This window comes from Heterodontus francisci, chromosome 2 (genome assembly GCF_036365525.1).
Source record: "Heterodontus francisci isolate sHetFra1 chromosome 2, sHetFra1.hap1, whole genome shotgun sequence".
Taxonomy (NCBI): domain Eukaryota; kingdom Metazoa; phylum Chordata; class Chondrichthyes; order Heterodontiformes; family Heterodontidae; genus Heterodontus; species Heterodontus francisci.
Window position 1 is genome coordinate 52,760,324 of NC_090372.1, and position 72,089 is coordinate 52,832,412.

Consider the following 72,089-nt stretch of genomic DNA (forward strand, 5'->3'; position numbering starts at 1 on the left):
ACAAGTCTAGTGAACCTTTATTGCACTCCCACTATGGCAATAATATCCTTCCTTAGGTAAGGGGACCAAAACTGCACACAGGTGCGGTTTAACCAAGGTTCTATACAATTGCAGCAAGACTTCACTACTCCTGTACTCAAATTCTCTTGCTATAAAGGCCAACATACATTAGCCTTCCTAATGGCTTGCTGCACCTGCATGCTAGCTTTCAGTGACTTAGTGACGAGGACATCCAGGTCCCTTTGTACGTCTACACTTGTACGACTTAACATTTAAGAAATACTCTGCACATCTATTCCTCCTCCCAAAGTGGATAACCTCACATTTTTTCATACTATATTCCATCTGCCATGTTCTTGCCCACTCACTTTGCATCTTCTTCACAACACACATTCCCACCTAATTTTGTGTCATCCGCAAGCTTGGAAATATTACATTTCGTTCCCACATCCAAATCATTGATATATATTGTGAACAGCTGGGGCCCAAGTACTGATTCTTGCAGTACTCCACTAGTCACAGCCTGCCAATGCGAGAATGACCCGTCTATTCCGACTGTTTTCTGCCTGTTAACCAATCCTTAATCCATGCCAGTATATTACCTCCTATCCCATGTACTTTCATTTTTATAACCAACCTCCTGTGGGGGACCTTATCAAAAGCCTTCTGAAAATCCAAGTGTACTACATCCACTGACTCCCCTTTATCAATTCTGTTAGCAACATTCTCAGAAATCTCCATAGTTCGTCAAACATGATTTCCCATTTATAAATCCATGTTGAAAATGCCCAATCAGATCATTATTATCCAAGTGTCCATTCATCACCTCCTTTTGAATAGACTAGCATTTTCCCTACTACTGATGTAAGGCTAACAGGTCTGTAGTTCCCAGTTTCCTCTCTCCCTCCCTTAAATAGTGGGGGTGAATTTTGCTACCTTCCAATCTGCAGGAACAGTTCTGGAAGATGACCACCAATGCATCCACTATCTCCATAGCTACCTCTTTCAATACTCTGGGATGTAGAATATCAGGTCCGGGGTCTTACCAACCTTCAGCTTCATTAATTTTCCAATACAACCTTCTTACTAATACTAATTACTTTCAACTCCTCATTCTCCCTAGTCTCTTGGATCTTTAATTCTGGGAGATTTCTTCTATCTTCCTCAGTGAAGACATACACAAAGTAATCATTTAGCTTACTAAAATGAACATGACAAGTTTAAATAGTTACTTTGCATTGTAAATGCAGACAGAGGAATTTATAATGGGAATACAAAATAAGAACAGAATACATGACTATAAAACGGTAACTGCATGTTATGGTCCAATTATCACTCTTCCAACTCAACTTCACTGAAGCAGTATAGAGATGAAGGGGTTTAAGGAAGGGAGTTCTAGAGCATGGAAACAAAGGAACAAAGGAACTGAGACTCTTGTTTGGGGGTGGGAAGAATGTTACCAAAAATGGGAAGGAATGAGTCTATAAAAAGGGACATAAACAAGAGGATGAGGATGGTTTTAAATTGGAGGTAATGTGAGACTGGAAGCCAAAAATGGGTCAGCAAAGACAGAGGCAAGCAGGACTTGGTGTGAGATAAAATACAGATGGAAGAGTTTTGTAATAGCTGAAGTTTTTGGAGGACGGAAGATGAAAGACCATCCAGGTGAGCATTGAATTAGGCGAATAAAATCAAAATATTGCAGATGTTGGAAATCTGGAATAAAAAGAGTGCTGGAAATACTCAGCAGGTATGGCAGCATCTGTGGAGAGAAAAACAGAGTTCACATTTCAGGTCGATGACCTTTCATCAGAACTGGTAAAAGTTAGAAATGCAAGAGGTTTTGTTCAAGTTGGGGGTGGGGAAAGAAGAACAAAAGGGAAGGTTTGTGATTGGGCAGAGGGCAGGAGAGGTTAAATGACAAAAATATCATGCAATAAAAGGCAAAGGGAGTGATAATAGTTGTAAAAGACAAAGCTCATGGCCTGAGAGAGTGTTAATGGCAGAACAGCTCGGAGTCTCCAGTGTAATCATTTGGGAGGAAAAGAAACAATTGCTGTAGATTTTGTGGCTACAATCCAATAAGCAAGAATTGAACCAAGCCAAGGCAGTTCCATTGAGACACAATGGAAGAGTAGCATTGGAGAAGGTGGTATGGTCAACCATATCAAAGATGGTCAAGAGGAATAATAATGCATTAGGCAGTCATCTTGGGGTGGGGGGGGGGGGGGGGGTGGTGGTGGTAAATGTCATTTGTGACTTTAGTTAGGGTTCGTTTGGTGCTGTGGCAAGGGCAAAAATGGAAAGATTCAAACAGAAGAAACCTTAAAATATATAGTCAGGATTTTGTCACGGTAGGAGGCTTCCCAAGGGCCAGATTTTATTTCTGGTTAATACGTCCCAATATTAGTCAAATGAGGAAGAGAAAAGGACACTGGAACCAAGATACAGAGAAATCACAGAATTATCCACTGGCTATTGTTGTGTATTTTGTGGCTGATTGCAGACCACTGGAAGAAGCCTGGAAACAAGTTACCTGTCCAACTGACTAGGAGACATGCACGGGAGGAAAGTGGCTTAGTTAACTCAAACAAAACTAATCCATGTAGGTTATATATCTTTTTTTTTTTAAAAAGTCATTCTTACCACCAACCTCCAGAATTGTTGTTGCCAAATCAAGCCTGTAAAAATAAAAAAAAGTCACAAATTATTCATATATTCAAGGCAAGATTCATCAGTACTCAGCATCAAATACAGGACTTTTATGTCTGTATAGTGCTGCATGACTAAAGCTACACAGAGTTAGGCACCCTCCATTTGCTTCAGTCAGAGCAAACACCCTCATCCTCACTTGTGTCTTCAAAAGATGACAACTTAGTACCATCTGTGCCGAAAGATGTTTTAATATGTGGGCTTACACACCAATTGGGGCTAGCTGACACTCCACTTAAGATTTTACAGCTAGCTTATGAGACTTGTATCTCAGCTTGGATTAGACTTAAACCTTAGCTCCAAATCAGCAGTGCACCATACAACCCTCAACAAGATGGGTTTCAAGTCTGTTCCAAATGGGAGAATATTTACATTGAAAGGGATTTTGCTCACAAGTTTATCTGCAAAGCCTACTTTGGTGTACATGGAAAAATATACCAATGTCATAGTTAAAGAATTTGTCCTGACCTATCATTTCTAGAGGGATAGAATTGAAAAACAAGCAGTTATGTTAAACTTGTACGAAACCTTGGTTTAAACCACGTTTGGAATATTATGCACAGCTCTGGTCTCCATATTATAAAAAGGATGCTAGACAAATTGCAAAAAAAAAATTCACAAGGATGATACCAGAAATGAGATGACATACTTTAGGAAAATTTATGAAGTTAATTCACTCTGAATGAAGCTGTGAACTTTAGCACTTCCAATTTGGTTTAATTTCTCAACAATGTGATTTACATTCAAACCAAACCCAGCTGAGAGTAAACAACAGAAACAGGCCTTTTGACGCAACTGATCTATGACATTTATGGTCCACGAGTCTCCTCACAACCCTCTTCATCTAAACTTATCAGCATACACTCCCATTCCTTTCTCCCTCATGTGCTTATTAAGCTCCCCCTAAAATGCATCTGCATTAATTTACCTTAACTACTCATTGTGGTAGCGCTTTCGACATTCTTACTGCTCCCTGCGTAAAGAAGTTTATCTGAATTCCTTATTAGATTTATTAGTGACTCAAATTTATGACCTTTAGTTTTGGACTCCCTACAAATGCAGATATCTTTATGTCTACCCTATCTAGCCATTCATCATCTTAAAGACCTCCATCAGGTCACGCCTCAGCCTCTCCTTTTCCAGAAAAAAGAAACCTTCAGCCTTTAACTGAGAGCAGAACTGAAAGAATATACCTATCATCCTTGTGAATCCTTTTTGCAACTTTAGTGCCTTCATATCGTTTTTGTAATTGAGACCAGAACTGTGCACACTATTCCAAGTGTGGTCTAACCAAGGTTCTATACAAGTTTAACATAACTTCCCTGCTTTTCAATTCTATTACTCTAAAAATGAAACCAATATGTGATTGGCTTTTTTTTCCTTTTAAATAATGGCCTTATTGACTTGCATCTTTATTTTTAATGATTTGTGTATTGGGACCTCAGATCCTTCTGCCCCTCTACCCCATTTAGACTTGTATTATCCAAGCACTATGTGGTTTCCTGATTCTCCTTACCAAAATGCACCAACTCACACAAATCTATATTGAAATTCACTTGCCAATTACACACCCATTCTGCAAGTTTAATGTTGGACAACTTTTCTCCCTCTGTCCATCAATATCATCAATGTACAATACTCCAGGTTCTTTCAATGATTATTTCTTTCACTTTGTTCACCAACCCTTAACCAAAAAACACTATGCTGAAGGAAATTATTCCACCACCACCCCCCACCCCTCTCTGTTTGCACTCCCTCCAAAAGAAATCTCAGTAACTTGTATTATTTCAGACAAATCCCTGCTGAGTATCCTCTAGCCACAAGCAGGTGTCTGCAAATGCCACATTACAATTTTTCCATCAGCATGCAGCCCCCACAGCACAGAAGCAGGGGGAGGCGGTGGCGTAGTGGTATTGTCACTGGACTAGTAACCCAGAGACCCAGGGTATTTCTCTGGTTACATGGGTTCGAATCCCACCACAGCAGAAGGTGGAATTTGAATTTAATGAATAAATCTGGAATTAAAAGCTAGTCTAATGATGGCCATGAAACCATTGTCGATTGTTGTAAAAACCCTTCTGGTTCACTAATGTCCTTTAGGGAAGGAAATCTGCTGTCCTTACCTGGTCTGGCCTACATGTGACTCCAGACCCACAGCAATGTGGTTAACTCTTACATGCCCTCTGAAATGCCCGAGCAAGCCACTCAGTTGCACCTAACCACTATGAAGTCAATAAAAAGGAATGAAACCGGACAGACCACCCAGCATCGACCTAGGCACCGGAAACGACAAACGGCAAACCCAGCCCTGTCGACCCTACAAAGTCCTTCTTACTAACATCTGGGGGCTTGTGCCAAAGTTGGGAGAGCTGTCCCACAGTATAGTCAAGCAACAGCCTGACAGTCATACTCACGGAATCATACCTTACAAACAATATCCCAGATACTGCCATCACCATCTCCGGGTATGTCCTGTCCCACTGGCAGGACAGACCCAGCAGAGGTGGCGGGTCAGTGGTATACGATAGGGAGGGAGTTGCCCTGGGAGTCCTCAACATCGACTCCGGACCAACATGAAGTCTCATGGCATCAGGTCAAACATGGGCAAGGTAACCTCCTACGGATTAACACCTACCGCCCTCCCTCAGCTGATGAATCAGTACTCCTCCATGTTGAACACCACGTGGAGGAAGCACTGAGAGTGGCAAGGGCACAACATGTACTCTGTGTGGGGGACTTCAATATCCATCACAAAGAATGGCTCGGTAGCACCACTAGTACTCGGCCAGCTCGGTTAGTAAAGGACATAACTGCTAGACTGGGTCTGCGGCAGGTGGTGGGGGAACCAACACGAGGGAAAAACATACTTGAGCTCGTCTGAACCAATCTGCCTGCAGCAGATGCTTCTGTCCATGACTGTATTGGTAGGAGTGACCACCGCACAGTCCTTGTGGAGACGAAGTCCCGCCTTCACATTGAGGATACCGTCCATCGTGTTGTGTGGCACTATCACCGTGCTAAATGGGATAGATTTCGAACAGATCTAGCAATACAAAACTGGGCATCCATGAGGCGCTGTGGGCCATCAGCAGCAGCAGAATTGTACTCAACCACAATCTGTAGCCTCATGGCCCAGCATATCCCCCACTCTACCATTACCATCAAGCCAGGAGACCAACCCTGGTTCAATGAAGAATGCAGGAGGGCATGCCAGGAGCAGCACCAGGCATACCTCAAAAATGAGGTGTTAACCTGGTGAAGCTACAACACAGGACCTATTACATGCCAAACCGCGTAAGCAGCATGCGATAGACAGAGCTAAGCGATCCCATAACCAATGGATCAGATTGAAGCTCTACAATCCTGCCACATCCAGCCGTGAATGCTGGCGGACAATTAAACAACTAACTGGAGGAGGTGGCTCCACAAACATCCCAATCCTCAATGACGGGGGAGCCCAGCACATCAGTGCGAAAGATAAGGCTGAAGCATTTGCAACAATCTTCAGCCAGAAGTGCCGAGTTGATGATCCATCTCGGCCTCCTCATGAAGTCCCCAGCATCACAGATGCCAGACTTCAGCCAATTCGATTCACTCCGCGTGATATCAAGAAACAACCGAAGGCACTGGATACTGCAAAAACTATGGGCCCTGACAATATCCCGGCAATAGCATTGAAGACCTGTGCTCCAGAAATTGCCACGCCCCGAGCCAAGCTGTTCCAGTACAGCTACAACACTGGCATCTACCCTGCAATGTGGAAAATTGCCCAGGTATGTCCTGTACACAAAAAGCAGGACAAGTTCAACCCGGCCAATTACCGCCCCATCAGCCTACTCTCAATCATCAGTAAAGTGATGGAAGGTGTCATCAACAGTGCCATCAAGCAGCATTTGCTTAGCAATAACCTGCTCAGTGACGCTCAGTTTGGGTTCCGCCAGGGCCACTTAGCTCCTGACCTCATTACAGCCTTGGTTCAAACATGGACAAAAGAGCTGAACTCAGGAAGTGAGGTGAGAGTGACTGCTCTTGACATCAAGGCAGCATTTGATCAAGGAGCCCTAGCAAAACTGAGGTCAATGGGAATCAGGGGGAAAACCCTCCACTGGCTGGAGTCATACCTAGCGCAAAGGAAGATGGTTGTGGTTGTTGGAGGTCAATCATCTGAGCTCCAGGACATCACTGCAGGAGTTCCTCAGGGTAGTGACCTGGGCCCAACCATCTTCAGCTGCTTCATCAATGACTTTCCTTCAATCATAAGGTCAGAAGTGGGGATGTTCGCTGATGATTGCACAATGTTCAGCACCATTCGTGACTCCTCAGATACTGAAGCAGTCCATGTAGAAATGCAGTAAGACCTGGACAATATCCAGGCTTGGGCTGATAAGTGGCAAGTAACATTCGCGCCACAAAAGTGCCAGTCAATGACCATCTCCAACAAGAGAGAATCTAACCATCTCCCCTTGACATTCAACAGCATTACCATCGCTGAATCCCCCATCAACAACTTAGGGGCTATCATTGACCAGAAACTGAACTGGAGTAGCCATATAAATACTATGGCTACAAGAGCAGGTCAGAGGCTAGGAATCCTGAGGCAAGGAACTCACCTCCTGACTCCCCAAAGCCTGTCCACTATCTACAAGGCACAAGTCAGGAGTGTGATGGAATACTCTCCACTTGCCTGGATGGGTGCAGCTCCAACAACACTCAAGAAGCTCGACACCACCCAGCACAAAGCAGCTCGCTTGATTGGCACCCCATCTACAAACATTCACTCCCACCACCGACGAGTGGCAGCAGTGTGTACTATCTACAAGATGCACTGCAGCAATGCACCAAGGCTCCTTAGACAGCACCTTCCAAACCCGCGACCTCTACCAACTGGAAGGACAAAGGCAGCAAATACATGGGAACACCACCACCTGCAAGTTCCCCTCCAAGTCACACATCATCCTGACTTGGAACTATATCGCCGTTCCTTCACTGTCGCTGGGTCAAAATCCTGGAACTCCCTTCCTAACAGCACATGGGTATACCTACCCCAAATGGATTGTAGTGGTTCAAGAAGGCAGCTCACCACCACCTTCTCAAGGGCAATTCGGGATGGGCAATAAATGCTGGCCTGGCCAGCATCACCCACATCCCATGAATGAATAAAAAATAAAAAGCATTGCAAGTGCAATAAAAGTCTCTCTCACAAGAAAGAGATGCAATTCAACACCTTGGTGTATCAATAGAATAGTTAGAAACACACAAGTTATAACTCCTTGAGGATGCCCTTATGTATACTGGTCCATTTTTTTCTATATCTGCATATAGACTTGTCTAATATCTGATCAGTAGAGAAATCACTTTGGATGTTCTATAACTTCAAGTGACTTTGGTTCCAGAGACCAAAGTTTTTGCATAAACACAACGTATCAACATACACTTGTGTTGCTCCAAAATGCTACACAACCAATGACTTTTACAATGTGGACAAATGCTTCTCTCAACTTACAGCAAGGCCTCAAACAGCAAGTGAATGAATAACCAATTAATATGTTTCTTGGCGGTGATGGTTGAGGAAGAAATATTGTCTAGAACACTGAACATCCTGATTATCAATTAGAGCCCTGAAATTATTTTTACAGCCACATGAAGAGGCCAACTTAATGTCTCATTTCGGAGATCACCTCTAACAACCTCCCTTAGTACTACACTTGTTGCCCGTGTCCTAGAATGGGGTTTGAATCCACAATCTAACTGTAAAGCAAGTGTCCTACCAACTGAGCCAGTCTAATATTTTGTAAGCAACGTCCAGAACTTATAAAACTAATTTAAAAAAAAAACTTACATTAGACTATACGCTTCCTCAGACAAGTGAAATTTTATTTTCCCTTCACGGGAGATTAAGTCAAGCATCGAGTTGAAGGTTCTTACAGCCTAAATATGGCATAAGAGAAACAAAGTTATTTTCTTTACAGTGTAGTGGAAGATAATTACCTGAAATATAGTATTCTCACCTCTAATCGTATAGAAATTTTAAGACGAAAGTCAGTCACTCCATGGCCTAATTGGAACACAAATGTGTCCATAAGTTGAATCCTCCCTATCACAATAAAAGCACATGACTCAAGTTATCTGAAGAGGTCACAGTTTAAAATGTCAATTCTAATTTCCAATTATCTGCAGAAAGGTCCAATTAAGCAGTGGTTCAGAGAGGACATTTGAACATATTCAAATGCACAGTTCAGGTTAAAGTGCCATCATAACAGTCACACACGAATTAATTTTAGCACCCTCCCCAACCAACCTGCAGAACAGTGCATGGGAAGGTTGCAATTGAAGAGTCCACTTACCGGCCAAAGGCCGCACTATTCCCATCTGACAACATTTTATCTTCATTAACTCCGAAGACTGCTGAGGCATTTGCTCCTGCCTGCCAGTTCTGAAGTCATTCCCGTCATCATAATCAGGTGGGAGGCATATTTATAAAATGGAATTGAGACCAAACCATTCAAATCAGCCAAACCTTGCTTCCTTCATGACTTCCGGATGTATCATCTGCTTCGGAACCCCAAAACACCAATCCCGTCCAGAGATAAAATCAACCCCATGATCTCACAAATGAACACTTATGGTGAGCTCTATGTTTTACTTAAGGGGAAAGAATTCTAAGAGGATATTCTTCCCTAAAAATATACAGAGTCATTTATATCATGGGTCTCTTCAAAGAAAATTACACAGTAAGATTAACTAGGTTAGGAAAAATTGTTATTGAAGCATTACACAAATGTAGAAAGTATACATGAAATTAGTTGTTCATCTGTCACTCAGTATCAACAGATATCACAGTTTCACAGTGATGCAGTGAAGTTCATTCCTCTTAAATAGGTCATCTTCTGTACTTAAAGAAATTGGTAGAACATAAGAACATAAAAAGATAAAAAATAGGAGACGAACATATAGCCCCTTGAGCCTGTTCCGCTGTTCAATATGATCATGGCTGATCTTCTGCCTCAACTCTACTCTCCCGCCCCAGAACCCTGGATTCCAAAAATCCATCCCAGCCTTAAATATACTCAACAATGAGGCACCCACACCCCTCTGCGTAAAGAAATTTCTCCTCAACTCAGTCCTAAATGATCAGTCCCTTATCCTGAGACTGTGCCCCCATGTTCTAGGTTCTCCAGCTAGGATAAACCACCTCTCATGGTCTACCGTGTGTTATGAGTGCTTCTATTTTTTGTTATATTTTGAAGATTTTTATTTAAAAACTGAGAAGTCGTCCATAATTTTTTTTTTTAAACAAGGGTCACTGAGAGGTGCAGATTATAAACAGCTATTGGAAGGCATCGGTCTTCAAATAATTACCCAATAGGGGTTGTTTTTGACTTGGGGAAGGATGTTTACAGAGAGGTGACAGGTCAAGATTTATAGGGAAGGAGGCTTGATTCTTGTGGCATTTGTTTTGGCTTCGCTTTAGACAGGGAGTTGGGATATGGACAATGGTTTGAAAAGACGGTTGGAGAAAACTTGCCAACGAAGCAACACCCAGCTCAGTCTGTTCCAGCTCTTTGAAAAAGCATGCTAGTTCTCCACCTCTTGAGAAGCAAGTGTAAGAAATGGCCTGGATCCCTTTTACTGCATTTTCCCTGGAAAGCCTGACTAAACTGATCTTCAACGTCGCCTGACAAGAACTGTTCTAGGAAGATCCCAGTGACAGTTGTCTATATGTATTTGGGATGCCAAACCAAAAAGGACTTGATATATCTTTTTTTTGTTCAAGAGTTAGCAAGCATTTTAGCCAATGTATTTTTTGGAGGGTTTTTTGTACTAGAGCACCAAAGAGTAAATCTCTATTTTTTCAGTTAACCAGGGTGTGTTTGTGTGGGCCAGGTGGGGGGTGTGGCTAAGGTAAAAAGGAAACTTTTATATTTCGATCCATGTGCCTATGCTTTGCTTCATTACTGGTTAAGACTTGTTTTATAATAAACTGATAATTCTGTTGCTTATTAAAATAAACCTAGCTGGTGTGTTTTATTCTAGGATAAAAATATAGAGTCTATGATTGACAATTGGTCAGTGAGAAAAAATTTACATATACGTTGTGACCTGTGGAGAAGTGGAACCAGAATAAACAGTGCACTCCTCCCGCCTCAGCCGTAACATGCAATTGGGAGCTCATCTGGGATGCCCAACGTCGTCAACGTGCAATTCTAAGTGGGATAAAGGCCTGCTCAGGTCGGGAAAAAGAACCCGACCGATCCACGGCAGACCCGTGCCTGACCCAGCCAGAGTCCCTCCAATTTCACCCTGGGCCTGACCCAACCATCCCTTGACTTACCTTCCAACTGGGAAGTTCCACGAAGCTGCAGTGCATGCGTGATGACATCATAGTGATGTCACTCGCTCACTGCGCAGACTCAGTTCTGTCCCGGACTCCCCGTTCAGTTTAGTTTTTTTTAAATTTTGAACACTTACCAGCAGAGCACTTACCATGTGTATCCGGCCCGACCCAACTCAGTCCTTACCCAAGCCCAAAAGCCAGACCCGGAACAGGGTCCCAACCCGAACCCTACATGTCGTCAGGTCCCATTGGGTTCGGGTTGGGTAGCAGGCTTTAAAGTGGGGTAATAATAATTGAAGAAAAAAAAGACAGGTTTCTTGGGCAGTTTACCAGAATATCTCCATCAGTTGCTACAGCCTTTCTGGGGAAGGAGGATGTGATTTGAGAAATTTAACTAAGGTTAAACTAAAGTATTTGGCAGAACTATTGGTGTTCGGCCTAAAACCAGGAGCTAAGAAAGCAGATATAACTGAAGTAATAGTATACCATTTGAAATTGGAAGGTGGCAGAAAACGAGACCATAGTGCAGTTGTGTTAACTAAAATTCAGTTACAGATGAAGTAGCTTGAACAGGAAAAGGAAACTGAAAAATTTAAGCATAACAAAGAAATTGAAATGAGAAAACTTGAGCAAGGAAAAGAATTGACAATGAAAAAACTTGAACTGGAATTTCAGAGAAGGAAGGGAATTTGAATTTAAAAAGATGGAACTAAGATGAAGGGGTGGTCTTGACTCCAGTGAAAGTTCTTGTGGGGAAACACCTGACTCCAGCCCAGGACCCTGTGGAGAGCTGTTTAAATTTGTGCAAGCCCTTCCTAAGTTTGAGGAAAGGAATGCAGAGGCATTTTTCATTTATTTTGAAAAGATAGCCAAACAGTTGAAACAGTCAAGGGAAAGCTGGACGCTGCTTACGCAAAGCAGGTGACGGGCAGAGCTCATGATGTTTATGCCATGCTTTCTTCTGCAGATTATGAGATGGCAAAAAAGACTATTCCCGTTGCATATGAGTTAGAAGCTTACCGGCAGAAATTTCAGACCCTCCAGAGATTGGCTGGGCAAACTTGTATAGAATTGGAGAGAGTAAAGCAAATTAATTTTGATCATTGGATATGGGCACTAAAGGTAGAGGCCACATATGAGAACCTTAGAGAATTAATTCTCCTGTAAGAATTTAAACGTTCACTCCCTCCATTAGTAAGAACCCATGTAGAGAAGCAGAAGGTTTCAATGGCCAGACATGCAGTGGAAATTGCTGACTAATACGAGCTTGCTTATAAAGCCCAAACCCTTCGTTTATCACCTCCACAAAGAGAACGATAGAATGTGGGAGGGTGAAAGGAAGCCAAGTAGCCGGGGATAAGAAGGAATCACTGGGAATGCCCCAGGATCTCCTCCTCATGCCAGAAAAGAAGATGCTGAGGTTAGTAGCGAGGTCCGCAAGCCTAAGCATGGGGCACTTTTGTGCAGAATGCTGGAAGTTGCGGGGTAAACCAATGGTACCTATTGGGGTACACAAAGTCAATGTAGAGAAAGGTGTTGGCGTTCAAGTTAAATACCCAGTAGTTGAAGGTAATGGGGTGAACAGGTATTGGGTGTTGATTAGTTAATTGTACTCAAATATAAAGAGCCAGCCCTGGCTGGGTGTTAGGAGTGGAGAAGCAAACTCTGTGGAAAGCAATAAACAGTCTCCACCAAAGCATCCTAGTCTCAGTATCTTCTTCAGAAAGAGGATTGGAGGTTTCTCTAACATTTTTAGCAGAGAATGGTTGTCTGAAAGTGAAGGTTGGAGAATAAGATTTGTTTTCAGACAGGGGATTAGAATTGGAGTTTGGTTTTTTTGAGAAGGCTGTAATTGGAGTTTTTGTTTTGAAGAAAGATGGCTGAAACCAGGTGTAAGGTGTCGGGATATGATTTTCCACTGCTGTTTTGTGAAGCCGAACCTTACGTTCAATGGAAGAATGAAGTTGATCTACGGACGCGGGCTATGTCTTTACAAAAAGGAAGCAAGGAATAGCCTTTGTACTTTCACTTCCCGTCAGAAGCAAGGTCAGGGGCTAAGTGTTCTCAGAGCTAGAAGCTCATCATTTAGACAATGAGGAAGGTTTGGACAATTTCAATTTATGGATAAAATTTATATGCAAGATGGCTTGTTGAGTGTCTATGAGGTGTGGTCGGACTTTGATAAATTTAGAAAAATGGATTGCTCTTCCATAGAAGAATATATTATCAAGTTTAACCAAATATATGCAAGATTGCAGTGATTCCACTTGGTAATTCCTAGATCAATACTTGCCTTCAAATTGTTGGATTGCGCCAGGATATCAAACATGGATAGGCTCTTGGTATTAACCAGAGGTAGATTCAAAGAAAGAGATATGCTTTTTGATCAGATGTTTGATGCCTTGAAAAAATGTTTGGGAAAACATTTCTTTCTGGCCACTTTCATGGTGCAAGTGGGATCTTCAGTTGTGACACCGAAGGTGGAGGATACAATGCTAGCAGCATTGAGGCCATTCAAATATGGGGCCCAAACATCAGTACAAAAAGGAGAATCTCACACAAAAAAAAGAGGATAGAGACCCTCTTGGTAGCTATAAACAGATGGCAGGAATTAGGCAATTAGGGCAGAAAGAATAACCAAGGAGTGGTCAGCAGGTGTTTCCGATGTGACTCCAAGTATCATTATGCGTTGCATTGTCCAAAAAGGAACAACAGGGTTTATGAGATGACTTATGATGTGGAAGGTTTGGAAGGTGAGGATGATGCTACTGATCAATCAGAAGGAATTGTACTGGTCACGAAATGCTTCAGTCCAGTAATGTGTCCTAGTCACAGATTCATTCAATTGCGCAGTACAAGACAGTGGGTGCGTGTCCACGCTATGTGGAGTGGATTGGTTAAGGTGTTACATGGATTCTTTAAGTAAGGAATACCGAAGGAAGGTCAAAGAATGACAGTTCTACCTGTTTCAGGTTTGGGGATGGCAAAACCTTGAAAAGAAAATCGCTAAAAAGAGCGGCAATTCCATGTAAAATAGCAGTGGTAAACCATTTTATTAGTATGGATGTAGTATCCAGTGAAATACCTTTGCTATTAAGTAAACAGTCTATGAAAAAGGCTCAGATGAAATTGGATATGGAACATGACAAGGTGATTGTCTTTGGGATATCTGTAGCTTTGCAGTTTAGAGTCAGGACATTATTGTATTCCTTTAGTGAGACCTAACGTCTCTACACAGGATGTTAGAGGTATTATTGGCATCTGGGGGTAGGGATTTAAAAGAGAAAAGGCAAATTATTTCTAAACTACATAGACAGTTTGCACATCCATCTTGTCATAGGTTGAAGATTTTTTTAAAAGATGCAGGGGTAATAGATGACTACACTGAACTTGGAGGATATCAGTAAAAAAAATGTGACATCTGTAACAAAAAAAAAAAGGACACCATCGCGACCTGTAGTGAGTCGCCTATTAGCAAGGGACTTGAAGGTATGGGATAAAGACAAACATTTTTCTTATACACTTTATAGACACGGCGACCAGATTCAGTCCATCAATGGTAATTTATAGTAAAGACATTAAAGTAATAGTGAACAAGATAATGGAAAGATGGATAGGAATGGGCCTGGGAGCATTGGCTAGATTTCTAACTTGCAATGGAGGAGAATTTGCCAATGATGAGTTCAGGAATATATGTGAAAATATGAATATTGTAGCAATGTGCACAGCAGCAGAAAGTCCTTTTCAGTAATGGGATTTGTGAGAGACATCACGCCATGATTGACGAAGTGCTCTCAAAAAATTTTACTCAACCAGTCAAATTGTAAATTTGCGTGGGCAGTACATGCGAAAAACATGCTTCAAATGGTTGGGGGCTATAGCCCCTATTAATTAGTTTATGGCAGGAATCATAAAATACCTTTGGTAATGTGGGATCAGCCCCCAGCTTTAGAGGGGACAACAATTAGTTCAATTTTTGCAGAACATTTGAATGCCATGCATGTGGGGGAAGAGCATTTATTAAGGCGGAAGTTTCAGAAAATAAAAAAAATCAGGAGAGCTTTGAGATAACGGATCAGGCCATCAGAAAAGAATTTTAATACCGGGAACATGGTGCATTACAGAAAGAATGGAGAGGCCCAGGAAAAGTTATAGGCACCAATAGCAAAACGGTAATTTTGCAACATGGGAACCAAACCATTACAGTACATTCCTCGCAGCTTATTGGTACTGATTATACACTAACAGAATCTGAACAAATGATGGACACTGATGATGCACCATGTACTTTGCATGCACATATGTCAGACCTTTACAAACAACAGACTGTGGCAGATAATGGGCTGACTGACAGTGGACCAAATGATAGTGAAGATCCAGATAAGGCCATTTATCCCAAAGGTCAACTGCCGAAAGTTGGGACTAGAGTGACATATGTGTCAGAAGGGACTAGTGAATGGAGGACAGGAAAAAAACACAGGATAATACAAACATTGGGACAGAATATCAAACCTACAAGATTGGCAGAAGGAAGTGAAAATGTGGAAGTCCAGAAAATGTAGTGCAAATTCAGACAGGAGGCCTGAATATGATCATAGTCCAAGGAAAAAGGTCACAACCTTGTGAAAGAAAGTCTGGTCATAAGAGGGATAGATCAAGTAGTAGTACTCCAGAAAAGGATAGGAAATCCAGTAGGGGACGTGGTTTCACAAGAGCAAGGACCAGAGAGCAGGCGAGGAGCGCCACAAGTAGTAGGAGCCCTTATGATAGAGAAGCTCCAGTGGTGACTAACAAGTTAGATGGTAAATTGGTAAAGGATGGGAAACAAAAAGAGCTTGATGGTTGGAGAGAGTTTGGCGTATACACAGAAGTGCCAGATAGAGGACAACCAGCATTGTCCCATAGTTGGATCTGTACAGAGAAAGTACTTCCCGATGGTACATATAAAGACAGACTTGTAGCTCGGGGATTTGAGGAACAACTAGGTGACCAAAAAGTGAGAGCAGACTCCCCAAACAGCAGGAAAAGCAAGTTTAAGGACTTTCCTAGCCCTGTTAGCAACACACTCATGGGAATGCAAGTCCATTGACATCAAAGCAACATTTTTGAAAGGGGAGAAATTTCAAAGGGAAGTATTTTTAAAGCTACCAAAAGAAGCTGGAGATATAGAAGGGAAATTATGGAAGCTAAAGAAGTGTGTTTATGATGCATCCAGGGTGTGGTATTTATCAGATGGGTCCATCCTACTAAAAGCTGGTTGTATTCAGCTAAAAGCAGATCTGGCAATGTTTTATTGGTACTATGAAGAAAATCTAGCAGACATTTTCTTGATGTTTGTGGATGATTTTCTGTGAGGAGGATCAGCGGCATTTGAGAAATTTGCGGTAAAGTTCTTCAGGAATTTAAAATTGGAAGTCGGACTTCTGGAACTTTTAATTATATAGGGTTGAATATTAGGTAGACTAAGTTGGGGGTAACCCTAAATCAACAGTCTTAAATGGAGAATGTTACTAGGATCCCAATAAATCGGGCCAGATCCTCAGAGGGAAGACTCTGCAAACAAGGAAGTAGCAGACCAGTTAAGGAGCAACTGGTTGTGCATACAAACTAGGCCAGATGCTTGCCATGATGCATTAGAATGGAGCACCATGCTGAAACATGCTACTGTTGGGAAAGTGCTGAAAGTAAATAAGACATTGAAGAAATTGAGTTTAGACAAATGTATACAAGTTTCCAGCATTGGGTGACTCAGAAGAAATGAGTCATTTTTAGTGATGCCTCACATGCTAATCTTCCAAATGGTTATTCGAGCACAGCAGGGTTCATTTCTTCCCACCAAGAATATAATGATAAATGTTGTCCTTTAGCCTGGGCATCGAAGAAAATACAGACGATAGTTAAAAGCACCTTAGCTGCTGTGACACTTGCACCGATAGATATGGGTATGTATTTATCATGTATTTTAAAGGAACTCATAAGGGGCAATAGGAGAAAACATTTCCTATAGAATGCTACATAACCAACCATTCTCTCTAAGATAATGTCCATTTGACAAAAAGTTTCACAGAAAAGAGGTTGAGTACTGATCTCACGAGTATAAAAATGTTGGTAAGAAAAGAAATTTCCAAAATAAAATGGGTTGACACAAGTCATCAGTTGTCGGATTGTTTTATGAACAGAGGTGCTTGTTCAAAGAAATTGTTGGATGTCCTCAAAGAGGGCCGTCTTGCGTCATGTTGAGCTAGGAAAACAAGGAATTTTTTTGTTAATATTGCTTTGTAATTCCTTTAAACAAGTTTTATTTTTGTTTTTAAAGAAGTGGGAGTATACAGTATGTTAACGGCTGGTCCTCATGACGGTTAATAGTATAATGTATCATTTTGTCTTCATTTCTATATTATATGTATGTGTTTAATTTAAACAGGGGAAATCTGTTAGTGTCTAAGTTCTGTTAATGGATGTTAAATACCTAGTAGTTGAAGGTAATAGGGCGAACATGGGCCAAGTGACCTCTTTCTGTGCCTTAAACTTTCTATGATTCTAGCCAGCCAGCCAGCCCTGGCTGGGTGTCAGTAGTGGAGAAGTAAACATTGTGGCAAGCAATAAACAAACAGTGTCCACCAAAGCATCCTAGTCTCATTGTCTTCTTCACAACAGGCTTGGAGGTTTCTCGAACAAAAAGGACCCTGACTGAGAGTATGGCAAATCAGGCTGTAGCTCTGACTGCAGCTGTAAGGCTAAATATAAAAACCACTGAGTGCGGGGGTCGTGAATAAGATACCTGAGAGTTATAGCGAATTCTTGTCGAAAGGAAAAGTAACTCCTTATCCCTCAAGTGAGGCAGGTAAACCTATAGTTATACTTAGGGATACAGGAGCCACCCAAACTATTTTGCTGGGGAAAGGCACATTTCCAGAGAGTGCACTGAATGCCAAGATTTTGGTGAATATTATTGGTGGGGAGTATATACCCATACCTTTGTATTGGGTGCACCTAGAGTGTGACTTAATGTCTGGAACGGTAACTGTAGGAGTTGTCCATAGTTTGCCAGTAGACAGAGCTGACCTACTCCTGGGGAATGATTTGGCCAGAGCGAAAGTAGTAGCTTCTCTAGTAGTCATGGAAAAACCAAGTTAAAGAGACAGTGCAGTTGCAGGAAAGGGTTCCAGGAATTTTTCTTTCACGTGTAGTGACCCGAGCAATGTTTAAACAAGTTCCATTGCCGGAGGTAAAATTGGCATCACCATCAGATAGTTGAATATCTGAAACTTTCTTTGGGGATTTGGATAATCCAAAGGCAATGTTTAAGACTTCTCTGATCAAGGCTCAGCAAGCCAATCCAGAGTTAATAAAGTGGCACAATCAGATCTAACAGAAGCTGATGCAAAGGGAGTTCCAGAAGGCTACTATATTAAAAATGGGCTTCTGATGAGGCAGTGAAGACCTCCTCACAGACCTGCAGACAAGGAATGGACGGTAGTTCATCAGATAGTGGTACCGCCAAGGACGTGGTGTAGTTTCGTAAAACATGCCAGATTGTGGGAAAACTGCAACCTGCCATAAAACCAGCACTTCTAATTCCCAAACTAGTTTGTGGGGCGTTGGTAGACTGTGTAGGACTTTTACCGAAAACAATAGCAGGATATCAATATATACTCACTATCATGGATTTGGCTACTTGGTTCCCAGAGGCCATTCCCTGGAGAACAATTTCTGCTAAGGTAGTGGTAGAGAAGTTAACCCAGTTCTTCGCGAGATATGGATTACCAATTGAGATTCAGTCCGATCAAGGTTCCAATTTTGTGTCCAAAACTTTTCAGGAACTTATGGGTAATATAGTTAAAATCTTCAGCATACCACCCACAGACATAAGGAGCTTTAGAAAAGGTACCATCAGACCCTCAAAATGATGATCAGAGCATCATGTCATAAATATCCCCAGGATTGGGATAAAGGGCTAGAATTTCTTTTGTTTGCCACGAGGGATTCACTTAATGAATCTATCGGTTTGAGTCCTTTTGAATTAGTTTATGGACATGAGATGAGAGGTCCTCTAAAAACTAATTAAAAGGTTTTTTTTTTTTTTTTTTAAGAACAGAGGGATGAATCTTCTATGCTAGATTATCTATCCATGTTCCAGGAACGGCTCACAAGAGCTTGCAAAGTGGCTCAGGAACACTTTAAAGCTTCCCAACCAAGAAGAAATGGGCAGACAAGTATGCCAAGACCCGAACATTTCAACCAGGGGATGAGGTGTTAGTATTAACGCCTTTACTGGCTGAACTGCTGAAAGTGGTTCAGTGGTCAATATAAAGCGGTCAAGAATTGGTGAAGTAAATTTGACACCCAACATGGCCGGAAAAAGAATCAGCTGCGTCATATCAATATGTTGAAACAATATTATCGCCGGGAGGTGGATAAGCAAGCACAGGTATGTCAGGTAGTAGGGACAGTGAAGAATGAAAGGCATAGTGAGGATGAGGCAGAAGGAGGCCTAGACAATTCTTAAATTGAACCTCCGACTATCCGGTTAGCTAATTCTGAATTGTTCGGGAGATTGGACACTATGCTTTCATATTTAACAAGACTACTCACAGCATTTAAGAGTCTGTAGGGATAAGCTAGCATGTACAACATTAGCCACCCATGATGTGGATGTAGGGGAAATCGTTCCTAAAAAACAGCATCCTTACTGCTCAAGTTCAAAGAAACAGGCCCAGGTAAAAGCAGAAATCCAATACATGCTAGAAAACCACCTAATTGAGCCCAGAGCAGCTGGAGTTCCCCAGTGGTATTAATGCCTAAACCTGATTGTTCAACTCGACTCTGCATAGACTACTGAAACGTTAATGCAGTAACAAAGGTAGACTCCTACCCAATTCCTCACTTGAAAAACTGTATTGACAGAGTGGGCAGTGCCACATTTCTTACAAAAATAGATTTGTTGAAGAGATACTGGCAAGTTCCTTTAACACCCTGAGCTAAAGAAATGTCGACCTTTGTCACATCAGATGGTCTTTTCCAATGCTGAGTGATGCATTTGGGCTAAAAAATGCCCCAGCAATCAGAGACTAATGAACCAAGTGGTAGCCAGTGTTCCGAACTGTGTGGTTTACCTTGATGTGCTGGTATACAGTGACACTTGGAAGGATTATTTGAAACAACTGGAAGCTCGGTTTAGAAAATTACAATCAGCTGATTTGGAACAAACTTTGCCAAAAATTGAAAAACCAAAATACTAGACTATGCCGAGGGGGGGTTGACTGTTACAGCCCTATCACAAAGATTACCCACATTGCAGGCAAAAATAATCTAATTGCAGATATTTTGTCTAGAATCTAACTTTGCTGAATGCAAAGATGGCACATCTGAATGCAATGATGATACAAAGCAAAATTGTATTAACTACAGGTAGGGAGTGAGTGAAAATGTTTAATTTTTTCATATGTTTCCCACACTTTGCAATGAAATGCATTTAAAAATAGCGTTTCATTCCTCCAAGGGTGAAGGTGTTATGAGCGCTTCCATTTTTTTTGTTAAATTTTGAAGATTTGTGTTTAAAAACTGAAAAGGAGTCCATGGATTTTTTTTTTTTTAAAAACAAGGGTCACAGAGGTCTGGATTATAGACAGTTACTGGAAGGCACCCAGCAGGGGATGTTTTTGACTGGGGGAAGGATGTTTACGGAGAGAGGTTGACTAGACAAGAGTTAAAGGGGTCAGGAGGCTTGATTCTTGTGACATTGGTTTTAGTTTTGCTTTGGATAGTGAGTTGGAATATGGACAATGCTTTGAAAAGACAGTTGGAGAAAACTTGTCAATGGAACAACGCCCAGTTCAACCTATTCCAGCCCTTTGAAAAAGCCAGCCAGTTTACCATCTCTTGAAGCAAGTCTAAGAAACTGCCTGAAACCCTGTTATTGCATTTCCCCTGGAAAGCCTGCCCAAACTGATCTTCAATGTTGCCTGACAAGAACTTTTCTAGGAAGATCCCAGTGACAGCCGTCTATACGTATTTGGGACATCAAGCCAAAAAGGACTTCTGACATCTTTTCATTTTTATTTCTTCAAGAGTTAGCAAGTATTTTGGCCAACACATTTTTTTTTGGACTAGAACGCTAAAGAGTAAATCTATTTTTTCTGTTAACATGTGAGAGAGAGAGAGAGAGAGAGGGGGAGGGGCAAAGGTAGAGGAAACTTTTATATTTCAATCTGTGTGTTTATGCATTGCTTCATTACTGGTTAAGACTTGTTTTATAATAAACTGATAATTTTGTTTTTTTATTGGAAGAAACCTGGCTGGTGTGGTTTATTCTAAGATAAAAATAGAGTCTATTATTGACCCTATTACGACCTGTGGGGAAGTGGAATTAGAATAAACAGTGCACTCCTCCCACCTCGGTCGTTAGACCTGTCAAGCCACTTCAGAATCTTGCTCGTTTCAGTAGGTTTAAAAATGAAAAAGGAAATTAGTTACCTTTATATCGCTTCTTTCTTGGCCTTGAGAAATCCTAAAGCAATTCATAAACAATGGAACTACCTTTTTGAAGTGGAGTCACTATTATGCAGGCTTGCACAGCAGGCAATTTGAGCATAGTAGGGTCTCACAAACAGCAAGGAGATAAAATGAGCAATTAATCATGTTGGCATTTTTGCCAGAACTCAGAAAATCCCATGCTCATCCTATGGATCCTTTTACGTCCACCCGAGGGGCAGTTTTTAACATTTCATCTGAAAGACAGTGAAGTATTCCCTTAATGCTGCACTGCAGTGCCAGGCTGGATTACGTACTCACTTACTTGAAAAACCTTGAAATCACAAATTTCTGATTCAGAGACGAGACTGCTAGCACTGGGCCAAGACTGAGAAAATATATTTCAAGCATGCTTAACAATATTCAAATCCAACATAAAATTACAAAATATCTAGTACATTTTTCAACATGAAAATGTATTTTTCACCCACTATATAAGGTTACATTCCATATCTTAGAATACTAAGATGTCATGAAGTTGCTCCTATCTTGAGCACTGTAAACTAACAAGTAAAATGAACAAAAATGAAGGGAAAATGCTGGAAACACTCAGCAGTTCTGGCAGTATCCATGGTGAGAAACAGAGTTCACATTTCAGGTTGACGACCTCTCATTTGTTCTGATAAAAGATCATCGACTTGAAACATTGACTCTGTTATACTCTCCACAGAAGCTGCAAGATCGGAGTAGATTAGATTAGAGATACAGCACTGAAACAGGCCCTTCGGCCCACCGAGTCTGTGCCGACCATCAACCACCCATTTATACTAATCCTACACTAATCCCATATTCCTACCAAACATCCCCACCTGTCCCTATACTTCCCTACCACCTACCTATACTAGTGACAATTTATAATGGTCAATTTACCTACCAACCTGCAAGTCTTTTGGCTTGTGGGAGGAAACCGGAGCACCCGGAGAAAACCCACGCAGACACAGGGAGAACTTGCAAACTCCACACAGGCAGTACCCAGAATCGAACCCGGGTCCCTGGAGCTGTGAGGCTGCAGTGCTAACCACTGCGCCACTGTGCCGCCCTACTTCCAGCATTTTCTGTTATTCCAGATTTCCAGCTCCTGCAGTATTCTACTTATGCAAATGAGCAATTTGGATGCTCTGATTTGATGAAGAATCTTACCTTCATTACTGCATTTGCATATAGCCTAAAAAACAAAAAAAATGCAATAATTGCACAAATTTCAACATGCAATGTGAAAATGCAGTTTTATACCAACAAAATGCACACTTACCAATACAGTATCAAAAATGTCTTCAACAAGAGTCGTAAGTGCTTCACTAGATTTCAGTTCTGCAGTTTTCAAAAAATCAGTAGCTCGTTCAAACCATAGGAGCATGTAAAACAGATTAATAGGTTGCATTAATTTAGGAATTGGAATTTCTAAGTTTCTGGTAGTTATATAAAAGTTAAACTTCCTATAAACATTCTCAAAACATTAATACATTGCAGAGCATATTCAGATGAATAAATTATCAGCGTTAAGTGCAATTCATGGGATAAGGTAGTCAAGAAGGCATACGGCACGCTTGCCTTCATTGGTCGAGTATAAAAATTGGCAAGTCATGCTGCAGCTGCACAGAACCTTAGTTAGGCCACACTCGGAATATTGTGTGCAATTCTGGTTGCCACACTACCAAAAGGACGTGGAGGCTTTGGAGAGGGTACAGAAGAAGTTTACCAGGATGTTGCCTGGTCTGGAGGACATTAGCTATGAGAGATTGGATAAACTCTTGATTGTTTTCACTGGAACGACGGAGGTAGAGGGGCGACATGATAGAGGTTTACAAAGTTATGAGTGGCATGGACAGAGTGGATAGTCAGAAGCTTTTTCCCAGGGTGTAAGAGTCAGTTACTAGGGGACATAGGTTTAAGGTGCGAGGGGAAAAGTTTAGAGGGGCTGTGCGAGGCAAGTTCTTTACATAGAGGGTGGTGAGTGCCTGGAACTTGCTGCCAGGGGAGGTGGTAGAAGCAGGTACGATAGCGACGCTTAAGAGGCATCTTGAAAAATACATGAATAGAATGGGAATAGAGGGATACAGTCCCCGGAAGTGCAGAAGGTTTTAGTTTAGACAGGCATCAACATCGGCGCAGGCTTGGAGGGCCGAATGGCCTGTTCCTGTGCTGTTCTTTGTTCGAAATAGGTCCCATAGTTTAGAGATCAGGGCCATATAATGCTGAGTACTCAATCATTCCAAATCAAGTCCTTAACAATCCATTTTAGATAGAGTGTATAAAAGAATTGAGAAGTGAATTACTTTCAGTATTTATAAGAATCTATACTGCTTTGAGACCATATCCCAGAAGTATTTTGAATTTAAGCTTGAAACTCTGATAAAGTTACTAACTATACAAAAATTAGCTGATTAGACATAACCTGACTCAACTTCTGGCTCCCTGTTGGTTGGGAAGCTTTCCAATGTAGCACTGTCCATTCATTCAGTATCTGATGCAAAACTATGGGAGAATTGCACGACACACACATGCACTTTAAAAAGAGAGTCAGGGTAAAGATTGCCAGCACAGGGGAGGGAATATTGTCTCAGCAGGAATTCCTGGGTAACTTTGCACCACTAGGAATATCCAATATTTTGTCACACTAATGATTGTTATTGCCTCACAGAAAGGGGGTACAGAGATGGGCTATCTTTTCAAAGATGACATTGTATCATGGGTAAACTGAACTGGGAGCCACTGCATTCCACACACCACCTTGAACAATAAGCTAACTAACGGGAGTGGTTTGCATTGTTCAAGAAAGAAATTTAAGACACAGGGCTGAATTATCCGCCAATGCAAGCCGCATGCCATAGAGTCATACAGCACTGAAACAAGCCCTTCGGCCCACCGAGTCTGTGCCGACCATCAACCACCCATTTATACCGATCCTACATTAATCCCATATTCCCTACCACATCCCCACTTTACCTCAATTCTCCTACACCTACCTACAGTAGGGGCAACTTACAATGGCCAATTTTCCTATCAACCTGCAAGTCTTTGGCTGTGGGTGGAAACCGGCGCACCCAGCGGAAACCCACGCAGTCACAGGGAAAATCCAGCCCATTAGATACAAGACAGAAGTAAAGGATAAAGTCAAGGATAAAACATCATTGGGACAATGCCTTAAAACACAAGGGCCTTAAAAGTCACATCCATAAGATTGCCTCAAAACTCCAACGTAGGGTACAAGTAATGTTCTCTGGTATAATTTCAATGTTTGGGAACAGAGAAGAGTTCAAGAAAATTGAAGTAATAAATAAGTTGCTGGCAACCTAGTTTGAAAACACTATTAAATAACATTTTTTTTTCCAGAGAAAAGTACTTCCACAGGAGAGAAAAGATTTTCATCTAAATAAAGCAGGAACAACGGAGCTTAAAAAGAAACATGGATGAAGCTGTTGAGAATCATTTGAACACTAGATGGCACGGAGGGTATAGGGGAGGAAAGAGAAAAAGCTTGTTTCAAAGTGAGACTGATCATAACTGGAAGATAAAATTAAACAGGCAGGAAGAAATACAGAAACTGAGGAGACACGAGTACCAGAGACAGTGAACACAACAACCAAGAAGCCAGGCAAAACTACAATAAACTGTATATATGTACTTCTACTGCTCATTAGAATTCAAAGTACCAGAATGGAATGCTGTATGGAGCAATAGGAAAAATTATACATGTTATGACCAGTTGAGAAAGGGGTCTAGGGTTCCTTCTCAGCCTTCACCTGGTCTTACCAGAACAGGGTTTAATTTTAAACACACCATGTTTTTGAGCTCCCCCTTGGTGGATCCTTGTACACTGCTTTCCAATTATAAGGCAAAAAAAACAGCACAAACAGGTTTTCTTCGGTTTAAAGAAGAAAGATTGAAATTTATTAAACTTAAACTCTAATTCGGTTAATGCCTACAGATACACGACGCACCCACACTAGCATGCATACGCGATACATACATGCAGATAGAGACAGAAGACAGCAGAAGAAAAATAAAGTGGAAACGTTTGAGGCAATCTCTGAAAAGGGTTTTTTTTTTTGAGATACAGCACGGAAACAGGCCCTTCGGCCCACCAAGTCTGTGCCGACCAACAACCACCCATTTAGACTAACCCAACAGTAATCCCATATTCCCTACCACCTACCTACACTAGGGACAATTTACAACGGCCAATTTACCTATCACCTGCAAGTCTTTGGCGGTGGGAGGAAACCGGAGCACCCGGCGAAAACCCACGCGGTCACAGGGAGAACTTGCCAACTCTGCACAGGCAGTACCCAGAATCGAACCCGGGTCCCTGGAGCTGTGAGACTGCAGAGCTAACCACTGCGCCACCCTACAGTTACAGTTCTTCGAGCTCACTGTAGGGTCCTTGTTTATAGGTAGCTCTTGCTTTTCGTTGGGGCCCAGAATTCTTCTTAAATCTTGTTCGCTGTAGGAGACCTTTCTCTCTTGGGGTCCATGTGCCTTCAGTGGATTTGGAGCTCCATGAGAAAGAGATGGAGAGCCAGCCAGGAGTGGTCTTTTTCAGTCTAGGAGCATACTGCAGTCTCTCTGTTCAAAACTCTTTGTACAATTCAGAAAAACCAGGTTGCCAAGCAGGCTAGTCATGTGACCAGCTGGTCTGACCACGTCTGTTTGTGCATTCGGCCATCCCAGCAGTCATCCTGAAATTTGAGCTCCCTCACCTTCAATGTCAGGTGCTCAAAGTCCATTAAATTGGATAAGGGAAGTAACCCCTTTGTCTCCACAAGCACTGTCTGTTAATATGCAAATGTATTTCCAGCCAATGAAAATGAATTTGGCCTAACCATCAGCCTCAAGAAAACGAACATCATGGGGCAGGATGTCAGAAATGCTCCATCCATCAATATTGGCGACCACGCTCTGGAAGTGGTTCAAGAGTTCACCTACCTAGGCTCAACTATCACCAGTAACCTGTCTCTAGATGCAGAAATCAACAAGCGCATGGGTAAGGCTTCCACTGCTATGTTCAGACTGGCCAAGAGAGTGTGGGAAAATGGCGCACTGACACGGAACACAAAAGTCCGAGTGTATCAGGCCTGTGTCCTCAGCACCTTGCTCTACGGCAGCGAGGCCTGGACAACGTATGCCAGCCAAGAGCGACGTCTCAATTCATTCCATCTTCGCTGCCTTCGGAGAATACTTGGCATCAGGTGGCAGGACTATATCTCCAACACAGAAGTCCTTGAAGCGGCCAACATCCCCAGCTTATACACACTACTGAGTCAGCGGCGCTTGAGATGGCTTGGCCATGTGAGCCGCATGGAAGATGGCAGGATCCCCAAAGACACATTGTACAGCGAGCTCGCCACTGGTATCAGACCCACCGGCCGTCCATGTCTCCGTTATAAAGACGTCTGCAAACGCGACATGAAATCGTGTGACATTGATCACAAGTCGTGGGAGTCAGTTGCCAGCATTCGCCAGAGCTGGCGGGCAGCCATAAAGACAGGGCTAAATTGTGGCGAGTCGAAGAGACTTAGTAGTTGGCAGGAAAAAAGACAGAGGCGCAAGGGGAGAGCCAACTGTGCAACAGCCCCAACAAACAAATTTCTCTGCAGCACCTGTGGAAGAGCCTGTTACTCCAGAATTGGCCTTTATAGCCACTCCAGGCGCTGCTTCACAAACCACTGACCACCTCCAGGCGCGTATCCATTGTCTCTCGAGATAAGGAGGCCCAAAAGAAGAAAGAAGAAAGAATTTCCAGCCAAGGTCATGGTTATTTTTTTTAAAAAAAACAAATCCTTCTTCACTTCAGCAACACTTTTCAAATCAATGTTCATGACAAAATTAATCTGCCTCATTCTGGCAGTTGGGGGGTCTGCATGATATGTAGCAGAAATATCGCTCATATCAGAGTCTGGTACATAGCAGTGCTGAGCACGGAGAAGAGAGAGCATACAGGAAAGGTGGTGTGTAATCTTATGCATCATTGATATTGGGAGTTGATTCAAAGCTTAAAGAATTGATCATATGTCCAAATGGAAATTTAATAAATTAACTACGTGGTGGAGTTGTGGTATTGTCACTGGACTAGTAACCCAGAGACCCACAGGCGATTACAGAAGCATGTGGCATGGGTAATATAGTAATCATGGGTGACTTCCATTTGCATTTAGACTAGGTAAAAGTAATGAGCACTAATGCTGTGGATTAGGAGTTTCTGGAGTGTGTTAGGGATGGTTTTCTAGAGCAGTATGTTGAGGAACCCATGAGAGAACAGGCTATTTTAGATCTAATTTTATGTAATGAGAAAGGGCTAATTAATAATCTTGTTGTAAAGGAAGCTTTAGGATGAGTGACCATAATATGATAGAATTTCACATTGTGTTTGAAAGTGAGGTCGTTCAATCTGAAGCCAGGGAGTTAAATTTGAACAAAGGAAATTATGGCGGTATGGGGGCAAATTGGCAGAGGTGGATTGGGAAAATACATTAAAAGGTATGACAGGGCATAGGCAATGGATAGTCTTTAAAGAAATATTACATAGTTTACAGCAACTATACATTCCTTCAAGGCACAAAAACACCAAAAGTAAAGGAAGTTAACTGTGGATAATCAAGGAAGTTAAGGATTGTACAAGGTTACAAGAATAGGCCTATAAAGTTGCCAGAAATAGTAGCAAACCTGAGGATTGGGAGCATTTTAGAATACAGCAAAAAAGAGGACGAATAAACTGATAAAGAAAGGGAGAATGGAATATGAATGTAAGCTAGCAAAAAATAGAACAGACTGTAAAAGCTTCAATAGGTATGCAAAAATGAAACGTTTGGCAAAAACAAAAATGGGTCCATTACAGGCAGTGTCAGGAGAATTTATAATGGGGAATAGAGAAATGGCAGAGAAGCTAATGATTACTTTGTTTCTGTCTGCACTGAGGAAGATACAAGAAATCTCCCAAAATTAGAGATCCAAACGATTAGGGGGAAGTGACAAATTAAAGGAAATTAGAGTTAGCAAAAAGGTTGTATTGGAGAAATTAATGGGGCTGAAGGTTGATAAGTCCTAGGACCTGATATTTTACATCCCAGGGTGTTGAATGAGGTAGCTATGGATATAGTGGATCATCTTCCAAAATTCTATAGATTCTGGAGTGGTTCCTGCAGATTGGAAGGTCGCAAATGTCACCCCACTATTTAAGAAGGGAGGGAAGAGAGAAAACAGGGAATTACAGATCTGTTAGCCTTACATCAGTCGTTGGGAAAATGCTGGACTCTATTCTAAAGGATGTGATAAATGAACACTTGGATAATAATGATCTGATTGAGCATTGTCAACATGGATTTATGAATGGGAAACCTGTTGGAGTTGTTTTGAGGATATTACTAACAGAATTGATAAAGGGGACTCAGTGCATTTGGTAAACTTGGATTTTCAGAAGGCTTTTGATAAAGTCCCGCACAAGAGGCTGGTTAGTAAAATTAAAGCACATGGGATAGGAAGTAATATACTGGCATGGATTAAGGATTGGCCAACAGGCAGAAAGTAGGAATAAACGGGTCATTCTCACATTGGCAGGCTGTGAGTGGGGTACCGCAGGGATAAGTGCTTGGACCCCAGCTGTTTACAATATATATCAATGATTTGGATGTGGGGACCAAACGTAGTATTTCCAAGTTTGCGGATGACACAAAACTAGGTGGGAGTGTGTTGTGAGGAAGATGCAAAGCAGCTTCAAGGGGATTTGGACAGACATAGTGAGTGGGCAAGAACGTGGCAGATGGAATACAGTGTGAGGTTATCCACTTTGGTAGGAGGAATAGATGTGCAAACTATTTCTTAAATGGTAAGAGGATAGAAAGTGTAGATGTAGAAAGGGACCAGGGTGTCCTAGTCAATAAGTCACTGAAAGCTAACATGCAAGCGCAGCAAGCAATTAGGAAGGCTAATGGTATGTGAGCCTTTATAGCAATAGGATTGGAGTACAGGAGTAGTGAAGTCTTCCTTCAATTGTATAGGACCTTTGTTAGAACACACTTGGAGTAGTGTGTGCAGTTTTGGTCCCCTTACCTTAGGAAGGATATTATTGCCATAGAGGGAGTGCAACGAAGGTTCACCAGACTTGTTCCCAAGATGGCGGGGCTGTCCTACGAAGAGAGATTGGGGAAACTGGGCCTGTATTCTCTAGAGTTTCGAAGAATGAAAGGTGATCTCATCGAAACCTACAAAATACTTAAAGGGATAGACTGTGTAGATGCAGGCAAGATATTTCCCCTGGTTGATGAGTCTAGAACTAGGGGACACAATTTCAAAATAAGGGGACAGCAAAATAGGACAGAGATGAGGAGAAATTTCTTTATTCAGAGGGTTGTGAATCTTTGGAATTCTCTACCCCCAGAGGGCTGTGGAAGCTCAGTCATTGAGTATGTTTAAAGCAGAGATTGACAGATTTCTAAATGCAAATGACATAAGGGGATGAGGATAGTGTGGGAAAAAAGGCATTGAAGCGGATGATCAGCCACGATTGTATTGAACAGAGGGGCAGGCTCAATGGCCTACTCCTGCTCCTATGTTCCTATGATCTGAGGACATGGGTTCAAATCCCACCACAACAGATGGTGGAAGTGGAATTCAATTAATAAAAATCTGGAATTAAAAGCTAGTCTAATGATGGCCGTGCAACCATTGTCGATTATCTTAAAAACCCATCGGGTTCACTAATGTCCTTCAGGGAAGGAAATCTGCCGTCCTTACCTGGTCTGCCTTACATGCGACTCCAGACTCAACAATGCAGTTGACTCTTACATGCTCGCCGAAATGACGTAGCAAGCCACTCAGTTGTATCAAACTGCTACGGGACCACATCGACCTAGGCACCAGAAACAATTGCTGCAAACCCAGCCCTGTTGACCCGGCAAAGTCCTCCTTACTAACATCTGGGGACTTATGCCAAAGTTGGGAGAGCTGTCCACAGACTAGTCAAGCAACAGCCTGACATAGACATACTCATCAAAGCATACCTTACAGAAAATGCCCTAAACACTGCCATCACCATCCTAGGGTATGTCCTGCAGAGGTGGCGGCACAGTGGTAGGACGAGAGGGAGTTGCCCTGGGAGTCCTCAACATTGACTCCAGACCCCATGAAGTCTCATAGCATCAGGACAAATATGGGCAAAGAAATCTCCTGCTGATTACCATCTACCGCTCACCCTCAGCTGATGAATCAGTACTCCTCCATGTTGAACATCACTTGGAGAAAGCACCGAGCGGGACAAGGGTGCAGAATGTACTCTGGGTGGGGGACTTCAATGTCCATCACCAAGAGTGGCTCGGTAGCACCACTACTGACTGAGCTGGCTGAGTCCAATAGGACACAGTTGCTAGACTTAGTCTGCAGCAGGTGGTGAGGGAACCAACGAGAGGGAAAAATATACTTGAACTTGTCCTCATCAATCTGCCTGCCGCAGATGCATCTGTCCATGACAATATTGGTAGGAGTGACCACTGCACAGTCCTTGTGGAGACAAAATCCCGTCTTCACATTGAGGATACCCTCCATCGTGTTGTGTGGCACTACCATCATGCTAAATGGGATAGATTTTGAACAGATCTAGCAATGCAAAACTGGGCATCCATGAGGCGCTATGCGCCATCTGCAGCAGCAGAATTGTACTCAATCATAATCTGTAACCTCACAGTCCAGCATATCCCCCACTCTACAATTACCTTCAAACTGGGGGACCAACCCTGGTTCAAAGAGGAGTGCAGGAGGGTATGCCTCAAATTGAAGTACCAAACTGGTGAAGCTACAAGCCAGGACTACTTGTGTGCTAAGCGATCCCATAACCAACAGATCAGATCGAAACTCTGCAGTCCTGCCACATCCAGTCGTGAATGGCGGTGGACAATTAAACAACTTACAGGAGGAGGTGGCTCCACAAATATTCCCATCCTCAATAACCTGTGAGCCCAGAACATCAGAGCAAAAGATATGGCTGAAGCATTTGCAATAATCTTCAGCCAGAAGTGTCAAGTTGACGATCCATCTCAGCCTCCTCCTGAAGTACCCAGCATCACAGATGCCAGTCTTCAGCCAATTAGATTCACTCCGCCTGATATCAAGAAACAACTGAAGGCACTGGATACTGCAAGGGCTATGGGCCCGGACAACTGCTCACTGACAGGGCCACTCAGCTTCATACCTCATTATAACCTTGGTTCAAACATGGACAAAAGAGCTGAACTCGAGGTGAGGTGGGAGTGACTGCCCTTGACATCAAGGCAGCATTTGACTGAATATGGCATCAAGGAGCCCTAGCAAAACTGAGGTCAATGGGAATCAGGGGGAAAACTCTCCACTAGTTAGAGTCTCACCTAGCACAAAGGAAGATGGTTGTGGCTGTCGGAGGTGAATCATCTCAGCTCCAGGACATCACTGAAGGAGTTCCTCAGGGTAGTGACCTAGGCCCAACCATCTTCAGCTGCTGCAATGACCTTCCTTCAATCATAAGGTCAGAAGTGAGAATGTTTGCTGATGATTGCACAATGTTCAGCACCATTCTCGAACTGCTTCAGTATCTGATGAGTCATGCAGAAATGCAGCAAGACGTGGACAATATCCAGGCTTGAGCTGATAAGTGACAAGTAACATTTGTGCCACAGAAGTGCCAGGCAATGACCATCTCCAACAAGAGAGAATCTAACCAACTCCCCTTGACATTCAATGGCATTACGATCGCTGAATCCCCCACTAACATCCTGGGGGTAACATTGACCAGAAACTGTACTGGAGTAGCCATATAAATATTGTAGATACAAGAGGAGGTCAGGGGCTAGGAATCCTGCAGTGAGTAACTCCCCAAATCCTGTCTACAAGGCGCAAGTCAGGAGTGCGATGGGATACTCTCCACTTGACTGAATGGGTGCAGCTCAAACAACACTGAAGAAGCTCGACACCATCCAGGACAAAGCAGCCCGCTTGATTGGCACCCCACCCACCACAAACGCACAGTGGCAGCAGTGTGTACCATTTACACTGCAGCGACACACCCAGGCTCCTTAGACAGCACCTTCCAAACCCCTGACCTCTACCAACTAGAAGGACAAGGGCAACAGATGCATGGGAACACCGCTGCCTGAAAGTTCCCCTCCAAGCCACACACCATCCTGACTTGGAAACATACATATCGCTGTTCCTTCACTGTCCCTGGGTCAAAAATCCTGGAACTCCCTTCCTAACACTGTAGGTGCACCTACCCCACATGGACTGCAGCAGTTCAAGAAGGCAGTTCACCACAACCTCACAACCAAGGGCAATCAGCGATGGGCAATAAATGCTGGCCAAGCCAGGGACACCCAGATCCCAGGAATGAATAAAAACGTTAGTGTTTCATTGTGAAAAAGGCAACACTAGGAGATGTTACAAACCACTAGGTTAAAATAATTGGGAACACAGTTTGCTCTACGAGATAAAAGGGACATATAAACCAGGAGAAATTGCCTTAATGGGCAGGTTCCATCAACCAAATATAAGTTAGGAACACCCAAACGCTTGGAATGCAAGTTCATTAAATAATGTAAGCCTGTTTCAAGACCCAGAGAAACTACAAAAGAGAGAGAGTGCACATCTTGACTTCATAAGTAAACCAGATAGCACACAGGAAATGGAACCCATGCAACCCAAGGGATAGCAACCACCGAATTAAGTTTGAGATGATTTGCCAGACATTAGATTAGATTAGATTAGAGATACAGCACTGAAACAGGCCCTTCGGCCCACCGAGTCTGTGCCGAACATCAACCACCCATTTTATACTAATCCTACACTAATCCCATATTCCCAAACATCCCCACTTGTCCCTATATTTCCCTACCACCTACCTATACTAGTGACAATTTATAATGGCCAATTTACCTATCAACCTGCAAGTCTTTTGGCTTGTGGGAGGAAACCGGAGCACCCGGAGAAAACCCACGCAGACACAGGGAGAACTTGCAAACTCCACACAGGCAGTACCCGGAATCGAACCCGGGTCCCTGGAGCTGTGAGGCTGCGGTGCTAACCACTGCGCCACTGTGCCGCCCTTATGTTGAGGAACAGCAGCTAAAAAGATTAAAGTCATAGAAGGCATGCAGTAAGAGGTGGGGTGGGGCCTATTAAGGACAGAGAGGGTGATACAGACTTAGAGGTGCAGGGCAAGGCTAGAATACTTAATGAGTTCTTTGTATCAGTGTTTATTAAGGAAGAGGATGCTGATAAAATATAAGAAGTGGAGAAGGTAGAGGTAATGGATGGGATGAAAATTGATAGGAAGGATGTACGGGAAAGGCTGGCTATGCTTCGAATGGATAAGTCACCTGGTCCGGATGACTTGCATCCCACTTTGCTGAAGGGAGTGGAGATAGAGGAAAGGCTTGCCATAATCTTCCAATCTTCCCTAGATATGGGAGTGTGGCAAATCTAACACCTTTATTCAAGAAAGGGTGGAAGGACGGTCCTAGTAACTACAGGCCAGTCAGTTTAACGTCAGTGGTGGGTAAGGTTTTGGAAATAATCATCAGGGGGAAAAAAATAATCAACAGCACTTGGGGAGGTTTGAGTTAATTAAGGAGAGCCACCCAAATCCACTATACCAGATAGATTGGGTCTCAGTTTAATAGCTTAACCAGAAAGGCAGTATCCTTTCAGTACTGTACAAATCCTGAAGGGAGCTTGAACCCACAACCTTCTAACTCAGAGTCAAGAGCACTGGCAACTGAACTAGTTTCTAGATATTTCAGCCTGAACTTGGTAGTCCTTTACAAAAACAAAAAGGGAAAACAGATTTTGATAGAGCAGGGAAATCACTTCTGATATTGCTTATGATGTGCATTTCAATTGTGTGTGGGATACTCATCCTATTATTGGTTAGTTGCTGTGACAACATCAGCTGGCAATGCCATAGCTTAGCACAGTCCTCAATGTGTAATGCATGCATCAAGGAGGACTAGCTGTTGCAACTATTTTTGTTGCCACTTTAATCAGAAAATCCAGGGAAATTGTGTCAGCCACATTTCATACACATTTAATTTGGGAAGGCAGAGTTTTTTTTATAAATACTTATCTTCTGAATAAGCCCATGTTCAATTAGAGAACACAGGCCATCGTCTGAATCATCTTTGCAGAACCTCTGCAATGCTTTCAACAGTAATGAGATATTTGTGAACTGATTTTTGTCCATTTCCTTAAAAAAAAACAGAACATTAATACCAAACAAGCAATCTGGGTCAATTTGAGTTCATTCATACTTAATGGCAGTGTAAGAAAGGTGCAGTACCTTATGAGCTAGTTTATCAAGTTTGTTTAGGAATGGCTTGTTGCATTTCTGAGGTGGATATTTGTCTTCAATAAACAAAAATTCTTCCAAGGCTTTAAATCCATTGACATTAAAGGCACCTTCAATGAGAGACCAAAGCTACAATATAAAAAAAAACTCTTGCTTAGTGATACTACCTTCACATGAAATGGCTACATAACTCCTCAACCACATTCAAAATCTCCAAGGGCTCTTAAAAACTCAATGTTGTAACATTTAGAACATGCAAAAATGGAACAATCACTCCCACAAAAAAACTGAATGATTAACGCTTAAATTAATTAAAATCATAAAGCAATAACAGTAAAGAAAGGATGTCCCAAACAATTCACAGCCACTGAAATTATTTTGAAATATAGGTTTGGATATTGCAGTCCCAATAGTGGCAAACGCTGAGACATTCACTGATACTAAGGGCCTCAATGGCACCACAACTTCTGGCTTGCACACGAGCCGAAAACCAGAAGTTGCGGTGCGACTCAAAGGGTTTTAGAGGAGGACCTGTAATGCGACAATTTGGGCTGGTTGCCCACAAGTTATGATTATTTTCACGCTTCTTTTAAAAAAACATGCTGATATTAGTAGGCACAAAGCCTGCTCGACAGATTCTGCAATATAAATGAACAATCCCCTTAACCTAAAACACCTCTTCAAAAATAAATTTAGGTGTGCAAAATTATTCAGTGTACTTCTGATTGTAAAGGTGCATAAAATCAGTGCTGCGCTAGCCATCTACTTGTTAACTTAAGATCAACCATTTGCTGATTTGTACCGGAAATTAAATCAGAACATGAAAGGGAGGAGAGTGCATCTCAACTTTTAGTAATAAGCTATTAAGAGACATGAAAGATTTTACTATTAATTAAGCCTGATCAAGGGATCTCAGCAGGACTGGGGAGAAAGAGACAGTGAGAGATACTAAGGCACCACAGGGAGGCTGTAAAATGGCAAACCAAACTGACCGCTATTATGTTTGTACCTTCACACACCTAGTTACCACTGGATAGAGAAGAGCCTAAGAAAAGGCCATTGTTTTCTCCCTTGGATACATGATAAAGCAGCAGAATTGAAAGCCTGTGGTATGGCTGGAGGGGGGGGGGGGGGCGGGGGCGGAGGGGGGAAGTAAATTACTTGTGCCTCACGACTATAAATGGGAGAGAAATAAATTTGTCCTAAAGTGCCAATCCTATCAGGCCAGTCAGTGGCGACGATAGATTATATCACAGAATTATCCAACATAATTAAAATCATTGTGAAGCAGTACTTTAATATTTTGTATAACAGCATGGACAAAGCCTCTTTCACCACACGCCCTTGAGCTGAAGACTGACCTCAAGGAGTGTGTCTTCAGCTTGTGACATCACTAGGGGCATGGCTTCGCTGGTAATACACCTCGCTACTCCGCCTTGTACATTGTTTCATTGGTAAACCATGCTGCAGCAAGAAGTGAAAGTTCTCGCTGCAGCCAACAAATCAGGAAAGTTTGTACTTCTCTGCGCAGTCAGTGGTAAATGCCACCACTTCACCATTGACCTCAAAATCCAGGCCAGTCGCTGTAGGGAAGCATGGCAGCCAATTTGTATCTAATAAAGGTCCTACAAATAGCAATGAAATAAATTACAAGATGTTTTTGATTGAGGGATAAAAGTTGACTAGGAAATGAGGGGAATTCCCTGCTCTTCTTCACATTGTGCCATGAGATCTTTTACGGGCACCTGAGAGGACAAATTGGCCCATGATTTAATGTCTCATCTGAAAATGTTACCTTCAACAGTACTGCATAGGATTGCCATCATAGATGATGCGCCCAGGTCTCTGTAGTTCGTTTGAACCTACCACCTTCTAACCTAGAGATGAGAGTGCTACCACGATACCTTAAGAGCATATGCAACTATTTCTGGAATGATCCAAGTATTGTGCTATAAACCCATCTCTTGCAGTACTGAAAATCCTTGCTATAGCTACTCAATTTTGGATTAAGACTAGGCAATTTAAAAGAAACAAAAGTACTAATTTTAGTGGTAGGCCTAAAACAATCAAAAATTCTGAGACTATAACAAACATAATTAACCTACCATGAACAGCCGAAAGATACACATTGTTTAATTAAGGACTTGGAGTGGTTATAAAGAGAGCCTGCTGGGATATGGCAGAAGGGAGGAGGGGGGGAGGAGGGGAGGAGGGGAGGAGGGGGGGGGGGGGGGGAAGCAGGAGGCAGTGATGTGTAATGCTGCATTCTGTCGATAAACCGACTATCAAGAAAAGGATCTGTATCTAGTTTCATTCTTCATTTGGCTTGGATCCAATTAACATAGGCATGACCCTATTCAAGGAATGTGAAGCAAAAAAATGTGAATATCTAGTCAATTATTGAATACTAGTGAGATGAACGAAGTGTGAGGAAAGGCAATAAAAATTAATAACACAATTTTAAAGTAGGTGCAGGAACAGAAAGACCTGGGGCTCATAAATCTTTGAAGATGGCAGGACAAGATGGGCTAAAAATTGATAGAGTTATTAAAAAGGCTGGCTGTGCGTAAAGTGGATAAGTCACCAGGACTGGAGGAAATACATCTGATGAGATAGAGGAAAGTAAGGGAGGAAATTGTGGAGGCACTAGCCATAATTTTCCAATCCTCCCTAGATTGGAAGAGTGGTGCCAAAATGCTGGAGAATGGCAAATGTTAACTATAGGGCAGTTTAACCTCGGTAATGAGAAAGCTTGTAGAAATGATAATCCAGAACAAAATTAGCAGTCACTTGGACAAGTGTGGATTAATTAAGGAAAACCAAATCGCATTTAATTAACTGGATTGTGTTACATCATCAAAAAACCTCAAAGGGCTGATGAGGGCAAAGCAGTTGATGTGGTGTGCATGGACTTCCAAAAGGCATTTGATAAAGTTTCACATAATAGACTTGCCAGCAAAGTTGAAGCCCATGGATTAAAATGGATAGTTGTGGTATGGATATAAAGTTGGCTGAGTGACAGAAAACAGTAGTGGAGAACGATTGTTTTCCGGACCGGAGATAGCTATGCATTGGGGTTTACCAGGGGTCTGTACTAGGATCACTGCTTTTCTTGATGTATATTAATGATTTAGATTTGAGTGTACAGGGCACAATTTCAAAATTTGCAGATGACACAAAACTCTGAGGTATTGTTAACTGTGAAGAGGATAGTGATGGACTTCAAGAGGACATAAACAGGCTGGTGGAATGGGCGTCACATGGAAGATTTATGCAGAGATCTGAGTAAATATGTGCACAAATCAGAGAGAGAGAGAAAGAGAGAGAAGCTGTCCCCATTGGCAAAAAGGTTGAGAACTAGAGGACACAAATACAAGGTGATTGGAAAAAGAAGCAACGGAGTCATGAGAAAAGCTTTTTTAAAAAAACACAGCAAGTCTCAGGATCTGGAAAGCAGTGTAGTGGAATATGATCCAATCGTGGATTTCAAAAGAAAACTGGACCACCACCTAAAGGTAAAAACTTGAAGGGCTAGAGAGAAAGGGCAGGGGAGTGGGATGAGCAGAGTTGCTCTTGCAGACAGCCAGCATGGACAAGATGGGCTGAATGGCATCTTTTGTACTGGAACCATTACATGATTCGATAAGTTGATAAGGCTGTTAAAAAAGCATACAGGATCCTTGGCTTTATCAACTGAGGCATGGAGTACAAAAAGAAGAAAGTTATGCTAAACCATTATAAAACACTGGTAGGCCTCAAGTGTCCAATTCTGTCCACCACACTTTAGGAAAGAGATCAAGGCCTTGCAGAGGGTGCAGAGAGATTTACGATCATGGTACCAGGGATGGCAGACTTCAGTTCTGTGGCAAAATTAGAGAATGTGGGATAAAAACAGAAAAAGCTGGAAATACTCAACAGGTCTGGCAGAAGCTGTGGAAAGAGGAACAGTTAACATTGCAGCTTGATGACTTTGCGCCACATCTGGAAAAAGTGAGAGATGTAACAGGCTTTAAGTACAGAGGCAGGGAAAAGTGGGTGAAAGAGACAAAAGGGAAGGTCTGCAATAGCACGGAAGGCAGGAGACATTCAGCGACAAAAGGGATGATGGTGCAAGGCAAAAGGGAGTGGTAATGGGACAAGTAAAGAAATAAGAGATGTATCTAAGGGAAGTTTGAATTGCAGAATCATGAACAGCTGCGGTCCACAAACAAAAAAAAAAGAGGAAAGAAAAAGGAAACAAAATGGGGGGGCAAAGGTTAGGATTTGAAATTGTTGAACTTGAAGTCCAGAAGGCTGAAAAGTGCCTAATTGAAAAATGTGGTCTTGTTCCTCGAGCTTATGTTGGGCTTATTTGGAACACTGCATGAGGCAAAGGATAGAAAGGCCAGAGGGGGAGCAAGGTGGAGAATTAAGGTCAGGGTCACACTTGCAGGACTGAACAGAGGTGTTCCGTAAAGCCTTCTCCCAATCTATGTTTGATCCCCCCAATGTACAGGAGACTGCATCATGAGCAGAGAGTACAATACACTAAATTGAAAGTACAAGTAAATCACTGGAAGGAGTATTGGGGCTTTGGACGGTGAGAAGGGTGGACGCAAAAGGGCAGGTGTTGCATTTCAAATACAAAAATCAGATTGGCAAAGGTTGTCTGGAAGATGAGTGTGTAGAATGCTTTCATAACGTAGAATCGTAGAAAGTTTACAGCACAGAAAGAGGCCACTTGACCCATCGTGTCTATACCGGCCAATAAACGATCCATCCATTCTAATCCCACCTTCCAGCATTTGGTCCGTAGCCCAGCAGATTACAGCACTTGAAGTGCATATCCAGACTCCTTTTGAATGAGTTAAGGGTTTCTGCCTCAATTACCCTTTCAGGCAGGGAGTTCCAGACCCCCACCACCCTATGGGTGAAAAAAATTTCCTCATCACCCCTCTAATTTTTCTACCAATCACTTTAAATCTATGCCCCCTAGTCACTGACCTCTCTAAGGTAAATAGGCCCTTCACTTCCATTCTATCCACACCCCCCAACATTTCAATCAGATCTCCCCTCAGCCTTCTCTGTTCCAAGGAGAACAATCCCAGCCTATCCAATCTTTCCTCATAGCTGCATTTTTCCAGTCCCAACATCCTCGTAAATCTCTTTCGTAACCTCTCTAGTGCATTACATCCTTTCTGCAATGAGGTGACCAGAACTGTACACAGTACTCAAGTTGTGGCCTAACTAATGAGTTATACAGTTCCAGCATAACCTCCCTGCTCTTGTATTCTATACCTCAGCTAATAAAGGAATGGATTCCATATGGCTTCTTAACCACCTTATTGATCCGTCCTGCTATCTTCAGGGATCTGTAGACATTCACTCCAAGGTCTCTCACTTCCTCTGCACATCTTACTATTTTCCCCATTAATTGTGTATTCCTTTGCCTTGTTTGACCTCCCCAAATGCATCATGTCTCACTTCTCCGGGTTGAATTCCATTTGTCATTTTTCTGCCCACCTGACCAGACCATCTTCCTGCAGCCTACAGTTATCTGCCTCACTATCTACCACATGGCCGATCTGTGTTTTGTCTGCAAACCTCTTGATCATACCCCCTACATATACGTCCAAATCATTATTATATACCACAAAAAGCAGGCTGACCCGATACTGAGCCCTGTGGAACGCCACTGGAAACAGCCCTCCATTCGCAAAAACACCAATCAATTACCAATAATTTGCCCACTACTGAGGTTAGACTGACTGACCTGTAATTATTTAGGCTATCCCTCACTCCCTTTTTAAACAGAGGTGCAACATTAGCAGTACTCCAGTCAGTTTCTTGAAACAGTACATTGTGGAACCAACTAGGGGATAAAGTTAATTTAGATCTAGTTTTTTGCTATGAGGCAGGTTTAATTAGTAATCTCATAGTAAAAGATCCTCTGGGAAATGTGATTACCATACAATTGAATTCCATATTAAGTTTGAAAGCAACATACTCCAGTCCCAAACAAGAATCCTAAACTTATGCAAAACCAATTTTATATGCGTGGGGGAAGCGCTGGTTAAGGTTGATTGGGTAAATAAGACTTAAAAGGTATGGTGGTAAATAAACAGTGGGAAACATTTAAAGAAATGATTCAAAATGTTAAACAAAAATACATTCCATTAAAAAATAAAAACTCTAAGATCTGTTTGTGGTTTACTAGGAAAGTTCAGGATAGTGGGAGATTAAAAGAGGCAAATACAAATATTGTAAAAAATAGTCATTAGCCTCAGGATTGTGTGAGTTTTAGAAACCAGCAAAGGGGGTACAAAAGTTAATAAAAAAGTGAAAAAATAAAATCAGAGTAAACTAACCAGGAATATAAACAGCTTTTACAAGTACATAAAAAGGAGTGTAGCTAAAACAATCATTGGTCCCCTCGAGGCTGAAACAGGAGAAATTATCATGCAGAATGAGGATTTGGCAGATATGTTGAGCAAATATTTTGCATCTGTTTTCACAGTAGAAGACAGAAATTACATACTGGAAAATACAGAGTAATCAAGAGGCTAATAAGTGTGAGAAACTTAAGGTAATCAATATCAGAGAAAGAGCATTGGAGAAACTCAAGGAACTTAAAGCTGACAAATCCCCACAACCTGATGGCCTAGATCCTATTGTTTTAAAAGAGGTAGCTGCAGAGATAGTGGATGCGCTGGCTATGATATTCCAAACTTCCCTAGATTCTAGAACGGTCCCAACGGATTGGAAGTTAGCAAATGTAACATCGCTATTCAAAAAAAAAAAGAGGGTGGGGGGAAAACAGGGAACTACAGGCCAGTTAGCCTGATAACAGGAAAGTGCTGGAATCTATTATTAAGGAAGTCTTAACAATGCACTTAGAAAAACATAGCATAATCAGTAAAATCATGTTGACTTGTTCTAAAGGGAAATCCTGTTCAACAAATTTATTTGAGTTTTTTGAGGATGTAATTAGTAAGGTAGATAAAGGGGTACGAGTAGATGTAGTAGACTTGGATTTTCAAAATGCATTAAATAAGGCGCCAGACAAAAATTAATATGCAAGATATTGGCTCATGGAATTGGAATTAATATGTTAGCATAGACTAAAGATTGGATAATGGACAGGAAGCAGAGAGTAGGGATAAACAAGGCATTTTCAAGTAGGCAAGCTGTAACCAGTGGAGTGCCATAAGGACCAGTGCTGAGGCCTCAGCTATTTACAATCTATATTAATAACTTCAGAGAAAAGACAGAGTAATGTATCAAAGTTTGCTGACAATACAAAGCTAGTTGGAAATGTAAGCTGTGAGGAGGCCACAAAGAGGCTGTAAAGAGGTCTAGATAGGTTAAGTGAGTGAGCAACAAGGCAGCAGATGGAGTATAATGTGGGGAAGTGAGTTTAATCCCTTTGGTAATAAGCATAGAAAAGCAGAATTTTTTTTTTTTAAAAAGGCAGAAAACTGAAACGTTCAGAGAAACCTGGGGGTACTCAAGATGAACACAAAGTTAGCATGCAGTTACACCAAGCAAATGATACGTTGGCCTTTACTGCAAGGGGACTGGAGCACAAGAATAAGGAAGCCTTGCTACACTTGTGTAGGTCTTTGATGAGACCATACCTGTATGCAGTTTTGGTCTCCATATTTAAGGAAGGATATTCTTGTATTGGAGGCAGTACAGCAAAGGTTCACTAGATTGGTCCCTGGGATGCTAGTGTTGTTGGGAAGGGTTTAAACTAAATTTTCAGGGAATGGGAAGCTGAGAGGGAGCTCAAACTGGAGGGAAGAAAAACTGTTAACTTGTCAGGTGTGTGGGAACCAGGAGCAAGCATCAGAGAATACCAGGGGAGATGGACAGCCTAGACAAGTGAATAGTAAGTTCTTAGGTGGGGTCAGAGTAAGGGAGAAAGTAATAAAATCTGAATCAGTGTTAATGTGCAGGTATGTGAATGCACGAAGTGCGGTTAATACGACTGGTGAGGTACAGGCGCAGATTGCCATGTGGAAATATAATGTTGTGGCTATAACAGAGACCTGGCTCAAAGAAGGGCAGGACTAGGTGTTAAATATTCCTGGATACAAGGTGTTCAGGAAAGATAGGAAAGGGAAGAAAGGGGGAGGAGTGGCAGTAGCAATTAAGGAGAACATTGTAATGCTGGAGAAAAAGGATGTCCCAGAGGGGCCGAGGACAGAATCAATTTGGCTAGAGCTAAGGAACAACAAAAAGGTGCGGTTATGTTGCTCGGTGTTGTTTATAGGCCACCACCTAGTGGGAAGGACATGGAGGAACAAATTTGTGAGGAAATTACAGAGAGGTGCAAAAGGTATATGGTAGTTATAATGGGGAACTTTAATTATCTAACCATAGACAGGGATAATAGTGTAAAAAGCAGTGAGGGGCAAGAATTCCTAGAGTGTGTTCAGGAAAATTTTTTACATTAGTATGTTGCGTGTCCAACAAGAAAGGAGGCACTGCTAGACCTGGTTCTTGGGAATGAGGTTGGCCAAGTCGATCAAGTATCAGTAGGAGAGCATTTAGGGGATAGCGATCATTGTATCATAAGGTTTAGGCTGACTATGGAAAAGGACAAAGCGCAATCCAAAGAAAGAATAATTAACTGGGGGCAAGGCCAACTTCAATGGGGTAAGAATGGAGCTACGGCAAATAAACTGAATTCAAAAGCTGGCAGGGAAACCAGTAGATGAACAGTGGGCTACTTTCAAAGAGGAGATAGTTCGGGCACAGTCAAGGTATGTTCCCTCGAAGGAGAAAGGTAGGGAAAACAAAACCAGAGCTCCCTGGATGACAAAAAGAGGTAGATATTAAGATAAAGAAGAAAAAGTGTGCTTCTGACAGATGCCAGGGAAAAAATACTATTGAGACCAGGCAGAATATAGAAGGTCCAGAGGGGAAGTGAAAAAGCAAATAAGAGAAGTAAAGAGAGAGCATGATAGGAGACTGTCAGCTAGCATTAAAGGAAATCCTAAAGTTTTCTATAGGCATATAAATAGTAAAATGGTGGTAAAAGGATGAGTGGGGCCAATTAGGAACCAGAAAGGGGATTTAAACATGGAGGCAGAGGGCATAGCTAAGGTATTGAATGAATACTTTGCATCTATCTTGACCAAGGAAGATGCAACCCAGGTAATGTTTAAAAGAGGAGATAAATCAGACACTAGAGGGGTTTAAAATTGATAAAAGAGGAAGTATTAGATAGGCTGTCTGTACTTAAAGTGGATAAAGCACTAGGACTAGATGAGATGCATCCAAGGATACTGAGGGAAGGGAGGGTGGAAATTACAGGAGGCACTGGCCATAATTTTTCAGTCTTCCTTAGACTGGGGGTGATGCCAGAGGACTGGAGAATTGCAAACGTTAGACCCTTGTTCAAAAATGGGTGTAAAGATAAGCCCAGCAACTACAGGCCAGTTTGACTTTGGTGTTGGGAAAGCTTCTAGAAAAAATATTTCGGGACAAAATCATAGTCACATGGACAAAGGTGGGTTAATTAAGGAAAACCAGCATGGATTTATTAAGGGAAAGTCATGTTCAACTAACTTGCTGGTGTTTTTTTTGAAGAGGTAACAGAGAGAGTTGATGAAGGCAATGCTGTTGATATGGCGTACATGGACTGTCAAAAGGTGTTTGATACAGTGCTACACAACAGACTTGTGAGCAAACTTGTAGCTCATGGAATAAAAGGGACAGTAGCAATATGGATACAAAATTGGCTAAGTGACAGGAAACAGTGGTTAATGGATGTTTTATGGACTGGAGGAAGGTTTGTAGTGGAGTTCCCCATTGGTCAGTGTTGGGACCCTTGCTTTTCCTGATATATATATTAATGACTTAGACCTTGGTGTACAGGGTACAATTTCAAAGTTTGCAGATGATACAAAACTTGGAAGCATTGTGAACTGTGAGGATAGTGTGGAACATTAAAAAGGACATAAACAAGTTGGTGGAATGGACAGACAGGTGGCAGATTAAATTCAATGCAGAGAAATGTGAAGCTATTCGTTTTGGTAAGAAGAACATGGAGAGACAATATAAAAGTGACATGAGGAAAATCTTTTTCATGCAGCGAGTGGTTAAGGTTTGGAATGTGCAGCTTGAGAACGTGGTAGAGGCAGGTTCAATTGAAGCATTCAAAAGGGAATTGGACAGTTCCATGAAAAGGAAGAATGTGCAGGGTTACGGGGAGCAGGCGGGGGAATGGAACTGAGAGAATTGTCCTTTCAGAGAGCCAGTGCGGACATGATAGGCAGAGTGGCCTCCTTCTGCACTGTAACAATTCTGTGATTCTATGAGAGTGTTCTCCTATGATTACAGGCTAAGTAAATTGAGCCTATACTCACTGGAGTTGAGAGGAATGAGAGGTAATCTCATTGAAACATACAAGATTCTGAAGAGGCTTGACAGGGTAGACACAGAGGTTTTTTACCCTGGGTAGGGAATCTAGAACAAGGGAGCACAGTTTCAGGATAAGAGGTTGATCATTTAGGACTGAGACGAGGAGAAGTTTTGAGAATTTTTGGAATTGTATACCCCAGAGAGTTGTAGATGCACCATCTGCGAGTATATTTAAGGCTGAGACACATATTTTTGTTCTCAGGGAATGAAGAGAGCAGGCGGGAAAGTGGAGATGAGGCAGATGATCAGCCATGATCACATTGAATGGTGTAGCAGAATCAAGGGGCCTGCAGCTATTCCTTGTGTTGTTGCATCTCCTGTGCTTGCACAGAAACATTTTGTGGAAAAAGGAGGAGGTGTTCAGGGTGATTAAGTGGAGGGAACCAGGATGTTGCAGACAGAACAGTGCCTTCTGAAAGCTGAAAGGGGAGAGGAGGGGGAAGATGTGTTTGGGGGCAGCATCAAGCTGGAGGTGGCGGAAATGGTGAAGGATCATCCATTGATGAGAGACTGGTGGGGAAGAAGGCATGGACAAATAAAACACTATGATTCTGGGATTGGTGGGACGGGCAGCAGGAGTGCTGAGAAGTAGTGCATCAAATGGAACTGACATGGTCGAGGGCCCCATTAACCATGGTGGGGGAATCCTCAGTTGTAGAAAAAGGAAGACCTATTGGAAGCATTGGTGTGGAAGGTTGCATCCTCAGAACAGATGCGGAGACAGAGAAAATGGGAGAATGGAAGAGAATTCTTACAGTAAGCGGGATGTGAGGGAGTGTCGTCAAGGTAGCGGTGGGAGTCAATGGGCTTATAGAGAATATTGGTGGAAACCTTATCCCCAGAAATGGAGACAGAGCAGTCAAGGAAGGGACGGGAAGAGTCAGAGATGGACCATGTGAAGGTGAGAGAAGGACAGAAATTGGAAACAAAGTTGATAAATTTTCCAGTCCAGGGTGGGAGCAGGAAACAGCACCGTTAGTCATCAATATCCTGGAAAAAGAGGTGATGAAGGGAGGGAATCAAAGTAGTACTGGAACAGAGCCTTCAGACTGTCCTGGTGGAGGATGAAGGTCTAGAGAGATTGGATAACCATGGTGAAAAGGACAGTTAGGGCTGGGAAACTAGAAAGTGCTAAAGTGGCAGAGGGTTTCCAGATCATTAGAAAATACAAGATCAGTGACAGTCTTGGAAACAATGGCTTAATGTTCAATGGTGTGGTCATGGTCCAGGGGGAGGTAGGTGTCATAATGGCACAGAAGGCAGCCATTCAGTCCATCGAGTCCATGCCAGCTCTCTGCAGAGCAATCCAAACAGTCCCATTCCTGGCTCTATCCCCGTAGCCCTGTAAGTTTATTTCCCTCAAATGTCCATCCAATTTCCTTTTGAAATCAATCACTTTTGCTTCCACCACCCTTGTATGCAGCAAGTTCCAGGCTATTACCACTTGCTGTGTAAAAAAGCTCTTCCTCATATTTCCCCCCACCTCCTGCCCAAAACCATAGATCTGTGTCATCAGCTAATGGGAACAGCTTTTCTTTGAATCCAAACCAGTCAGAATCTTGTACACCTCCCCTCAATCTCCTTTGTTCCAGGAAGAACAATCCCAGCTTATCCAACCTAACCTTGTAGCTAAAATCCTTCATCCCTGGAACCATTCTGGCAAATATCCTCTGCACCCTCTCGAGGACCCTCACATCCTTCCTGAAGTGTGGTGACTAGAGGTGGATGCAGTATTCTAGTTGTGGCCTTACCAGAGCTTTATTAAAAGGTTCAGCATAACCTTGCTGCTTTTGTACTCAATGCCTTTATTTATGAAGCCCAAGATCCCGTATGCTTTGCTAACTGCTCACTCAATATGTCCTGCCACCGACAGAAAGTGTCAGAGTTCGCATCTGGCCTCCGCTAGGTAGAGGTCGATATGCCAAACGATGCCACCCTGGTTAGGGTTCATATCATAATCTCTGCTGCCATTTTATTTCCTTTTTCTTTTCTAGTTTTGTTTTTATTATTTTTGGTTAGCAGTTGTCCATGATTCTATCATTCACACCTCCTCTAGACATTTTTTTTTTTACTTGTCCTATTACCACTTCCTTTTGTCTTGCCCATCAACTCATTTTTTCATTTAAACACTTCTGCCTTGCACCTTATCACAGGACTTCCCTTTTGTTCTTCCCCCAGCACACTCCCACCCTTACTTGCCCCAAACCTGTTCCAATTCTAACTTTTCCCAATTCTGATAAAGGTCATCAAACTGAAACATTAACTCTCTTTATCTCTTCATAGATGCTGCCAGAGCTACTGAGTATTTCCAGCATTTTCTGTTTTATTTCAGAATTCCAGTATCTGCAGTATTTTGCTCTTGTTCTAGGGAAGCTGGGACTCTTCCTCCTTGGAGCAGAGGAGCTCAAGGGGAGATGTAATGTGCGTTCAAAGTTATCAAAAGTTTTGGTAGATTTGATAAGGAGAAACAGTAGTTACTGACTGAAGAAAGGATCAGTAACTAGAGGACACAGATTAAGATAATTGGTAAAAACCAGAAGGGAGATCAGGACTTTTTTTGTTCACACAGGAAATGCACCAAGAGAGTGGAAGCAGATTCAAGAGTCACTTTGAAAAGAGAATTGGATATATATTTGAAAAGGAAACATTTGCAGAGCTATGGAGAAAGAGCACAGGAGTGAAACTAATTAGAAAGCTTTCAAAGACCCAGCACATGCATGAAAGGCTGAATTGCTTCCTTCTGTGCTCTATAGTTCTAGTAACTACATAAAGCTGGCATGTTGATACTGTATTCATTTTATCATTGAAAGCTTAAAATGGGCTCTCCTCCAAGTGCCATCGTGAGTCCACTTGCTCCTAACTTTCATGAATGGTACTCTGAAAATGGCTTGGAGATTCCTCAGTGCAGTCTGAGATAACCCTTTCTTTCATCTGCCCACTGTCTCACTCACTAAGCTCAATGGATTGCTTGTGATTGCAAATTCAGGCTGTAGGTGAAAATAACAGATGCAAACATTTCTCCATTCCATTGCCTGTAAAAATGGATACCTCCTAATACCACATTCTAAACATTATAACGATCTGCAGCTGTGCTTGCAAAGCCTAATTCATTTGCTTTAATAACTAGAATACAATCACAAGTCTCACTACACAAACTGATTTGCCCAGGTCATCATTGGGTTACAGAGGCTTATAAGAGGATTTTTTTAAAAAATCCTATTACATGATGTACTATCAGCAAAGTAACAAAAGTGCAATCCACAAGTCAGCCAGTAGCTGAACTGTGCAATGTTTATTCATAAGCACCAACTGCTTCCACCGCATTCTACTGATAGATGGCACAAAAACGACAGTCAGCCCTTTTTTAAAAAAAAAGTAAACATTAGGATTAGTTAACAGGCAGAAAACAGAATAGGAATAAATGGGTCATATTCAGGATGGCAGGGTGTAATCAGTGGCATGCTACAGGGATCAGTCCTTGAGCTTCAATTACGTGCAATCTTTAACAATGACTTAGCTGGGGGACTGAGTATGCCATATTGAAGTATGCCGAGGATATAAAACTAGGTTGAAAAGTAAGCTGTGAGGAGGACATTAGAGGCTGCAAAAGGATATAGGCAGCTTAAGTGATTGGGCAAGAAGGTGGCAGATGGAGCATAATGTGGAGAAGTGTAAAATTATCCATTTTGGAAGGAAGAAGGGAAATGCAGAATTGTTTTTTTTTTTAAAAAGGTGCAAGATGAGTACATTTTGGTAAGTTTAGAGAGATATGGAGGTCCTCGTATATGAATCATTGGAAGTTAACATGCAGGTTCAGCAAGTAATTAGGAATGCAAATGATAAGGAAGTCTTGCTGTAATCGTATAGGACTTTGGTGAGACAACACCTGGGAGTACTGTGTACAGTTTTGATCTCTTAACCCAGGGAAGGATATACTTGCCTTAGTGAGGATGCAACAAAGGCTCACTAGATTGATTCAGGGGATGGGTTGGCTGACCTATGAGGAAAGGTAGGGTATTCTTTGGAGCTTAGAAGAGCAAAAGGTGATCTCATTGAAGCGCACAAGATTCTGAGAGGGCTTGACAGGGTATGTGATGAGAGGTTGTTTCCCTTAGCAGGAGAGTCTAGAACTAGGGTCAAATTCTCAGGATAAGGTATCAGCTGTTTAGGACTGAGATTAGGAGGAATTTCCTCACTCAGAGGGTTGCGAATCATTGGAATTCTCCACCCCAAAGCATGGATGCTCAGTCGATGAGTCTATTCAAGACTGAGATCAACAGATTTTTGGGCACTAAGGGAATCAAGGAATATGGGAATACAGCAAGAAAGTGGAATTGATCGAGAAGTTCAGCCTTCATCTTTGTGAATGGCAGAGCAGGCTTGATGGGCTGCAGAGCCTAATTCTGCTCAATATTCTGATGATCTTTAAAATATACAACAATGGGTACTTTGACTTCAACTTCACATTAAAGCCAATCAAATACCAGCAGAAATACCACTTGGGATAAGAGTGGTCTCATTTACACTGCAATTGAGACCAGGAAGAAACAGGAGTATATGAACATACTCGGGACTAGCCTGACAAAAATCATTGAGACCGCAGTCTCAAAGGCACAGTACAACAGAGGCATTAAGGACACATCGGTTTTGGGAGCACTAAAATAAAAGCAAAATACCACGGGTGTTGGAAATCTGAAATGGAAACAAAGTGCTGGAAATACTCAGCAGGTCTGGCAACATCCGAGGAGAGAGAAAAACAGAGTTAACGTTTCAGGTTTCATCAGTTCTGAAACTCTGTTTCTCTCTCCACAGATGCTGCCAGACCTGCTGAGAATTTCTAGCACTTGCTGTTTTCAGCTGTTTTGGGAGGTTGGCTTAAACCTTCAGTACATTTACAGGATGGTACTCAACCTACAAATATTAAGTACTCTAGTCCTACAAATCTTTTCGGATGCTTTAGTAAACCTAGCAAGCTGCGACACAAATTAGGTATTGGAAGTTTTATTGCACTAGTCAGATATGCACACTGCATATAATAGTTAATGGCATGAAATGTTTTTGAAAGAAATCTTACCATGAATTCCTTTTTAATCGGCATATCGTCAGTCACTCCCTTACTTTTCCAGTTCAATTCTTCCTCCTTCAAAAATAGGGAAAGTTTAGATTCAAATATACTATACAGTAATACTGTTATACCTAAGCATTCCTAGAGACATGCCATCTACTATTTGTATAAACAGATACTTTTTCTCATCAGATGTCCTTGTACAGCATGTGCACTCAAAATAAATATCAGAACCTATGCATCTGCTCAAACCTTTTGAAATGGCTAAAAGGTAAAATAGTAGCTTGGGAGGATTCATCCAATTCCCCACCCTCTCCACAAAGAGGGTAGTCAGTTTTTTTGGGGGGGAGGGGGGGGGGGGGGTTGCAGGAAAAGAGAAGAAAAATAAGAGAAAGGGCTGAGTTCATATAATTGATAGTTTTCACACCTAAGACTTTAAAAAAAAATCAATTCACAGGATGTGGGAATCACCAGCAAAGTCAACATTTATTGTCCATTCCTATACAACTGAGTGGCTTGCTAGGCTATTTAAGAGGGCAGTTAAGAGTCAACCACATTGCTGTGGATCTAGATTCATAAATAGGCTAGACCAAGTAAGGACAGTATATTTCCTTCCCTAAAAAGGACATTAGTAACCAGGTGGGTTTTTACAACAATCTGGTAGTTTAATGGTCAACATTACTGATAGTAGTTTTTTTTATTCTAAATAAATTAAATTCCACACCTGCCATGGTGAGATTTGAACTCATCTCTCAATCTTTAGTCTAGGCCTCTGGATTACTAGTGCAGTACCATAAACACAATGCTACCATAGCCTTGTTTCCTCCTTTCAGTTTGCATCTGCTACTTGTCCAAACTAATCTCTGCCAAAACATCCTCCCACCTGGCTACACTTTTAACAAGACAAGCGCTCCAAGTTCCAAATATCACAGTGAAGTCAACCAGAAACACAATATCCTAGCTAGGAGTTAGCCCTCAACTTGTGTTGCAAATACTTCCTGCTTTTCTTTGAATAATGCCCTGGGATCTTTTACATCCATTGGAGGGGGCAATGGGCTCAGATTAACATCTCACCTGACAGACAGTCCCTCTGACAATACAGCATTCCCTCAGCACTGCACCAGATTACATGCTGAAGCCCTGTAATATGTTGTCATTTGCATTTTGTGTTTAGCAGCTAACATTTCCATACTCAACATTTTACCCAAGCACTTAGTAACATTCCACCAATATAAACCATCAGCACACAATACATAAAACAATGAAAATCAGGAAAATAAATAAGGTACACCAAACACACTGTCTACAAAATGTTTAACACTAATTACGGATACTTTCTCAATTTACAGTTGCAATAAAAGTTAGATACAGCTATATTATCTATTACAAAAGAAAAGCTTACATATTTGATGCATGGGATAATAATCCACAATCTGGGATAAATAGGATAGAAATAAGCATAATAGTAGAAACTAAGATCCAGTGCTGGCATTTTTTTTTTTAAAACTCTCCCTCACAACATCCCATAATGAAATCACACTCAATTATAAACAAAGGAACCAAATCACCATGTACAACCACTGTACTTCTATGCAATGGCCCACTCTAAGGTGGTGTTTACATTTTTTTTTTCAATACTTGGAGGGAAAATTACTCATTGTTTAAATGAAAGCACTGAACAGTCTCAGTCACACAGCCCGTCTGAATGCAACACATTAGGAGCAATACAATAGTCTCTAACTGATTGGAGACACAGCAAATACAGCAATTCTATGCTTTTGATGAATAAAACAGTTTTGGATCATGTATTGGCAATGAGCAAAGATGGTAGGAAGGATAAGGAGGACACATAACTCCTTGGAAAATAAGAGCCTAAACGGAGTAGAGGAGCAAAGGATTTAAAGATACAAGTTAAAAAGGCCACCAAAATGCAAACAAAGCATTGGGGTTAATTTCTAGCCCAGTGAAAAGAGACAATACATTAAACTTATATAGAAGCTTGGTTAGATCACACTATTTATAGCATTATGTACAGTACTGGCCTTCATATTACAAAATACATATTTCTTCATCTTTCCTGGTGTCTATCATAGAACTAAGAATTTATAACTATCAGGAAAGACTGAACAAGCTGGGTTCTTTTCTTTAGAAGAGATTTGATTGTAGGGTGACCTAATTATGAACAGGTTTGATAGGGTTCATGAAGAGAAGATGCTTTTATTTGTGGGCGAGTCCAAAACTAAGGATCATAAGTATAATAAACCCAATAATGCATTCAGGAGAAACTTATTTTCCCAGAAGCAGTTAGAACATGGAACTTGCTACCACATGGAGTAGTTGAGGTGAATAGAATGTGTATTAAGGGGAAGCTGAATTAAATAAGAGGAAGAAAGGAATAGACGGATATACTACACAAAAGAAAAATATTGTGGATGCTGAAAATCTGAAACAGAAACAGAAAATGCTGAAAACACTCAGCAGGTCAGGCAGCATCTTTGGAGAGAAAAAGAGAGTTAATGTTATAAGGTCGATGATCTGTCAGATGAAAGGTTTCTCTCTACAGATGCCGCCTGGCCTGCTGAGTATTTCCAGCATTTTCTGTTTTTGTGTGCAGGAGGATATACTGTCGGATTAGATGAATTAGGGTGGGGCGAGGCTCATGTGGAGCTTAAACACCAACAGATGAGTTGGGCTGAATTGTAATGATATGCAAAATGAAACATCTCACCTAACTAGCCACACTGAAAAGCAAGCCATCTCCTCTCCACACAAAATATCTACAATTGAAAAACTAAAATACATGGGATACATTCCATTAAGTTTAACATTAGAAAGTCATAGAATGAAAAAGTAGTTTAGCAACCTACATTTAAGAAAAAAATTACATATATTTGGGCATTTTCATAAATACCTGCTTTCACAGATGATTAATCTACTAGCTGACCAGAAGTGACTATTAAGAGATGGTTAAAGCAACTCATCACATGAAAACAAGTTGCATGTGTGGTAATAGGAAACTGGAGCGATCTCGCTTTTTAATTACCCACCCCCTCAAATTGGTACTTTCAAAACTAAATTGATGGCCAGGTTTAATTGCAGGAGCATTTTCAATTAAACAATTTTGGATCTTAGCAGCTGTGGTGGAACAATCTAGTTATTCTAACTTGAATATTAAAGATTTGAGAGCTTTACAAAAATTAACGTTTTCTTACGAACATAACACCACCAATATCCTTTCGATGTTTAAACTTATTTATTTTCACTTTAAAGAAATGAAAACCATCTTCTCTCCCCGTGCAAAGAAAACAATGAACTGAAGCTGGATCATCCACGAAACAAAGTTTAAATCTGGAGTACGAACCAACTTCAATCATTTTCTGCTTTTCTGAAAATATTTCAAAGTTGAACTCACCAAGCCATTAATCAAAAAATGCCAAGTTACTGGAAAGAGCAGAAAATTGTTTAAAAAAAACTTGCTAAAATTAAGTTTCAAAATCGCGTTCAACTGTTTTCACAAAAATGCAATTTCATTAAATTGATGCCTGCTCGAATCTCCATCCTCATAAAAACAACACTCCAATGGCTAAACAAACTACGGACAACCCAAATTTCAACAGGCTATAACTAATACTTGAGGCATTTCACTATATTTTAATAAAAGTATTCTTCTCCACTCACCTATTCTAAACTTTGAGAAACATTATACCTATCAGACGCGCACACTCTCTTGTCTTAGCCAGTCCCTTTTTGATTTGTATGTATTCTGCAGACTGCGCCAGATGACCCTGACACGGACTCGCCGACTCCAATTTCAAATTAATTTGTCCCGGAGCAAGGAAGTATTAGGTATATCACGCATCTTTCCAATTCATCCAACAGTGCAAAGCAGAAACTTGCGCCAAAGGGCTTGTTTGTGTGCACTTGCGTAATTCATCGGGATGGTACATTAGATAGTTACACTGCAGCTTTACATTGTGTATCATTGCACCATTTAGTAATATGTGCACGGTCATCTTCACTTCCTAAAAGACAAACTACAAAGCGGGAGATCATAAAATCTGAAAGAAAACGTAACCAGTGGAAAAAGACACCAAGACATTTACAGACAATGTCCCAGACACTGCCATCACCATCCCTGGGTATGTCCTATCCCACCGGCAGGACAGACCCATCAGAGGTGGCAGGACAGTGGTATACAGTAGGGAGGGAGTTGCCCTGGGAGCCCTCAACATCGACTCCGGACCCCATGAAGTCTCATGGCATCAGGTCAAAGATGGGCAAGGTAACCTCCTGCTGATTACCACCTACCACCCTCCCTCAGTTGATGACTCAGTACTCCACCATGTTGAACACCACTTGGAGGAAGCACTGAGGGTGGCAAGGGCACAAAATGTATTCTGAGTAGGGACTTCAATGTCCATCACCAAGAGTGGCTCGGTAGCACCACTACTGACCGAGCTGGCCGAGCCCGAAAGGACATAGCTGCTAGACTGGGTCTGTGGCAGGTGGTGAGGGAACCAACAAGAGGGAAAAATACACTTCATCCCATCCTCATCAATCTGCCTGCCGCAGATGCTTCTGTCCATAACAGTATTGGTAGGAGTGACCACCGCACAGTTCTTGTGGAGACGAAGACCCGCCTTCACATTGAGGATACCGTCCGTTGTGTTGTGCGGCACTATCACCGTGCTAAATGGGATAGATTTCAAACAGATCTAGCAATGCAAAACTGGACATCCATGAGGCGCTGTGGGTCATCATCAGCAGCAGAATTGTACTCAACCACAATCTGTAACCTCATGGTCCAGCATATCCCCCACTCTACCAGTACCATCAAGCCAGGAGACCAACCCTGGTTGAATGAAGAGTGCAGGATGGCATGCCAGGAGCAGCACCAGGCATACCTCAAAATGAGGTGTCAATCTGGTGAAGCTCCAACACAGGACTATCTGCGTGCCAAACTGTGTAAGCAGCATGCAATAGACAGAGCTAAGCGATCCCATAACTTGTTGTGTCCCTAGCCAAGCTGTTCCAGTACAGCTACAACATTGGCATCTACCCTGCAATGTGGAAAATTGCCCAGGTATGTCCTGTACACGAAAAGCAGGACAAGTCCAACCCGGCCAATTACCGCCCCATCAGCCTACTCTCAATCATCAGTAAAGTAATGGAAGGTGTCATCAACAGTGCCATCAAGCGGCACTTGCTTAGCAATAACCTGCTCAGTGACACTCAGTTTGGGTTCTGCCAGGGCCACTCAGCTTCATACCTCATTATAACCTTGGTTCAAACATGGACAAAAGAGCTGAACTCAAGAGGTGAGGTGAGAGTGACTGCCCTTGATAGCAAGGCAGCATTTGACCGAGTATGGCATCAAGGAGCCCTAGCAAAACTGAGGTCAATGGGAATCAGGGGGAAAACCCTCCACTGGCTGGAGTCATACCTAGCGCAAAGGAAGATGGTTGTGGTTGTTGCAGGTCAATCATCTGAGCTCCAGGACATCACTGCAGGAGTTCCTCAGGGTAGTGTCTTGGGCCCAACCATCTTCAGCTGCTTCATCAATGACCTTCCTTCAATCATAAGGTCAGAAGTGGGGATGTTCGCTGATGATTGCACAATGTTCAGCACCATTCGTGACTCCTCAGATACTGAAGCAGTCCCTGTAGAAATGCAGCAAGACCTGGACAATATCCAGGCTTGGGCTGATAAGTGGCAAGTAACATTTGTGCCACACAAGTGCCAGGCAATGACCATCTCCAACAAGAGAGAATCTAACCATCTCCCCTTGACATTCAACAGCTTTACGATCGCTGAATCTCCCACTATCAACATCCTAGGGGCTATCATTGACCAGAAACTGAACTGGAGTAGCCATATAAATACTATGGCTACAAGAGCAGGTCAGAGGCTAGGAATCCTGAGGCGAGTAACTCATCTCCTGACTCCCCAAAGCCTGTCCACCATCTACAAGACACAAGTCAGGAGTGTGATGGAATATTCTCCACTTGCCTGGATGGGTGCAGCTCTAACAACACTCAAGAAGCTCGACACCATCCAGGACAAAGCAGCCCGCTTGATTGGCACCCCATCGACAAACATTCACTCCCTCCACCACTGACGCACAGTGGCAACAGTGTGTACCATCTTCAAGATGCACTGCAGCAATGCACCAAGGCTCCTTAGACAGCACCTTCCAAACCCGCGACCTCTACCAACTAGAAGGACAAGGGCAGCAAATACATGGGAACACCACCAACTGCAAGTTCCCCTCCAAGTCACACACCGTCCTGACTTGGAACTATATTGCCATTCGTTCACTGTCACTGGGTCAAAATCCTGCAATTCCCTTCCTAACAGCACTGTGGGTCTACCTACCCCAAATGGACTGCAGTGGTTCTAGAAGGCAGCTCACCACCACCTTCTCAAGGGCAATTAGGGATGGGCAATAAATGCTGGCCTGGCCAGTGACGCCTACATCCCATGAATGAATTTAAAAAAAATGAAAGAGCAAAAAAAAACAAAGCTTTTATAAGATATATCTGGATGAGGTGTAAATGGTAGGATAGCAGCAATCCGAATACAAAGTAAAGGGTTTAGGAAAGAGGGAGGGGGGAAATGAACCAGTAAAAAAAAACAAAAGAGAAAAAATAGGTTTATGATCTAAAATTGTTGAACTCAATGTTGAGTCTAGAAGGCTGTAAAGTGCCCCCTCCAAAGATGAGACACTGTTCCTCGAGCTTGCATTGAGCTTCATCAGAACAGCAAGACAAAGCATAGAGTGTGGTGGAGGCAGGTTCAACTGAAGCATTCAAAAGGGAACTAGACAGTTACATGAAAAGAATGTGCAGGGTTATGGGGAGAAGGCAGGGGAATGGGACTGAGAGAATTTCTCTTCCAGAGAGCCATACAGGCACGATGGGCCAAATGGCCTCCTTCTGTGCTGTAACAATTCTGTGATTCTGTAATTTTTGTTTATAGGCAAAAAAAACTTTGATTAAATAGCATTTCATTAACATTTGGTATGTCCATTTATTACATGGGTTCTGTGACTGATTCTGGGTTTTCTAAACAAAAGTAATTGGTTTTTAAACTATGGAGCCTAAAATATTTATCACACCCTAGGTATCTGCCTTGGACAGAGTGCAATGTAGATTTACTAGATTTACCAGCTTAACCCTTGGAGTCCCGATATAAGAGAAATTAAACAAACTAGGGTTGTATTCCATGGAATTTATAAGGTTAAAGGGTGATTTGATCAAAGTTTTCAAGATATTATGGGAAACAGATAGGGTAGATTGGGAAAAATTTTCGTCTACTTGGGGAACCTAGGATAAGCATTCCCTTCAGGATTGCAATTGGGAAACACTTTTTCATGCAAAGGCTGGTGGGAGTTTGGAACTCTCTTCCCCAAAAGGAAATTAATCCCAGATCAATTGTTAATTTTAAAACTGCGATTGATATATTTTTGTTAGCCAAAAGTATTAAAGAATATGGGGCAAAGGCGGGTCTATGGAGTTAGGTTGCAGATCAGTCATGATCTCATTGAATAGCAGAACAGGCTCGAGAGGCTAAATGACCTACTCCTGTTTCAATGTTCTTAGAATTCATATACATCTATTATATATTACATTTGTGTTTTGTAAATGAAATTAAACTGTGACTGTAACCAACATAGACATCATAGCTTTTATCAGATGCTGTAACTAGAATAAGGCAAACAGCTGATGCTATCTTATTGGCCTGGATTTTGCAGTCCCAATAGCAGTGAACGCCAAGATGTTAGTTGCTATTGAGGGTCGTAAGGAAGCCACAACTGCCTGCTGGGAGTAGTCTGGGTGCAGGGGCTGAAGGCATGTCCTTCTCTGGACTCTCGGTCTGTCTCAACTCCTGGTCTAGCAACATCAGCAAATTCTTCCACTCGCACCTGAGGGCCTTGCACCGTCTCTGGATGCTCAATGCCTGAATCCTAGGACTAATCCTCATGGTGTTGGTCCTCTCCAAGCCCGAGGACTGGTAGACCAACCTACTTCTGCCAGGGCTCAGAGCACTGTCCAGCGCTTGTCATCTCTCAGATCCCACAGCTTGATCAGCTCTGCCGTGGAGAAAAGGGCAAGAAGTCAGAAGAGAGAGAGTTTAAACTCCCCGGTAAAAGTGCAAGGGATACTCGGGCTGAAGTTAAGATAAATAACATGGGAGGTAAAAGGGATTAAAATTAAATGATGCAAAGGTCTCACTGTTTAGAAAAATATAAAGAATCATAATTTTTATATAAAGACTCATAGGCAGAAAAATAGATGTAACTAAATTGAGCTTGTAAAACTGCAGAAACCAGAGGAGAAAATAAATTGTGAGTCAAGCTGAAAAGTTCTGGGCAGTCAAAGTTTTTTTAAAGTGTTTAAAAGTATTTAAAAGTTCACAAAAGCTTTAAAAAGTGTTAATGTGCCAAATTTACATGTAGCCACCAATTTCTGCTATGCTATCACATATTATTGAATGAGCTCACCATGACCCTGGGATCTCTGGCGGAATGTGTAGCATTCTATCATCACACTTTACTTTGGCTCAAAGTATTTTTCAAGAGCACTTACTGCCGTATTGAAAGTAGACGTACCTTCCATGAGCTGCTCGAATATCCGCTGGCCTTCTGCTCCGAGACAATGTATGAGTACCGCTTTCTTGCAGTTCGTTGCTATATCTCGGCTGTCCATTCCCGTAGCAAGCAAGTAGGTCTTGAACCCCGAAATCTATCAATCCCAGGAGATGGAAGGATTTCCCAGATTTGAAAGAAATGGGTCTGGAGCTGATAAAATTAAATTTTGCTGAACTTTTTGCCACTTTTTCTTATGTTTTCACCAGTTTTGCTGGATATTTATATATCTGATTTATATCAGAGCAATGCAGATGTCACACTTGTATTAAATCACCAATTGATTTATTTATAGTACTTTAAAATATCTTAGCACTTACAAGATTTCTGTACAAGGCTTTCAGAACAGTCTCTTTTTCTGTAGAACAGTCTAGCCCTGTCTCTTTTAGTTTCAGTTTCAATTAGGCTTAAGTAATCGAACACAGTGAACACTGATCAGTAAGCAGACTGATACAATCAAACCCAGATCAATCAAACACTACATTGACAGCACGCATCCCTCCCTTTAGGGCATTGCCAATACTGTAATACTCTAATCCACCCACCTCCCTTGCAGCCAACAACATGCAGTGGCAGCATTAATTACCAGCAATCGTTCCACACCCTGGACACTCCACTCCATCCTCCACCTGCTCCTCCATGCAGTAGAAATTTTAAACCAGTGCTCAGATGCTGGACTGGCTGGTACAATGAGTTAGTAATGACAGACTAGATAATCTTTTCCTCTATGCCTTTTCTAAAATAACCAATAAGGAGGCACTGGTGTCACCAACCAAAAACCAAACCAAAGTGCCCAATTTATAGGGGCATAACTAATAAGGAATTTAACCATAAAAACAAAGAAACTTATAAAACTTAAATAATATCATGTCTGATGTCCACTATACACTCCAGGCCCTGCAATGTCCACCAGTCGTGGAAGGCCTCAAGCATATCAGCGGACATTGCGTACTCCTTCTACAGGGCCAGCTGCATAGACAAGACTACTAAAGAGTGAGGGGCAGCCAGAGTAACCAGCCTCGTGGGCTGCAAAAAAGAAACCTGAATTTATATAACCCATTATGAGGATGTACCAAAGCATTCACAGCTAATTAATTACTTTTGAAGTGTCGTTGCTTTTGTTTTGGGTGTAATGCTCCCTAATTTTTATGCTCCCTTCGAGCTTGAACCCACAACCTTGTGTTTTAGAGACAAGAGTCTTCTTCTTTGGCCTCCTTGTCTCGAGAGACAATGGGTAAGCGTCTGGAGGTGGTCAGTGGTTTGTGGAGCAGCGCCTGGAGTGGCTATAAAGGCCAATTCTAGAGTGACAGACTCTTCCACAGGTGTTGCAGAAAAATTAGTTTGTCGGGGCTGTTACACAGTTGGCTCTCCCCTTGCGCTTCTGTCTTTTTTCCTGCCAACTGCTAAGTCTCTTCGACTCCCACACTTTAGCCCCGCCTTTATGGTTGCCCGCCAGCTCTGGCGAACGCTGGCAACTGACTCCCACGACTTGTGATCAATGTCACAGGACTTCATGTTGCGTTTGCAGACATCTTTAAAGCGGAGACATGGACGGCCAGTGGGTCTGATACCAGTGGCGGGCTCGCTGTACAATGTGTCTTTGGGGATCCTGCCATCTTCCATGCGGCTCACACAGCCAAGCCATCTCAAGCGCCGCTGACTCAGTAGTGTGTATAAGCTGGGGATGTTGGCCGCCTCGAGGACCTCTGTGTTGGAGATATGGTCCTGCCACCTGATGCCAAGTATTCTCCGGAGGCAGCGAAGATGGAATGAATTGAGACGTCGCTGTTGGCTGACATACGTTGTCCAGGCCTCGCTGCCATAGAGCAAGGTACTGAGGACACAGGCTTGATACACTCGGACTTTTGTGTTCCGTGTCAGTGCGCCATTTTCCCACACTCTCTTGGCCAGTCTGGACTAGAGACAAGAGTACTACCAAGTAAACTAAGGTGGCACTGAGACAAAATAGGATGGGTTGCGATTTCAACAGTGACATCAATTATATTTGAAGTTATTTTAAAGTGATCAATTCCTATCTCATGTTTTAAAATTATTTGTATATAACTTTGGCATGTGTCTCTGTGACTCAATATTGCAGTTTATATTTTGTAAAATAAATATTTACAATATTGCCTCATAATAGGTCACACTTAGAACCTGTTTAAATCTAAAGTGTGGTCAATATTTGAGTTAAAATATTTTTTCTCTGGGCAAGGGCTCATGTTTTGGTGCAGCCTATATGCATAGTTGTCCTGTAAGTGTCAATATGATATCTTCTGATTTATCTAGAAAATTTATAGAACAACATTCTCAATATTGTTCATTTTTGTATCTGGGAAAACTGTCTTACAGCCATTATTATGAACTCACACAATATTTTAAGTTAATGTAAAGATGATGGTCAGCTGTTGTTTGATAATTCTATCGAAGTATATTTACCATTTTTTCTGGACATTTGGTGAATAATTCACATGATTTCTAAGATTGTGTATATGATAAGCAGCCATCTGCAAAATAAATAAAATATTGTACTGTATGAAACATTAATGTAATTATTAATTATAAGGCAGTCACACATCAACATATTATTTATAATCTTGAATCTTCATACATATTCTGTCCGACCTCATGTCATCACAATTTTGGTCACATTTTTATGTCAACATTTAATACCAAAACTGCCTATGCAAATATTTAGAATATAAATCTTGTATGTAAACAGTCACATGTAACAGTGTAGTTACAGCACCTGATAAGTTTTTGCTGTTGTGGAGCACATTTCTGAAGTCTCTCACCCAACTTCATTACTATTCTGTACAAAAGAAGGACTTATATTAATCAACTGATCACAGTTGAATTAGTAATTTAATCATTGTTATGACCCAGGTGGGAGGAGTGCACTGTTTATTCTATTCCACTTCTCCACGGGTCACAACATATATTTAAAATTTTTCCCACTTACCAATACGGTCAATCATAGATTCTATTTTTATCCCAGAACAAAACACACCAACCAGATTTCTTTAATAAACAACAAAATTATCAGTATATTATAAAACAAGTCTTAACCAGTAATGAAGCAAAGCATAAACATACAGATTGAAATATTAAAGTTCCCTTTTTACCTTAGCCCCTTATACTCCACACACACTCATACACCAGTTAACCAGAAAAATAAAGAAATTTGCATTTTAGAGCTCTAGTTTAACAAAAACAGGCAAAAATACTCGGGTTAAATTCTTGCTAATTCTTGAAGAAGAAAGAGAAGATTTGAAAAGATATCCTTTGTTTTGTTTTGGCTTCCCAAATGTGTATTGATGGCTGTCACTGGGATCTCCCTCGAACAGTTCTTTTTAGGCAACATTGAAGATCAGTTTGGGTAGACTTCCAGGAAATGTAGCAACAGAGATTTCAGATGCAGGCCTTACAGGAGGAATGCAGCCATAGTTTCAGTCTGCTTCTTACACTTGCTTTTCAGCTCTTCGAGAGATGGAAAACTGGCAGGCTTTTTCCAAACTGCTGGAACAGACTATGTTAGGGTGATTTGTTCTTCTTGGCAAGTTTTCTCCAACTGTCTTTTCAAACCATTGTCCATATCCCAACTCACTGTCCAAAGCGAAACCAGAAACAATGTCACGAGACAAGCCTCCTGACTCCTATAAATCTTGATCTGTCACTTCTCTGTAAACATCTTCTCCAAATCAAAAACAACCCCTTCTGGGTAATTATTTGAAGACAGGTGCCTTCCAGTAACTCTTTATAATCCAGACCTCTCAAAGACCCTTGCAAAAAAAATCCATGAACTCCTTTTCAGTTTTAAACCACAAATAAATCAATGTCCAGCTCCAAAATACGAGTCCTCAAAAAATACATAAAAATATACAAGAACTTGTAGCATAATAATTAACATTGTTACGACCTGATGAGAAAGGCGTCCAGGGGTCCCTCTCAGCCTTCACCTGGTTTTACCATAACAGGGTTTAATTTTAAACACATCATGTTTTTAGTTCCCCCTTGGTGAATCCTTGTTCACCGCTTTCCAATTATAAGGCAAAGAAACCAACACAAACTGGTTTAAAGAAGAAAAGTTGACATTTATTAAACTTAAAAAACTCTATATCAGTTGACGCCTACGGATACACTATGCACCCACGCTAGCATGCATCCATGATTCACACATGCAAATAGCGACAGAAAAGAGCAGAAGAAATAAAGTGGAAAAAGTTTGAGGCGATATCTGAAGAGTTTTTGTTACGGTTCTTCAAGCTCATTCCATTCAAGCTTGATTGTAAGTAGATCTCGCTTTTCGTTGGGGCCCAGTATTCTTCTTAAAGTTTGTTCGCTGTAGGAGACTTTTCTCTCTTGGGGTTCATGTGTCTTCAGTGGATTCAGAGGCTTGTGAGAAAGAGATGGGAGCAGACAGAAGTGATCTTCTCAGTCCAGGAGCAAACAGTCTTTCTGAGTTCAACTCTCAGTGGCCAATTCAAAAGAAAACCCTGGAACATCCAGTTCGTCATGTGACCCGCTGGTCTAACCAGTCCTGGCCCTGGTGGATTGTATCCTCCTTAGCAGGCCCTGGAATGCACTTCCTCACCTTCAATGTCAGTTAGTATGTAAATGATTTTTCCAGCCACGGCTGATCTGTTTAAAAATTTCCTCGCTACAACAACCGCTAAAAATCAATGTTTATGTGACAAAACCAATGTACCACATTCTTGGCAGGTGGGGGCCTGCACGACAACATATATTTTGCGTAATATGATGCAAGTCTGATCTATACCTCTCAACAGCCCACAAATGTAATAAAATATCTATTTCTTGTTGATTGTAAGCTATTCAATGTATTCTAAAAAGCAGGAGCCTTGCAATGATGCCATGGGATACTAACAAACAAATGCTTGGCACATATCAATTATAAAAAAGGAGGAGGTGTTGGGTGTCTTGCAAAGCATTAAGGTAGATAAGTCCCCAGGGCCTGATGGGATCTACCCTAGAATACTGAGGGAGGCAAGGGAAGAAATTGCTGGGGCCTTGACAGAAATCTTTGCATCCTCATTGGCTACAGGTGAGGTCCCAGAGGACTGGAGAATAGCCAATGTTGTTCCTTTGTTTAAGAAGGGTGGTAAGGATAATCCAGGAAATTATAGGCCGTTGAGCCTTACGTCAGTGGTAGGGAAACTATTATAGAGGATTATTCGGGACAGGATTTACTCCCATTTGGAAACAAACTTATTAGTGAGAGACAGCATGGTTTTGTGAAGGGGAGGTCGTGTCTTACTAATTTGATTGAGTTTTTTGAGGAGGTGGCGAAGATGATTGATGAGGGAAGGGTGGTGGATGTTATCTATATGGACTTTAGTAAAGCCTTTGACAAGGTCCCGCATGGCAGACTGGTGCAAAAGGTGAAGTCACATGGGATCAGAGGTGAGCTGGCAAGATGGATACAGAACTGGCTCAGTCACAGAAGACAGAGGGTATCAGTGGATGGGTGTTTTTCTGAATGGAGGGATGTGACTAGTGGTGTTCCGCAGGGATCACTGCTGGGACCTTTGCTCTTTGTAGTATATATAAATGATTTGGAGGAAAATGTAGCTGGTCTGATTAGTAAGTTTGCGGACGACACAAAGGTTGGTGGAGTTGCGGATAATGATGAGGATTGTCAGAGGATACAGCAGGATATAGATCGGTTGGAGACTTGGGCGGAGAAATGGCAGATGGAGTTTAATCCGGACAAATGTGAGGTAATGCATTTTGGAAGGTCTAATGCAGGTGGGAGGTATACAGTAAATGGCAGAACCCTTAGGAGTATTGACAGGCAGAGAGATCTGGGCGTACAGGTCCACAGGTCACTGAAAGTGGCAACGCAGGTGGATAAGGTAGTCAAGAAGGCATACGGCATGCTTGCCTTCATTGGTCAGGGCATTGAGTATAAAAATTGGCAAGACATGCTGCAGCTGTACAGAACTTTAGTTAGGCCACACTTAGAATATTGCGTGCAATTCTGGTCGCCACACTACCAGAAGGACGTGGAGGCTTTGGAGGTTTACCAGGATGTTGCCTGGTCTGGAGTGCACTAGCTGTGAGGAGAGGTTGGAAAAACTCGGATTGTTTTCACTGGAACGACGGAGGTGGAGGGGCGGGATGATAGAGGTTTACAAAGTTATGAGTGGCATGGACAGAGTGGATAGTCAGAAGCTTTTTCCCAGGGCGGAAGAGTCAGTTACTAGGGGACATAGGTTTAAGGTGCGAGGGGCAAAGTTTAGAGGGGATGTGCAAGGCAAGTCTTTTGCACAGAGGGTGGTGAGTGCCTGGAACTTGCTGCCAGGGGAGGTGGTGGAAGCAGATACGATAGCGACGTTTAAGAGACATCTTGACAAATATATGAATAGGAATGGAATAGAGGGATATGGGCCCCAGAAGTGCAGAAGATGTTAGTTTAGGCAGGCATCAAGATCGGCGCAGGCTTGGAGGGCTGAATGGCCTGTTCCTGTGTTGTACTGTTCTTTGTTCTTTGTTCTATAATCACAGAAACCTTTCATTCACTATTTCCAGGGAGTGGGCATTAATTCCTTAACATAAATGCATTGGTAAACTTCATTATATAGGGAAGGCATATACTAATCATTTAGCTTATCTCCATTTTCTCCGTAAATTTACAGATGGGCAAGATTCCATGAAGGGGAAAATGTATCCAGTTGGTTTTCTGTATTTTCCCATTGCCCATTGCAGGTTCCATGCAAATGAAAATCTTCCAATTGATCTGCATCAATCGCCATGTGTTTGCTCCTCATTTCTTTCTTCTTCCATCTATTCATGGACTTGCTGTTCTCTGCACTTTATTTTGCTTCCATTTCTTGCAACATTCTCCTGTTGACAACCGTGGTAATCATTGCATCTCATTTTCATACGTCTTTCCATCTCCATTTTTCATATTACTTTCACGTCTGTGACAATTGTCAGTCTCTGCATTCTAATTTCTGTTAGTGTTATTAAACAGAAAATGCTGGAAATACTCAGCAGGTCTGGCAGAATCAATGGAGAAAGAAACGGCCGGGATTTTATGGGCTTCCCCTGAGGTGGGGAAGGAGGCCGGGTGCATGGAGTACCGCGACGGGTGACGATGGGGAGGGGGGTGCAGCGGGACAGAGAGCCTGTCGCCTCCACGTTGCCAAGCTAACGACGGCCTTCCAGCCTAGAGGTCAATTGAGGCCCTTAAGTGGCCTTGTTAAAGGCCACTTAAGGGCCTGATATCGCCATCACTTGGGATCTGACCAGTGGCAGGGGTGGAGCCTCCACTTGGTGGGGGAAGTGGCCGTCCTCCATGGGCAATTTGTGGCCCACAGAGGACCCCCACTGGGAACCACTTTACGTACCCGGGACCCCCCTGCACCTGGACTTCACAACCACCCCCCCATTCCCCCCTCACCGAGACTTTCCAGACTGGCACCAGTGACCCCGCCTCACCTACCTCATATCTGGGGTTCGAGCGCTGGGCTTGGGTCCGAGGCATCTGCAGTACTGGCATTGGCCACCGCTCTTGGTGGCGCTGCCGATACTGCTGAGATGCCCACCCTCTGATTGGCCAGCAGCTCTTGGAGGTGGGCTCACTGCCTTTAAAGGGACAGGGATCCCGGCTTATGAATCTTTAACTGAAAAACAGTGGAGGATTGCTCCAGGGGGGGCCATGAAAATCCAGAGGCAGTGCTCCCCCCGCCTTTTTGGCCTGGTGCCGGGAGCCCTGCTTCCAACACAAAATCCAGCTCAATGTTTCAGATTGCTGACTCTTCATTAGAACAGGGAGTGCTTAGAGATGTAAAAGTTTTTAAGCCAGGCAGGAAAAGGGTGGAAGGGTTGAAAGAAAAAATGGGAAGGTCTGTGATAGGACGGAAGGCAGAAGAGATTAAATGACAAAAAGGATGATATTGAAAGGCAACAAAAGATGGTAATGAGACAAATAAACAAAAGATGTGTCTAGAAGAGGTGTAAATGGGAAAGTAAAATCATCAACAGTTGCCATCCAAAAAAAGAGAAACAGAGGCAATGATCCGGGCGGCTGCAAGGTGCTTAGATAAAAGATAAGGTTCCTCAAGCTTACATTGAGCTTCATTAGAACAATGTAGGAAGCCGAGAACAGAAATGTCAGAGTGGGAGGAGAGTGAAGAATTAAAATAAGAAGTGACAGGAAGCTCCAGGTTACACTTGTAGACCGAATGGAGGTGTTCCACAAAGTGATCACCCAATCTGCATTCGGTCTCCACAATGTAGAAGAGACTGTATTGCGAGCACCGAATGCAGTATACTAAATTGAAAGAAGTACAAATAAATCGCTGTTTAATCTAGAAGGAGTGTTTGGGGCCTTGAGTAGTGAGAAGGGGGGGAGGTAAAAGAGCAGGTGTTGCATCTCCTGCGCTTGCAAGAGAAGATCTTGTGGGACAGGGAGGAAGTGTTGGGAGTGATTGATGAGTGAACCAGGGTATTGCGCGGGGAATGGCCTCTTCGGAGTTCTGAAATAGAGAGGGGAGGGCAAAGTGTTTTATGGTGGCATCACACTGGAGATGGTAGAAATGGTGGAGAATGATCCGTTGAATGTGAAGGTTGGTGGAGTGGAAGGTGAGGAAAAGGAGAACCCTATCATGATTCTGGAAGGTGGGGAAAGGGATGAGAGCAGAAATGCAGTAAATGGAACGGACATGGTCGAGGGCTCTGACACCCGTGATGGGGGATATCCTCAGTTGAGGAAAGAAGACAACATATCAGAAGCACTGGTATGGGAAGTTGAGAGAGTCCTTACAAGAGGAGGTGTGAAGGGAAGTCTAATCAAGATACCTGTGGCAGTCAGTGGGCTTAAACAGAATAATGGTCGATAACCCATGTCCGGAAATGGAAGCAGAGAAGTGAAGGAAGGGAAGAATCAAAGATGGAAGGGTTGAAATTGGAAGGGCTAGAGAAGGAAATGGCACTGATACATTCATCAATGTACCAGAAAAAGAGGTGAGGGGACCTGTGTAGGACTAAAACAAAGAATGTTCCACATATTCCACAAAAAGGCAATCATGGCTAGGATCCAGATGGGTTTCCATAGCAGCATCTTTTATTTAAAGAAGGTGAATGAACTTAAAGCAGATGTAGTTCTGTACAAGAACAAGTTCAGCCAGGCAGAAGAGGGATGGGGACTGGTTGGGCTTCTGTTCAAAGAAGAAACAGAGAGGCCTCAGACTTTCCTAATGGGGGATGGAGGTGTAGAGAGAGTGGACATCCATGACGAAAAGGCAACGGTTAAGGCTAGGAAACTGAAAACTGGAAACCCTCTGCCACTTTAGCAGTTTCCAGTTTCCTGACACCCTCCCACCCTGCTTCTTGTAAGGATTCTATTCCATTCTCCTATTTTCTCTGTTTCCATTGCTTCCCTTCTGATGATTCAACATTCCACACCAGCACTTCAGATATGTCCGACTGACAATCTTAAATTGCTTGTCAGCGTAATTCTTAGCACACTGTGGATTATTTAGCAAATGTTGTTCAATTGCAGAATCACAACTAATGTTGGACACTATGTTTTGAGTTTTGCAAGCACAGGCTGGTTGGGTACAGTCCATACCTTGCCTGTGTGAGCAGCAGAAGGGACATGTTGTTTGATACAATCCGCCAGTCTTTGGGATGTACGGCCTATATACCTAGCACCACACTGGCATTGAAATTCATATATCACATTACTCATTTGTGTGATAGGCAGGACATCTTTTTGGTTTGATGGCAGCATCCTGTTAGTGGCGAACACCACACGTATTGTTACTGCATAGTAACAGTGTGAAACAGCTAGCTTTGCCTGTTGCTCAAATTTTTGGGCAGTTGTGCACACATGAGTATTATGGTTTGTGCTCTCCAGAGGGACTATTGCACCCATTCATTAGGCCCATCACTCTATCAGGGCTCCACATCCGTTTCACCATCAGCGCTTGCCTGCCCTGCCTCCCAGCCCCAATGCCTCTTCCTCCATAGGTGTGAGGATCGCCATGTTCTTCACCTTTCTCTCTCATTGTGAGCTCTCTTCCCCTGCAATCACATAAATTTCCATTGGTACCCACCCATCAAAGACATGCACTACGCGTATGTTGGTGCAGCCTAACTGTCCATTATGGCACCCCAGGAATGCCTCCTACATGCGGCCAGTCAGTACTGGCTGTGCAGGAGTCAACTCTGTCTTCACAGAAAAAGTAACATGCATCAAACAGCCAATGCTAATGCCTGGACATTGCCACTAACTGGGTGGCACCCACTTCTCCAATCTCATATTCATCTTCAGTCGCATTTAAGTCTGCAAGCTCGATATTATGCTCTGCACTCACCTTGCCAGAATGCATCAGGTCACTCCACGGCTGCTCACCTCCTCTGTTTTCTCCGTAGATAAAGGAGAACCAGTGGATGTAGTATACCTGGATTGCCAAAAGACATTTGATAAAATGCCACACGAAAGGCTAAGAGGCAAGATAAGGGCTCATGGAGTTGGGGGTAATGTGCCTGGGGTGGGGAGGTCGGGTGGTGGAGGCAGAAACCCTCAACTCATTTAAAAGATGTCTGGATGTGCACCTCAGGTGCCATAACCTGCAGGGCTACGGACCATATGCTGGAAGGTGGGATTAGACTGGGGTGGCTCATTTTTTGGCCGGCGCAGGCACAATGGGCCAAGTGTCCTCTTTCTGTGCTGTAAACTTTCTATGATTTGATGATTCGATAATATATTAGCATGGATAGAGGATTGGTTATGGACAGGAAGCAAAGAGCAGGTTGTGGCTAGTGAAGTGTGGCAAGCATTGGTGTTGGTGCCTCAGCAAGGTGGTTAACTCTTACATGCCCTCTGAAATGGCCTAACAAGCCATTCAGATGTATCTAACTGCTACAAAGTCAATAAGGAATGAAACCGGATGGACCACCAGGCATCAACCTAGGCATTAGAAACGACAACAGCAAACCCAGCCATGCAAAGTCTTCCTTACTAACATCTGGGGGCTTGTGCAAAAGTTGGGAGAGCTGTCCCACAGACTAGTCAAGCAACAGCCTGACATAGTCATACTCACCAAATCATACCTTAGAGACAATGTCTCAGACACCACCATCACCATCCCCGGGTATGTCCTGTCCCACCAGCAGGACAGACCCAGCAGAGGTGGCGGCACAGTGGTATACAGTCAGGAGGGAGTTGCCATGGGAGTCCTCAACATCGACTCCAGACCACATGAAGTCTCATTTTTTTTCATTCATTCATGGGATGTGGCGTCGCTAGCTCGGCCAGCATTTATTACCCATCCCTAAATGCCCTTGAGAAGGGGGTGATGAGCTGCCTTCTTAAACTGCTGCAGTCCATGTGGGGTAGGTACACCTACAGTGCTGTTAGGAAGGGAGTTCCAGGATTTTGACCCAGCGACAGTGAAGGAACTGTGATATAGTTCCAAGCCAGGGTGGTGCTTAGCTTGGAGGGGAACTTGCAGGTGGTGGTGTTCCCATGCATTTGCTGCCCTTGTCCTTCTAGTTGGTAGTGGTCGCGGGTTTGGAAGGTGTTGTCTAAGAAGTGTGGTACATTGCTGCTGTGCATCTTGTAGATGGTACACACTGCTGCCACTGTGCATCGCTGGTGGAGGGAGTGAATATTTGTAAATGGGGTGCCAATCAAGCGGGCTGCTTTGTCCTGGATGGTGTCGAGCTTCTTGAGTGTTGTTGGAGCTGCAACCATCCAGGCAAGTGGAGAGTATTCCTCACACTCCTGACTTGTGCCTGTGGACAGGCATTCGGGAGTCAGGAGGTGAGTTATTTGTCGCAGGATTCCTAACCTCTGACCTCACGGCATCGGGTCAGACATGGGCCAGGAAATGTCCTGCTGATTACCGTCTACTGCCCCCCTCAGCTTACGAATCAGTACTCCTCCATGTTGAACACCACTTGGAGGACGCACTGAGGGTGGCAAGGGCGCTGAATGTACTCTGGGTGGGGTCCTCAATGTCCATCACCAAGAGTGGCTTGGTAGCACCACAAATGGCTGAGTCCTAAAGGACATAGCTGCTAGACTGGGCCTGTGGCAGGTGGTGAGGGAACCAACAAGAGGGAAAAATATACTTCATCCCATCCTCATCAATCTGCCTGCCGCAGATGCTTCTGTCCATACCAGTATTGGTAGGAGTGACCACCGCACAGTTCTTGTGGAGACAAAGTCCCATCTTCACATTGAGGATATGCTTCATTGTGTTGTGTGGCACTACCACCGTGCTAAATGGGATAGATTTCGAACAGATCTAGCAATGCAAAATTGGGCATCCGCGAGGCGCTGTGGGCCATCAGCAGCAGCAGAATTGTCCTCAACCACAATCTGTAACCTCATGGCCCATCATATCTCCCACTCTACCATTACCATCAAGCCGGGGGACCAACCTTGGTTCAATGAAACGTGCAGGAGGGCATGCCGGGAGCAGCACTCAGCATACCTCAAAATGAGGTGTCAACCTGGTGAAGCTACATCCCAGGACTACTTGCATGCCAAACAGCATAAGCAGCATGCTATAGACAGAGCTAAGCAATCCCATCACCAACAGATTAAATCTAAGCTCTGCAGTCCTGCCACATCCAGTTGTGAATGGTGGTGGACAATTAAACAACTAACTGGAGGAGGTGGCTCCACAAATATCCCAATCCTCAATGATGGGGGAGCCCAGCACAACAGTGCAAAAGATAAGGCAGAAACATTTGCAATAATCTTCAGCCAGAAGTGCCGAGTTGATGATCCATCTCGGCCTCCTCCTGAAGTCCCCAGCATCACAGATGCCAGTCTTCAGTCAATTCGATTCACTCTGCGTGATATCAAGAAACGATTGAAGGCATTGGATACTGCAAAGATTATGGGCCCTGACAACATTCCGGTAATAGTACTGAAGACCTGTGCTCCAGAACTTGCCATGTCCCTAGCCAAGCTGTTCCAGTACAGCTACAACACTGGCATCTAACCAGCAATGTGGAAAATTACCCAGGTATGTCCTGTACACAAAAAGCAGGATAAATCCAACCTGGCCAATTACCGCCCTATCAGTCTACTCTCGAT